Genomic DNA, 72,089 nt, shown 5'->3' with positions numbered 1-72,089 from the left:
AATGTGTATGAAAAACTACCTGCTTGTCCCTTACATAGGTTTAATGGTGATCTTTTGCATTTGTTGGAGCGAGGTGAAAGATTAGGGTTCTTTATTCCCCAGGATGTGAAGAAATTATCAGTGACACATCCAAAGCATGCCAAGTTTTTTGTAATCCCAAAGGTACATAAGGATTTAGTGAACCCACCTGGCAGACCTATTGTGTCTGGGGTGGGTGCATATTTGCAAAACCTTGGAATTTTCTTGGATGCACATTTGAAGAGTTACATGCTGAAGGTTCCCTCACATATTAGAAATAGTAAAGATTTTTCAGACATAGTGGGTGGCATGCCGTGGCAAGAGGATTATTATTGGGCATGCATCGATGTTAAATCATTATATACTTACATTAGTATTAAGTGGAGAATTGAGGTATGTGCGAAAATAATGGGGGAGAGCCCAAAAACTTTCTTTGTGCTGCAGTTGTTAGAATTTGCATTGACTCACAATTTGTTTGTGTTTGAAAATCAATATTACTTGCAGAAGTCAGGTACGGCTATGGGGGCGGTTTTCGCACCCTCATACGCAATCATCTTTATGGGGTTTTTTGAAAATAGATATTTTTATTGCAGTGATTTTTTCAAGCACCATGTGGTGGTTTTTAAACATTACATTGATGATTTGGTACTCAATTGTCAAAGTGAGAAAAATGAATTTTGTAAGTTTGTAGATGAGTTGCATCGCAATGAATTTGGTATGGAGTTTACGTATAGAACACATAGAAGAATCATGCAGTTTCTGGATGTGTAATATTTTGTGGATGATAATAAGGTTTCTTATAAACCCTTTACTAAAGCAGCTGCAGACAGTATGCATCCCACTCATCTGTTGAAGCCACTTCCCTATGGGGAATTCAAACGTATTAGCAATGATACGTTTGATAAATCGCAGATAAAAAGGGAATTTGTTATAGTAAGAGAAAAGTTGTTGGAAAGAGGGTATTCCTTGACAGTTCTGGATGAGTCTGAAAAGAAAGCCACCAGCAGTATGCAGATACAAGGTCCCCTTACATCTGGGAGGAAAACTGGGATGAGATTAGGGACCTGGAAGCCGAGGGAAGTAGTGGAAGACATATTTTTTGTTAATAAATATTCTGACTTCTCTTCAGTTATCCAAGAGTTGGTTACTCGTTTTTGGCTTATGGTTAAGCAGGATAGTGAAGTGGGACATCTTTTTCCTGATAAGGTTACTTTCTCCTTCAGCAGATTTTGTAATTTAAGAGAGATTTTGAATAGTAAACCATTTGAGCATACAGGATCATGCAAGGGTACTTTTCCTTGCTGTAAATGTAAGGTATGCAGCAAGGTAAAAAATCTAAATGGAGAAAGAATTAATGGTCAAATTCATAGGTCCTGTGGCCCTTTCATTTGTAATACTTCTGGGGTTGTATATATCTTGGGATGTGATTGAACCACCTTTGTGGTATATTGGCCAGCCCAAAAGACCAGTTAAAAGAAGAATAATGGAACATATGAGGGACATTAAGAATGCTAGAATGGTGAGCCCAATAGCCCTACATTTTCACAAAGAACATGGGGGGGGGGGGGTTCATGGATAATTTATTTTTTAGTGTATTAGCGAAAGGGTTTGAGAAACAGGGATTTGATTTGATGAGGGCCTTGCTAAGAATGGAGACCAGATATATCATCAATTTTAATACCCTGTGGCCTAATGGTTTGAATATGGAATTGGATCTGAATGTGTGATTGTGTCTCAGATGACTGTGCTTTTGGTTGCATAATAGTGTCAGTTTATGTTTTTATACTGATTTTCTATGAAATGTTTGCATGTTTAGAGTAGAGAAATTGGTTTAATAAAATACTTGCATTTTTCTATGAAAGATTTTGTAATGTATTAGATTTTTGTTTTTCCTAAGATATTTTTGTAAAAGGAATTTTGTATTAACGGATGGATAAATTGAGAAGGCTTGCCTTTTGTTTAATTCTCCAAGTGAGTTGAATGTTCTTAATTGTATAATATGTTAATTGGATAATTGAGAGTCTAATATAATATGGTATCCCAGATGGTGAATTTATTACTTGGAAGGCTTGTGTAAGCCGAGGTACCAGAATCATCAGTAAAGTGTGGATATCTACACCAGTGTTTCCAGTTGTTTTTTTATTTTTCAGCCCTAGTGGAATGTGTTCTGACCCCCTGAGGGGTTGGTTTCCCATGGTGCTTGTAGCAGAAATGGATGCAGTGTGTTATCCATTTGGAAATTGTTTGTTTTGAAATGGCCTTTCCCTCTGCTCCTGTTGCAAAGCTGACTAGTAACTGGTCAGATTTTCTGAAGGGCTTAGTCCTATCAAGGTAGAATCTGAGTTGTCTGTGTACATCCATGGAGTGCAGGATCTTTTCCCCTTTATTTTGAGGATTAGGGGAAGAAAGTTGGCAAATGGATGGATTGGTTGAGAGCCACACTGGACACCACTTTAGGCAGGAAGGGTTAGTTCTGAGGGAAACCCTGTTAGCATGGAAAATAATGAAGGGTTCCACAGCCATAATTGCTTGTAGCTCAAACACTCTTCTAGCTGAAGTGATGGCCAGAAGCAAGACTGTTTTCCAAGAGAGAAATTTTAAGTCAGCTGACGCAGCAGGTTCAAAGGGGGAAGCGTGAGCTTTTCCAATACAAAGTTAAGGTCCCAAGCAGAGTGTGGGTGCTCTCCTTGGTGGCCTTAAGTTGTTTACCCCTCTCAGGAACTGTTTGATAAGAGGGTGCGAGAAGAGAGGTGGCTTAGTGTTGTAATGAGCCAAAACGGCTGAGGCATGTATCTTGATGGAGGAGAAGGACAAGCCTTTGTGTAGTAGATCTGCTAAGTAATCCAGGATTAGAAGCAGGGAGGGCAGAGTTGTGTCCTCTCCTTTAGATAAAATCCAGGAGCAGAACCTTTTCCACTTATCAGCATTGGATTTTCTTGTACTGGGTCTTCTAGCTTCAAGAATGACGTCCAGCACCTGCTTACTTAGGTTGCTGGAATAGAATTCAAGGAATAAGCCAGGCTGCAAGATTTAGGGTTTGCAGTTGTGGATGCAAAATCTGTCCCTTCTGCTGCGAGAGCAGGGTTGGGTTCTGGTGTAGGTTCCAGGGTGGCACTGGTGACAGGCTGTGCAGGAGTGGGTACCAGTGCTGGCGTGGCCAGTCCAGGGCAATCAGAATTGTCCTTGGTCTGTCCTGTCTTATCTTGAGTAATACTCTTGAGAGAACGGGCAGAGGGGAAAAGGCATAGATTGAGAGATTTATCCACTGAAAAGATAGGGCATCCACTTTCCAGGCCCTGCTGTGAAAATTCCTGGTGCAGAATTTGCTGAGCTGGTGGTTGTAGGGGGAGGCAAAGAGATCCAACTCTGGGGTCCCCTATTTCTGAATCAGAAGGTTGAAGGTGCTGGGCTCCAATTGCCACTCGTGTGGTTCTAGGTGATTTCTGCTTAAGTCTCCTGCCAGTGAGTTTTGTTTGCCTGGTAGGAATTGAGCTTGCAGATGGACTTGTATATCCAAGGCTGTGTGCCACAGGACCATGGCTAACCTGCAGAGTAGGTAGGAGTGGGTTCCCCCCTGATTGTTGATGTACCACATAAAGTTCAGTTGTGTACACTTACCATAAATGTGGATGTTCGAGTGTATTCACTGTTGCAGCCATCACATTTGGGTTATCTGCTTGCAGTAGCCCTCAGTCGGCCTGATTATCAAAGTCTTGGGTCCTGCGTCGGTTGCTGTCTCATCTTCCATGACGTCAGGTAGTCAGGGGTATAAAGCATGCAACCAATGCCATTACATCAGTTTTTCTTACCTCAGATGTCAGGTGCCCCCTAATGGGAAGCAATTATATACAAGGTTACACCTCCAACAAAAAAGCAAATACACCAAAAAGGTTTAAGCATAGTAAACAAGAATAGAGGTATAGTCAATAGAAGTCAGGGGGCTGGTGAGAGGGTAACCAGGACTGCAACAGTGAATACACTTAAACATCTACATTTATGGTAAGTGTACACAACTGTACTGTGTTCTTCGTATTTCACTGCTGCAGTAATCACACTGGGTAGTTTCCCAAAGCTAAGGATGGGAGGAGGTAATTAGATAGCATTAGGACCATCTATAAGGCCCTGCAAGACTGCAGTGGCAAAGCCAGCTCTGGATTTAGAAAAAATTGGCAAGTGGAAATGCTTGGTGAAAGTATGTACAGAACTCCAGGTAGCAGCTTCTAGGATGTCCCTGGTAGGGACACCTCTTGAGAAAGGCTGTAGAGGTAGATGCAGCCCTGGTTGAATGTGGTCTTATCTCCTGTGGGGTAGGTTTTCCATGGTGCTTATAGCAGAAATGAATGCAGTGGCCTATCCACTTAGAAATAGTTTGCTTTCAAATGGCCTTCCCCTCTGCCCCTGCAGCAAATGCAACCAGCAGCTGTTCAGATTTCCTGAGTGGTTTAGTCCTGTTCAAGTAAAATCTAAGTTGTCTGTGCACATCCAAGGAGTGCAGTATTCGTGCCCCTTTGTTCTGTGGATTAGAAAAGAAGGTTGGCAAATGAATGGACTGATTAGAGGCCACACTGGATACCACCTTGGGCATGAAGGAGGGATTGGTCCTGAGGAACACCCTGTCCAAATGAAAGATGATGAAAGGATCCACTGCCATGAGGGCCTGTAATTCAGACACCTTTTTTGCTGAATTGATGGCTAGAAGGAAGGCTGTTTTCCAAGAAAGGAATTTAAACTCTGCATTTGCAGCTGGCCCAAAGGGAGGAAGAGTGAGCTTTTCCAATACAAAGTTAAGGTCCCAGGCTGGAGTAGGGGCTCTCCTGGGTGGCCTTAAGATTTTGGCCTCTCTGAGGAACTGCTTCAGCATTGGACGAGAGAAGAGGGGTGGTTCTGTATTGTAATAAGCTGAAATGGCTGAGGCATGAATTTTGATGGAGGAAAAGGAAAGGCCTTTGTGAAGCATCTCAGTTAAGTATTGAAGAATCTGAGGTAAATTGGGTGCTGCTGTGCCCATTCCCTGAGTTTGGTTCCAGGAACAGAATCTTTCCCATTTTTCACTATAGCATTTTCTAGTACTAGACCTCCTTGCCTCCAGAATGACATCCATCACTTGCCTACTGAGGGATGGTAACGGAGAGATCAGGTAATTAGCCAGGCTGCCAGGTTCAGGGTTTGAAGCTGTGGGTGCAGCATTTGGCCTCCTGCTGGGACAGCAGGGCAGGGGTCTGAGGCAGGTGCCATGGTTCCAGCAGTGACAAACTGCCCAAGAGGGGGAACTAGTGTTGGCGTGGCCAGTCTGGTGCAATCAGTATTGTCCTTGGTTTGTCCAGTTTGATCTTTAATAGTACCTTGGAGAGGAGAGGCAGAGGGGGAAAGGCATAAACTGATAGGCTTTTCCATGTGAAGGACAGGGCATCCACTTTCCAAGTTTGTTTGTGGGAAGTCCTTGCACAGTCCTTTGTCTAATTGGTAGTTCTGTGGGGAGGCAAACAGGTCTATCTCTGGGCTCCCCCATTTGTTTCTCAACATGTTGAATATCTTTGGGTCCAGTTTCCACTCGTGTGGGTCCATGAGATTTCTGCTTAGGTCACCTGCCAGTGTATTTAGCTTTCTTGGCAGGAATTGAGCCTGTAGGTGCACTTGGTAGCTCAAGGCTGTGTTCCACAGAGCCATGGCTAGTCTGTAGAGAGGGTATGAGTGTGTTCCTCCCTGCTTATGTACCACATAACAGTGGTGTTGTTTGTCTTTACCGATAACTGTCCTGGAAGAATGTGGTCCTTGAAGGCTGTCAGAGCATTCTGTACAGCTAACATTTCTTTTTGATTGAGATGCACGTGCATTTGACTTGGGTTCCATTTGCCCTGAATGCACTTCCCTGCCAAGTGAGCCCCCCATGCATAGTCTGATGCATCTGTTGTTAGGGTTTGGGCGGCAGGGGGTAGAGTGAGTGGCAGTCCCTTGTTTTGGTGGCAGGCCTCTGCCCACCAAAGGAACTCTATCTGTAAACAAGGTATGATAGGAATCATTGATTCTAGATCCTGAGAATGTTGACACCATAGACTTTTTAGGTACCATTGTAGTTTCCTCATATGCAGTCTTGCATATAGAATTAGTAGAATGCAGGAGGCCATGAACCCCAGGGCTTGCAGTATTTTCCTTGCAGATAGCTGGGTCTTTGTGGCCAGCAGTTTGAAGTAGGCTGTCAAATGAACTTGTTTCTCTAGCGTGAGGCAGGCCATCTGGGAAGTTGTATTCAAGCTTGTTCCCAGGAATACAATTTGTTGGCAGTGTACAAGATGTGATTTCTTTTCGTTTATGGTGTACCCCAGAGAAGTTAGCAATTTCTTTACAAATGTCAGATGATTTAATAGTATGCCCTGGCTTTCTGCCTGAATTAGACAATCGTCCAGGTATGGGTATATTTGAATATTTATTTGCCTGCAAAATGCAATGACTGGAGCTAGGCACTTGGTGAATACCCTGGGTACAGTAGATAAGCCAAGGGGCAGTGCAGAAAACTGATAGTGCATGTAGCCTGCTTTGAAGCGTAGGTATCTTCTGCAAGATTCCCTTATTGGGATGTGCAGGTAGGCTTCCTTTAAATCCAGTGTTGTCAACCAGGCATCTTTAACTAGCATAGGAAGCAGCTGATGAAGAGTTAGCATCTTGAATTTTGGGATTACCAAAAATGTGTTTAGGATAGACAGGCCCAAGATAGGACGCCAGGAATTGTCTTTTCTGGGTACCAGAAAAAGTCTTGAGTAGAAACCTTGTCCCCATTCTTCTTCTGGGACAGGTTGAATAGCCCTGATGCTAAAAGAGAGGGAACTTGCTTTTGAGCCTCTGCCCACTGATTTGGGGGAAGATCTGGCCAATCGTTTGGGGTTGGTAAGGAATGAAAGTGGAATCTGTATCCTTGGGAAACTATATTTAAAACCCATTTGTCCTGGGTAATGAGTTCCCAATTTTTGCCTGCAGGGCAATCTTTCCCCCTAAAGCAACAGTCAGTTGTGCAGGGCTTGGAAGGTTTCAAGATAAGTCATTGAGACAGTTTGCCATAGGGGGGAGTCTTATTACTCCCTGTTTTGGAAGTGGGAGCCCGCCACTGCTTAGTCCTGTGAGTACCTTGGGACTGCAGCCTGGGTGTTCTGCTGGTTCTGGGTTTGGACTGAGAAGGCCTGGAAGAGGCAGGAAAGGACCAATTCTTAGAGGGTCAATACCTACTAAACCTGGGAGGCTGTACTTGCAGGAAATCTTTAACAGTTTGCATAGATTTAGCTTTTTCCTCCATCTTTTTAAGTACTTATTCTGCTTTGTTGCCAAACAGGCGGTCTTGGTTTAAGGGAGCATCCAGCAATTTAGCTTTAACATGATCTAGCAAAGATTGCTCCTTAAGCCAAGGATGCTTTCTAAGTACAGACCCATTGACAGCAGCCCTGCAAGATGCCTCTGATAAATCAAAACCACATGGCAAAATATGTTTTCCAACTTGTTCAGCAGAATGCATTAAATCCTGTAAATCTTTACTTTCAGCACAGTCAGGAATCAACATCATTTTTTGTTTAAGCAATCCAATAATATGTTGCTGATACTTTAATATATGAAACTGGCAGTTTAAGGCCCTAATGGCCAAGGTTGCAGAAGTGTATACCTTCTTATCCCATCTATCCAGCGCCCTGGAATCTCTATCAGAGGGGGTAGAATTTTTGGCAGCAGTAGCCTTAATGCCCTTGGGTCCCTGTGAAATGGTCTCAGGATCCGCAGTAGGATTTTTAAAGAGGAACTTGTGAGAGTCAGGAACCATGCAATACCTATCAGGTTTAATGGGAGCAGGAGGTAAAGAGCCTGGGGCCAGGCTAGATTCTGAGAAGACATCATCAACATTGCCCAGTACAGGAGGGATAGCTAAATGCCTGTGTTGGGGCAGGAGTAAGAAATCCCTAAGCCTCTTTTTGGAGTCAGAGTAATCCTGGCTTTCCCAGCAAAAATGCTCCCTAAGAGTATGCAAGGTTTCACCAAAAGAGAAATCTTCGGGAAGCAGAGGGAATGGAGTCCTCTCCATCAGAATCCTCATAGGTAGATAAGGGTAAATCCTGGTCATCAGAGGAAACAGAAATTTCAGAGTACTGATTAGAAGAATCAGAAGGAAAATTAGTCCTAGGTCTCTTAGAGGGGGAAGGGTGGTTTCCCCTGATTAGAGTAATAAGGTCTTCAGCCATTCTTATCATTTGTTTTTTAGGCACAGGGGTCTGACCATGCGGTCTGTGCGTCAGTTTTCTGGACATGGATCGAGTTTTAGGCCTTGAAGAAGAAGATGGCATTGGTTTAATATGCAAGTCAGTAGGCCTGAATACACCCTCAGAAGCCAGTGCCTGCACAGTGGCTCCGGACCCATCCAAGGTAGAGACACCCGCAGGTTCCACAGTCGAAGAAGCATCTCTCGGCATACCGGACTCCAAATGGGTCTCAGTAGAGGCCTGCGAATCTGAAGTAGCGGGTATCAGGGGCTACGAAAGCACCTCACTGAGTACCAGCAAACTGGTGACTAGCTTAGGAGAAGCGTTGTCGGCAGCTTTGGACCTATGCAGTCTGTCTCTGTCTTTATCTTTGCGTTTTTTCAGAATGTCGGTAGTCGGGTGGCTTAGTGAAGCCATTTCTGGATAATTGAACCGAGTACCAAAATATTTAGAAGCGTAAATAAACCAACGACGAATAGTTTGATGTTTGAATAAGGCACAAAACCGACAGCGAGGTATGTCGTGGTCTGGGCCTAAGCAAGGAATGCAGTACGAATGAAAATCTTTATGAGGTATTTGCTTTCCACAAGAAATACAATTGTTAACTTTTACTGACATCGGTTTAGAGCAAGACAAAGGTTCCCCAGTGGGATACTTAGCTTAGTTGAAGACTTCGGTTCTGAAACTCGAAAACGAAAATTTCAGGAGTCGGCTGACTGGCACTTGCAAACTACTTCTGCTTCGTGCACCGCACGGCAAGAAAGACTGATGTAATGGTATCGACTGCATGCTTTATACCCCTGACTACCTGACGTCATGGAAGATGAGACAGCAACCGAAGCAGGATCCAAGACTTTGATAATGAGGCTGACTGAGGGCTACTGCAAGCAGATAACCCAAATGTGATGACTGCAACAGTGAAACACGAAGAACATCTGTGGTGTTGTCTGTTTTTATTAGCAGTTGTCCTGGAAAGGGTAGGGATCTGAAAACTGTAAGAGCGTTCTGTGCAGCTAACATCTCTTTTGGGTTGATGTGTAGATGAATTTGACTTGGGCTCCAGTGGCCCTGAATGAATTTGCCATCAATATGTGCTCCCCAGGCATACTCTGATGCATCTGTGGTTAGGGTCTGGGCGGCATGGGGTTGAGAAATGGGCAGTCCCTTGTTTTGGTAGCATGCTTCTGCCCACCAAAGGAACTCTGTCCTTAGACATGGTATGATAGGAATGACTGTTTCCAGGTCCTGAGAATGTTGGCACCAAAGACTTTTTAAGTACCACTGAAGTTTCCTCATATGCAGTCTTGCATATGGAATTAGCATTATACATGAGGCCATGAACCCTAGGGCCTGCAGTATTTTTCTTACAGACAGCTGGGTTCTGGTGGCCATTTGTTTGAAGTAGACTGTCAGATAGACTTGTTTTTCTGAAGTGAGGAATGCCATCTGGGATGTTGTGTCCAAGCTTGCTCCCAGGAATACAATCTTTTGACAGGGCACCAGTTTTGATTTCTTTTCGTTGATGATTTACTCCAAGGTATTGAGAAGGTGTTTCACAAATGTCAGGTGCTGCAACAGCAATTTCTGACTGTCTGTCTGAATCAGGCAGTCGTCCAAGTACGGGAAAATGTGGATATTTCTCCGCCTGCAGCATGCAATGGCCAAAGCCAGGCATTTTGTGAAAACTCTGGGCACAGTAGATAAGCCAAAGGGAAGTGCAGAGAACTGATAATGCATAGATACTGCCCTGAAATGTAGATACTTCCTGCATGACTCCCTTATGGAGATGTGCAGATAGGCTTCTTTTAAGTCTAGGGTGACTAACCAGGCATCCTTGGCTAGCATAGGAAGAAGCTGTTGCAGGATAAGCATTTTGAATTTTGGTACCACCAGGAAGGTGTTGAGAATTGAAAGATCCTGCATTGGGTGCCAAGAGCCCTCTTTCCTGGGTACCAGGAAGAGTCTGGAGTAGAATCCTTGACCCCTCTGTTCTACTCGAACTGGCTGAATAGCTCTGATATTGAGTAGGGAAACTACTTGGCTTTGAGCCTCTGCCTTCTGGTTTGGAGGAAAGTCTGGAAACCCGCTTGGGGTTGGCAGTGAATGGAAAAAAATTTGTACCCCTGGGATATAATGTTGAGGACCCACCGGTCCTGTCTGATGGACATCTAATTTTGTGCACGAACGGCAAGTTTTCCTCCTAGGAGCACAAGCAATTGGGCAGGGCTGGGGAGTGGAGTAAAGACGTCATTGTGAGTTTTTTTCCATAATGAAATGGCTTACCACTCCCTGCTTTAGGGGTGGGGGCACTCCATTACTTAGATTTCTGCATACCCTGAGACTGTAGTCTGGGTGGTCTGTTTCCCCTGGGTCTGGTTTGAGAAGGCCTGGAGGGGGCTGGAAAGGACCAATGTTTGGAAGGGCAATGCCTACTGAATCTAGGAGGTTGTCCTTGTAAGAATTCTTTAACAGTCTGCATAGACTTAGCTTTTTCTTCCATCTTTTTAAGAGCCTCTTCTGCTTTGGTGCCAAACTGTCCTTGTTCAAAGGAGCATCTAGTAACTTTGATATGACATGGTCTGGCAAGGTCTGCTCCTTAAGCCAAGCATGTCTTCTCAGTACAGATCCAGTGACTGCTGCCTGGCAAGATGCCTCTAGGGCGTCAAAGCCACATTGCAAACTATGCTTACTGATTTGGCTTGCACAGTGCATAAGCTCCTGCAATTCTTTATTTTCTGCACAGTCTGTAAAGGTTGCCACTTTTTGTTTAATAAGTTCCATAATATGCTGCTGGTACTTCAGCATGTGAAACTGACAATTCAATGCCCTAATAGCAAGAGTTGCATAGGTATATACCTTCTTACCCCATCTGTCCAAAGCTTTGGAATCCCTGTCCGAAGGGGTGGGATGCTTGGCTGTAGTAGCCTTGATACCTTTAGGCCCCTGGGAAATGATCTCTGGGTCAGCAGTAGGATTCTTGAAAAGAAATTTGTGTCAGGTACTCTGTAGTACCTGTCTGGTTTCCTAGGGGCAGGAGGTAAAGTGTCAGGAGTAAGACTGGATTCCATAAAAACATCATCAACAACATCCAGGACAGGAGTTATTGCTAAAGGCCTGTGCTGAGGCAATTCTAGGAATTCTCTAAGTCTCTTTTTGGACTGAGGATAGTATTGGCATTCCCAGTAGAAATGCTCTCTTAAGGTATGCAAGGTTTCACCAAAAAAAAAAATCCTCTGGAGGGGAGGCAGAGGGAATGGATTCCTCTGCATATGAATCCTCATAAGCAGATAAGGGCATGTCTTCATAATCAGAAATCTCAGAGACATCAGACTCCTGGTTTGTAGAAGCTGTAGGGGACTGGTCTCTTTTTCTCTTAGCAGGGGAAGGCTGACTTCCCCTAACAAGCATAATAAGGTCTTCTGCCATTCTACGCATTTGTTTTTGTGGCATGGGAGCAGGTGCATGTGCTTTGGTTGTTGGTTTTCTAGGCGTAGTGCGTACTCTGGGCCTAAGAAACTCAATAGTTTTGGTTAAAATAGAAGTCGTCAGTTTGAGTCAAACATTGGTTGAGTGAAGAACTGCCTCAGAAGCCGGTGCCTGCACAGTGGCTCCGGACCCATCCAAGGAAGAGATATCCGCAGGTTCCATAGTCGAAGAAGAGTCTCTCGGCATACGAATGGGTCTCAGTAGAGGCCTGCGAATCCATTGAAGCAGGCATCAGGGGCTGTGAAAGCGCCTCACTGAGTACCAGCAGACTGGTGACTAGCTTAACGGAAACGTCGTCGGCAGCTTTGGACCTGCTCAGTCTGTCTCTGTCTTTATCCTTACGTTTTTTCAGAATATCGGTAGTCGAATGGCTTACCAAAGCCATTTCAGAATACGGACATCGAGAGCGAAAGAATTTAGCGACAAAGAGAGCCCGATGACAAATGGCTCGGGTGTTAAGCAAGGTACAAAACCAACAGTGAGGTACGTTGTGATCTGGGCCTAAACAGGTGATGCAGTAAGAATGAAAATCTCTGTGAGGTATTTGCTTTCTACAGGCAAGACAATTGTTAACTTTTTCTGACATTGGTTAGAGCAAGAAAAAAGGATCCCCAACAGGATACTTAGCTTTAGAAGACTTCAGGATTATTCAATTCGTAAACAAAAATTGAGGTAGCAGCCGACCGGCACTTGTGAACTGCTTCTGCTTCGGGCTCCTCGGCAAGAAAGACTGGGGTAATGGTGTCGGCTGCCTGTTTTTATACCCCTGATGACCTGACATCAGTCCTGGAGCAACAGCATCCGACGCAGAAATACTAAGTCTCTGGTATTCCGGCTGACTGAGGGCTAACTGCAGGCAGATAACCCAGCACCCAAGTGTGATGACTGCAACAGTGAGACACGAAGAACATCTGAACATGTGAATTTGATAAACAAAGATTTTCAAAAAGGTTATTCAGAGGAATACCCAGGACAGAGAAAAAGTGGAGTACTTATATTAATTGCAAGAGGATCTCCAATAGTCATTGAAGAAGATAAAAAGATAATAATGGCAGATTTGTAGTTCTAAAGGGCTACTGCCAAGGGAGGAAGATTACACTGGCATGTATTTACATTCCAGATAAAACTGCTATAATGCAGCTTAAGAAAATTCTGAGAATAATAATCAGTTTTCAGCAATGAATATTACTTATAGGTGGAGGCTAGAATTTGATTTGCACCAGTGAAGGTGTGTCTGGGGGGTCCAGAAGGGAAAATATTACAAAGGAGGGTAGATTTTTGAAGAAAGGTATGAAAACATCTGGCATGGAAGATGTGAATTCAGTAATAGCAGTTCAAACTAAATTTACACATTATTCCCCAAGATATAAAAGCTGGGCTACGCAAGACAGAATTTACATTTCACAGGAGCATGTGCATTTAATTGAAGGTCTTGATACTCATCAAATAACTATTTCAGATCATGTGCCAATAATAGATAAAATAAGAGCACCAGATAATGAAATAAAAATGAGACAGTGGAGCTTTCCCGCCTATCTGTTGAAAAGAGAGGAGTTTAAGGAATGGGTAGTGGAGATTATTCAGGAGCTGTTAGATGGAAATGTTTATGGAAGAATTAAATATGCCAAGGTTAGAGGTAGATGAGGCTCAATTACTAATGGTTACTTCATTATCTACAATGGCTAAAAGAATGGCAAAAGTAATGCCAAAACTGATTGATATGGATCAGTGTAGTTTTGTGGAGGGGAGGCAAACATTTGACAGCCTTAACAGAAGCTTGATGATCCAGAGGGAAGCAGAATGAAAGTAAGTTGGTGGACTTTAAGGATTCCCGGTGGGATGTACTGTCGGAGATGCTGGGTGGGTAGATTGGTCTGATGAGGGAGATTATTTTTCTGAGCTATTATACAGAATTAGAACTGCCTAGACATGGTAAGGCTTTGCTGTGTCTAATAATGATGGCTGCCAAAAAAGAAATTACTAGAAAATGGAAATCAAAATCTAAACCAACTATACTGGAAGTAGTGAATATGGTAAAAGAGATAAAACAAGTGTAACTGAGATCTTTAGAAAAAAGTAGGAGCAAACTACATAGGAAAAAATGGGAATTGTGAGAACAATATATGCAAGGGAGGAATGAGGTTTAAAAGGCGGCAGGACTTAAATGAGCTATGTAATGTTTGAGTGAGAAAGATTGGGTAGATTATTAGTAATGTATAATGTTTGCAACTGGGAGTGTGCCAGTATGGTTTGTGATGTAAAATGCTTACAACTAGAAATGTGTTGGTGTGGTTTGTTTTCAATTATACAAATGTATGATTGCCTGTGTAGTAACTGATGGTTTAATAAAGATGCTTCTTGTTTAAAAAAGGTGTGAATTAAATAATTTACGTAATATTGCTCAGGTTATATGACATATAGCAATATACGTGAACTACAATGTTTGTTATGTTAATAAAGTTTGATTACTTTTATATGAATGTAAACTTGCCTATGTCACAAGTGATAATTCAAAAAGACGTTTGAGTATTTCACAGAAAGAGATGTCCTCAATGGGTGATCCAGAGAACCCTTCCCCTTCATCAAAGACAGTATCTTTCACTAAATACTCTTGTGGAGAGTCTATGTGTCTTTTCTTACATGTCTGCTTCTGAGGGGGCTCTTCGGTGGTAGGCTCCAGAGAGGACTCAGAAGCACCAGCTGAGTCCTGAATGAAGACAGTCTCGAGGCTTGACCAAACTGGCCGTCCCAATGGGACATGATGAAAAGACCCAGATTCCCCAAAAAAACAGTTGAGATTGGGGTGGACCCAAGGGGAGCAAAGATGTCTTTTTCCTAGAAGCAGAGAAAGCTGTCTCCAGTACCTCGAAAACTGAAGCCAAGGGAAAGCCAAGCCCATCCCTCACAGGATCCAAAGAAGCCAGTGAAAGAAGAAACCCAATTTCTCCCAGTTTCAGTCTTGAAGCAGAGGTCAGAGCAGAGCTAATGCCCAGGTTCCGAGGAGGAGTTATGGCTCCAAGAATATCTGAGTAAATCCCAGTCCCCCAGATCCAGTGCCAATACTACAGCTCTGAGATCAGTTTGGATCCGACAGGGTCAGAGCCATCTGGATCAAAGAAGGTGTCAGAGTCAAAGACGGCCAGGTTTTCTGATCCAACAATGACATACTCGGATGTCTCAGGTCCAAAATCTTCAAAACCACTCGACAGATCAGAGTAAGGGTCAGAAGCTGGATGTGAATAGTAGTAGTAAGGCTCATGTTTCCAATGGAAGACACAGCTAGAATAACACCTAAGTGTACCTGGGTTCTGAGGAACTTCCTCATTATCTGATCCTTATCCACTTCAGATAGACTCCTAGATTACCTGAGGGAAGATGACTTGGAGGATGGATGTGAAGCTGTTCGAGAAGTGTCCTGTAAAAATAGAGAGTGAAGTCTTGATGTTACTGGTTCTGGAGAAAATCTAGCAAGAACTTCAGGTGACTTTGACTTACATCTGATTGGACCTGACCAAGAAGATGGATCTGAAGTCTTAGATTTCAGAGTCAGAGCTGTGGAGCTGGATGGATGTGACATCTTAGGAGTCTTCTCTAGTGGAGAAGAGCCTGAAGAAGTTTCCGGAGGATAGTAGTCAGAGGATCAATTCCTTTTGTTTGTCCTCAGCCTCTCCAGAAGATGTTTTGGAGGAGTATGGGGCTCCAGAAGTAGAAGGAAGAAGGAAAAAAAGGAGCCTTTATAATAAATTGACTCTTTTTTCAGCTAGGGCCCAGCTGTTAAAACTAGTACAAATATCACACACTATGTTGAGGTGAGCTGGGCCAAGGCAATACACACATTCTGAATGGATGTCAGAGTTAAGTGTCTTGTGCCCACAAGTGGCACACTTTTTAAATCCTGTAGGTATATCAAACATCTCAAACAAATATATATAGATACTTGTAGAAGAAGAAAGTACAAAAGAAAAAATACCAACAATGGTAAAAATAATACCCTGAGGTAAAGCATAGAAATACCAGTGATGGTAATGGAGAAAGAATACCAAAAGGGTACAGGAAGTTTGAAAGGGCAAAAGGCCCAGTGGAAAAAACTACTGTAATCTAGACAACTGCTAAATTATTTAATGCTGCGTATCAATATATGAACTTTATTTTGACAGCGGAGGAAGAGAAACACAAACAAAAAGGTGTAACAACAGATAAGAAAAAGCTAATAATTTCACTTATCTCACTATCTCCCACACTCGCACTAGCAATGACCATGTCTTTTCAGTAAAGCGGCAAACACCATCTGAGGTAACTAGAGAGATGGAAGGGCTATGAATAAGTGGAGGAGCTCAAGATACAGAGCCTAAAGTCTATTAGGGTTGCCGCGAATGGATCTGATGTTGGATCCGAAACCCATCGGTTGAGGAATGGAAAAGAAAATTTTGTGTATTCTATCTTGCATTTAACTAAATAACCACAACCCTTTTAACAATGCTATGTAAGGGGTCTATGTCAGATATGATCGACTTTTTGAAAACTCGAAAAAAATATCGAACAGATCATATGATCGAGTTTCTGAAAACCTGAACATAAAAAAAAAAAAAAAAAAAAAAAAAAAAAAAATCTACCTTTTTTACATTTTTTGCAGGGGGGGCAAGTCCCCATGCCCCCCCCCCCACAGCAAATTATATTTATCATCTCCAAGACCACACTACAGTGAGGAAAAGGGTCAATTTTCCAGTACTCACTGTACTGTGATCTCCATTCAAAAGCTTCAAGTTTTCAAACACTACACCATATGGTCTTGACTATATGCAGTTTGAGTTTCTGAAAACTTGATCAACTGAATCAGTTGATAGGGATCTACTTAAGGTTCCAGGTGTTGTGGTTCAGTTGCAGTTATGTACTTGTGTTGTTGAGAATATGTGTTCAGTACATACACATGCCTAACATACATGCTTGACATTTAAATACAGAGTGCAGGATACAGATATCTGTCAGGCAAAACTACAGTATACTATGTGGCCTATTAAGATAGTAGTAGTGTAAAATATGACAAAGGCCAATGATGGAACAAGACTGTTAATTCCTCTGTTTTGCAAACCAATATGCCTAAAAATTAGGGTCCAACGAAAAGCATTGCATCTGCTGTTGCTTCCATATTTATCCATAAACTCAAGTTTGCAGATGCTAAGAATGAGGTGTCACTTGTGGCCCCCCATCTCCGTCATCTCCATGGGCAGTGGCTCCTTGCTGCCCATTCCACCAATCAGCCCTTATATGATCATCCCTGGGCAGAAACTGTCAGAAAAGTTAAGGCTGAGTAGTTAGGAATGCAGATATGACACAGTCCTCTGGAGGGCCACCGATATGATCCATGGTGCCACCCACAGAGAAGAAACCATAGCACAAGAACTTAGGGAAACAGATGATGGCCATCAACAGAGCAAGTCCTTATGGAAACAAAGGAGTTCCTGGCCTTGCTTAACAGTAGAAACATCTGCGCAGAGTCCTATAGTGCTGTGCAGGATGGTGAGGCAGAGCAGGAGAGACCCCAGAGAGTTTTAACTGCAGATGCAACATGTATGTAATCCTAGTCCATTTTATCAGCAGCTGCAATTCTTCATTACCTTCATTAAATCTCTCTAACTTATAGTATACAGATGCAATGGAGATTCAACACCATCTGCACAAGGTTAACGTCTGATGTATTAGTTTTTCTCATGTTTACAGTTGCAAACATATCAGCTGCATGTGTAGTTGTGGTGCTGGATCATACTTACACTGCACATTTTCTGCTTTGGTTTATTCACAGGTGAGTCTTTATCTTGTGCCAACACTGTGGAACTGCCCCAGTCTGATGCTGCAGAACGAGATGACACAGTCAGGGTGAGTAAGACATGTGTTTGACACAGACAGAGTGTAACCACAACATCTTCTCCACAAGTCAAGGACATAGCTTCTTTTTCTGTGGATATCCAAAATACACAAACATCTGAGAAGAGACAGGTTGATGGGGACACTATAGATCAGGGAAATGTGCTGGATTCTAGTAGACAGATGTCTGAATCTGTCCCTAGCACCCGTAGGTAGGAAGGTTGACATAGGGAGTTGGTTATGGTGCATGTCAAAGATATGGTTACCACACCCTCCCTAAGGTTGGTGCATTAGTGGCCACAGCCTATTGTATCTGCTGGGTCATTGTGGAGGCACAGGCTAGTTTCACCACAGTCACGGCAAAGATAGTGAGGGTGGTTCAGGCAGTGCATGCTGACCTATCGGGAGTTCATGTCGCACTTGTGTGATTCCAAGGATAGACTGAATCACACACTGGGATATGCAGTGTCTTCACTGGGTCATCTGGCATCTGGGGTGAGGGGTCTTCCTCAAAGCAGATCATCTGCCACAACCACAGATGTTAGCTCCCACAGTGATATCACTTTCACAGCGACATCAACTGTGGAGGTGACCACACTCAGGAGAGGTTGCCAACACAGTCATGGCTGTCATCATGCTAGCACGTCTTCTGGCAGATATCAGCTGAGGTCACATAGCACATCTGTATGTAGCCAATGTCACAATACAGCCAGTGAAACTCCAGGCAGAGCCTGTTCTGATGGGCAGGCTCATATCTGGGAAGTAGAAACGTCTCATATCCGGGAAGGAGAACCTTCTGTCATGCGTGCCCTGGACCTGCATATCTGCAAGAAGTACTCCATCAAGACATGGGCATAAGCATCACTAAGCAACATTTAGACATTTCTGAATAGTTCTGCCATCTTTTTTTTGCTCAGTATCATACATGGCACTTCAACAGTTATTTGCATTTAACACATCTGACCACTTTATTTTGTATAGCCATGTCATGTATCTGTGTTTTCTGAAATGCACCCACCCTACATGTGACCACTTATGACACACATTTACTTAGCACAATGCAGCAAAGTTTTCTGAGTCCATTCCATTATTTCTGCATAATAACTTTTTCTGTGTCAGTAGGAAGTGTTTTAAGCAAGTAAAGGGAGTGGCAGTGGGTGTTATAAAGGCCCCAACTTCTGTGAATTCATTCTTCTTCTTGGAATGGGATCATGCAGTGTTGATGCATCTGGTTATACAAAAATAAATTTTCTTTTATACATGTTTTATTGATAGCATTTTTATTTTAGGTTATGAATGATCAGAAATTGAATTTAAGAATTCTATAATACAATTAAATTGCAGCAGGACCATTCTGAAATTTACAGGTACTTTATCCAACACCAAAGGTATATTTTTGCATTTAAAAAATTATTTTAATAATACTTTGTTTTTGAGACAAGGATTTACTGTAAAACAATCTAAATGCATATCTGAGTGAAGATAACTATATAAAAGAAAATGTTTTGAAAAATAAATTATAAGAGTAGCAAGACAAATGAGGCAATGCTTATTTGCAAGAAAATACAGTTGTGTAAAATCATCCCATAATGGTAAATGTCCCTCTCTTCACTACTGCATTATTCATTACAATAGGGATCCCCTGCCAAGGGCAGCCCAATGTCCGGCCAGTATACCAAAGCCTTGAGGTTGCTTTAAGGTACGCCATACATCATACGTATGCTCCTCATGTAGCAAAGGGCATAAAGGTGATGTTGGGAAGTACCATCTTTAGAACTGACAGCCAAAGCAGGAACACCAGTCCAAGGAAAAGAGAGGTAATCAGTACATCCAGAAGAGAAATGGACCGGGGAAAAAGGGAGGGAGTGAATACTGCAACAGTGAAGAGAAGGACATCTACCATTATGGTAAGATTTTACACAACTGTACTATGTCCTTCTGTTTCACTCTTGCTCACTCACTAAACTGGGCACAAATCCCTATGTCACAAGATGGGTGGCCAACTGGCTCACTGACAGAGCCCACACAGTAAAAGTAGCCAACTCCAAGTCTGACTACATGGTTCAGTCCAGGGTCCTCTCCTGTTTGGCATCTAATTCTCTGAGGTGCAGGCAACACAGAAGGTCTTTGGCTAACAACGTTCGCAGATGACTCCAAACTGGGAGCCATAATAGAATCACCAAACGATGTAGACATTCTACAAAAGGGCCTCACAGAGAAAGATGCTTGGTGTCAAAATCACGGCCTCACGCTCAATGCCAAAAAGTGCATTGTCGTCCCCTTTGGGAAAAACTCGGTACCTATGAACTACCACATAGGCGGTAGCTCACTAAACACTGAAAGTTTGATAAGAGACCTCGGGACACAGGTGGACAGTAGTCTCTCCTTTGATAACCACATCTCCACAGTAGTCAGGAAATTCTTCTACGTGGCACACCTCATCACAAAAGGGTTCTCTAGAATAAAGGAGGTCATTGTTCCTCTCTACTCATCCCTCATCAGTCCCATTACAGAGTACAATTCCCCGTTTGGCATGTATCTCACAAGATACCTACAACAATTGGAAAGGCCACAAAAATACCTCACTAGGAGTATTATTGGCCACAAACAAATGCCATACGCAGACCGTCTCAAAAAACTTCAGCTCTACTCCATCGCATATCGCCTACTCAGAAGCGATCTCTGCCTAACATACAAAGCTATGTTAAACCCAGTGCTGTTGGACATGCTACACTTAAAGAAATCCCAATCTCTCCGACCACACTCTCCAGGGACCTAAACCTTGTCACCACAGTAAACAGAACGTGCTGGAGGGATAGATTCCTGTCCCAGAGACTTCCCATACTCTGGAACAAGCTACACATTCATGTCAAGCAAAGCTCCTCATTGGTCCTCTTTAAGAAGAATCTTGATGACTGCATGGGAAATAGAAAATTCACCCCGGGGATCACTTCTGCTGCACTGCTCGACAGGACCACAGGAAAATAATTTTCTTGGGTGGTGAAAGCCAGGGAACCTTTTTGGCTAGGCTTATATAGGCCCCACGGCCAATAGCCTAGTATCTACCTATGAACCTATGCAGTATTCATTAAGACAGGGAGCATGCCAAACCCAAGAAGCAGAGTGGGAGGAGGAAGGACCAGAAGAGCTCTCTAGGAAGCCAAGAAGGATGGCCCTAGCAAAGCCAGGTCTAGACCTGGAAATTCCATCCAACTCATAGTGCTTGGTAAATGTATGTACAGAAGTCTAGGTAACTGCCTCAGGAACAGATTTAGTATCCAAACCCTTGAAAAAAACACCAGAAGAAGCCACAGCTCTAGTGGAATGAGCCTTAACAGAAGTAGAAAGGCTCTTAGCATGAAAGGTATAACAAAAAGAAATGGTTTTAGAAATCCAAAAATAAATAGTTTGTTTGGACACAGTCAATCCTAAGGACCTAGGATGGAAGGAAACAAAGAGCTTATCAAATTTAAGAAAAGCCTTAGTCTTAAACATAAAATCTGAGTTGTCTATGCACATCCAACATGTGCAGTACCTTCTCACTGGCAGATTGTGGAGAAGGGAAAAAAAATGGACAAATGAATAGACTGATTAGGGGACAACTCATTCACCACCTTGGGCATAAAGAAGGATTAATATGCATTGACACCCTGTCCTTATGAAAGACCAATAAAGGAGGACAAGCCATAAGGGCCTGAAGCTCAGACACCCATCTGGCAGAAGTAAGGGCTAACACAAGTACAGTCTTCCAAGAGCAATGTTACAATGAAGCTGAAGCTCCATGCTCAAAAGGAGGCTAAGTCAATTTTTCCAAAACAAAATTAAGATTCCAGGAAGGAGGAACAGGTTTCCTGGAAGGCCTAATATGAAGAACGCTTTAAGGAACTGTTTAGCCTCAAATCTAGAAGATAAAGGAGGAGATAAAAGCAGTCAAGCAGAGATAGCTGATAAGTGGACCTTAACAGAAGAATAAGCCAATCCAGCATTCAGCAATTCATACAGATAAGAGAGACCCAAAAGAACATCCACATAAGGTGGATCCAGGTTACGAGAGACACCAAACAATAAACCTCTTCCATTTGGATAAGTAGGATTTCCCTATTCTTGGTTTCTGGGTCTCCTGTACGACCTTAAGCATGTTCTCAGAAAAAAAGGTGTCTATGTGGAATCAAAATCCTATCACCCGCAGTGTCAGCTGAAGAGTGGATAGGTGTGGATGGATGAGAGATCCCTTGTCTTGTGTGAGCAGGTCCCCCCTGTGATGTAACTTGGGATGACTGCCCTTGGCTAAATGCAGAAGAAGAGGGAACCAATGCTGTCTTGGCCAAAAGTGAGCCACCAGCAACATTTTGGAAGCATCCAGTTGAATTTTGAATAGGACTTTTGGAATGACAGGAAGGGTTTGGAAAGCATAAAGAAACATCCCCTTCCAAGAAAAAAATAGGGTGTCCACCATCCAAACCAGAGGACCTGGGACTCTGGCACAAAAAGAGGAAGTTGTCTATTCAGAGGGAAGCAAAAAGATCTATTTGAGGAGTACCCCTATGGTGGACAATGTCCAGAAATACATCCCTGTGAAGCATCCACTTGTGGGATTGAGTTAAGGACCTGCTCAGAGTGTCTGCCAAAATATTTTGACATGAGGGAATGTAAACTGCCTGAAGAGTCACCCACACCGGAAGTGTTAACCGGCAAAGAAGATAAGATCTTGTTCCCCCTGTTTGTTTACATACCACATCACTGTGGTATTGTCTGTAAACAACTTGACAGGTCCTGGGGAGAAGAGAGGATGAAAAGCCTGAAGAGCCAGCTGAAGAGCTCTCATCTCTTTGACAGTTATGTGCTCTTTCTGTTGAAGAGGTGAACAAACATCCTGCACTTTTAGGCAGCCAAATGTTGCTCCCCATCCCACGTCTGAAGCATTTGTGAATCTGAACAGCTCCTGAAAGGGAAGAGAGGGATAAATGGGAGCCCTGGATTTAGAGACAAGTGCTGAATCCACCACTGAAGTTCCTTATTGAGACATAGCAGAAGAGGAAGTACAAAATCGATGGAATGCGCATGTTGAAGCCAAACTGACTTCAGAAACCACTGAAACTTTCTCATGTGGAGTTTGGCTAGAGGGAGCATAGGAATGGTAGAGGTCATGAACCCCAAAACTCTCAGAAATTCACTGTTATAGAGACCACAGGAAGAAAAGTTTAAAAAAGGAAATGAGTGTTAAGGTCTTGGGAGGAGGCAGGGATACTAGCACAGGCACAGTCTGGATCCTGCACCCCAGAAATGGTCTTGAGAATGAGTCAGAAAAAACTTTCTGAATTTTACTGTGAACCCCAGCCTTGCAGAAAGAGAATGTCAAAATGAAGATTTTGCAACAAGATCTTTGGCGCAGATGTCTGAAACAGGAGGTCGCCCAAGTAAGGAAATACTCGCATCTTCTGAAGCCTGCAAAAAGCAATCACAGGAGTGAGGCATTTGGTGAATACTCTTGGAGCAGTGGAAAGGTCAAAGGGCCAAGCAGAGAACTGAAAATGCCAGGAAGCAACAGATAAATGTAAATACTTCTTGAAAAGGAGAAAAATAGGGATATGGAGATAAGTATCTTCAAGATCCAGAGACATCAGATAAGCCTAAGGAAGCAAAAGAGGGAACAAAGTCTGAAGGGGCAACATTCAAAAAGAGGGAACCTTCAAAAAAGTGTTTAGATGAGAGAGGTGTAAAATTGGTCTCCAGGTACCCTCTTTCCTGGGCACTAGAAACAACCTGGAGTAAAATCCCCCCCCCCCACTTTGGGACCCAGGTACCTCTTGAATAGTATCCTGAGTCAAAAGATCTTGAACCGCCTATGGAAAGAAGGGCAGCTGTTGCTGAGGGGTCTGAGGGATTCCCATAAAAGGAGGAAGAGATTTCCAGACCGTGAAATATCATGTTATATAATGGAAAGAACCCAGGAATCCTGAATAATCTTTAGCCAAACAGGAAGAAAGAGACATAGGCGAAGAGAAAGAGGAAAGTGGCTGGGAAGAATAGGATAGTGAGACAACACCTGGTTTATCAGGAAAAGGAGACTTCTGTGTCAAAGAAGCCTGAGTAGCTTTCGCAAGAGGAGCTCACTTGCCACCCTTTTTACCCTTAGAAGGAGGGCAAGATTGCCTGCAAACAAAGGCTGGCTTATTGGACTATTTTTTCTGAAATGTGTGCACAGGAGAAACAAACACATAATTTAAGATCCTGTAAAACCTTGCCCTTATCTTGAAGGGACTTAAACAAATTAGCAGCAGCTTTTCCAAACAAGTGTTTATTATCTACGGGGCATCCATCAACTCAGCCTTAATATCATCAGACAACGGTTGAAGCTGAAGCCAAGAATACCTCCTCATCACTGACTCAAAAGCAATAGCCCTAGAACAAAAATCTGCAGCATCATAACTAAACGTGATGGAATGATGAGCCACCTGGGAGGAAGCCCCTAACAGGGAAAGAGCAGAATTCATCCCTTCAGAATCTGGAAGATCAGAAATCACCTGACAGGCCAGAAAAGCAGAGCCAACAGGTACCTGGACATATTGGTCTGATGATTAACAGCCCTAAAAGCCAAGGTAGCAGAGGTATAGAACTTCTTGCCTAGCCTTTCCATAGCTCTGTTATCTTTATTAGATGGCAGTAACTTAGGAGAAGGAAGCAACTGAGAAGGGTTTTCAGAAGCTACTGACAGCACCGAGGAGTCAGCAGAAGGACACTTGTACAAGAACTTACAGTCCTCAGCAACCCTATAGAACCTATCTGGTTTCTTGGGGGCAGGGGGCTGAGAATCTGGAGCCTTAGAGGCATTAGAAAGGGCATCCAACAAAGTAGCCAAAACAGGAGAGACAGCAGATGGTCTGGGATAATCCATCTGCAGTAGCTCATAATACCTTTTTTGCATCTCAGAAACTTGAGCACAATTCCATTTAAAGAACTCCAACATCCTAGAGATAGTGTCCCCAAAAGAAATCTCTTCAAAGGGAACATCAGGACTGGTACAGTCCTCTTTCTCTGATCGATAGTCCAAAGGAAAGGAAATCTGGGAGGATTAAGCAAGGGATTCCTCATCTGAATCAGCCTCCTCCTCAGAGGAATCCTGTTCTCTGGTTCTCTTAAGGAGGTAGAAGACCAAACGAGGACTGGAACAGAAACTCGCTAAGGAGGTTTTAAAGTCATCAAACCATTAAACAACCCCTGGAGTGAAGGACTACCATTCGCTCTGTGGATCCTTAGGAGATGAGGAAATCTGTTTAGTCTTCTGCTTTTTCTTTAAGGGGACATCCTCCTTAAAAAATATGGAAGATTCCGACCCTGGATGACATTCAATAATTGTAGTACGGACTTCTTCTCTGACTAAATCTGGGGAACACCCCTAGGCCCCTTGGAAATTATCAGTCGTGGTTCCTTCTGAACATCTGCAGTACCTCCTTGGACATACCTAAGGTTGGATCCCCACTGGCTTCCAGTCCGGTCGTGGCAGAAGAATCCAACAATGAAGCTGGGTGAACCTCTGAGCTATCACTCACATCAGGAGGGACATCCAATGGACACTGAACAGCAGAAGATTCCGGCCTAGGTTTCTTGGCCTTCTTCTTCCCAGATGGCTGTCCCTCAGAGTGGGAAGTTCCCTCCATCATGTCTTTAGCAAGAAGCTTAACAAGCTGATTCTCAAGATAAAGCACCAAAGAAGAAAGCCTACTATGAAGGGTTTTGGGAACAGGGTCCTGACAGATAGAACAGGACTTATGGGCATGCAAAGCACCAAGGCAAAACAGACATTGTTTGTGATGGCCCTTATGAAGAATCTGACTCCCACACTGGCATTTACCCTTCTCGGATGACACTCCCACAAGCAAAAATATAGCAAAAGAAAGATGAGACACCAACCCCCCCCCCCATGAGACACTTAGCACAACTGTGAATAGTATCAGTTAATTAGTGGAGGGAGCTGAGAAACACCATTGCTCTTTTATTTAGAAATATCTGTAGTTAGCTGAAGTATTTGTGTGCTCTGCATTGCTCTGAATATCACTAATCTCTGCATTTAATTTTGATTTGAAGTTCTTTATTTAAGGTTTGATCACTTCTATTTTGTATCTTATTCTATTATTACATTTGTTTTGTTTTAAGTTTTCTGTTCTGTTGGAGTTTTAAGAGTTCCTGGCTAGGGTCAGTAAAAAAAAAGTGCAACTCTGAAAAGTATCAGTTAATTAGTTGGGGTGGAGCTGAGAAACAGCATTGCTCTTTTATTTAGAAATATCTGTAGTTAGCTAGTGTTTGTGTGGTCTGCATTGCTCTGAATATCACTAATCTCTGCATTTAATTTTGATGTGAAGCTCTTTATTTAAGGTTTGATCACTTCTATTTTGTATCTTATTCTAGTATTACATTTGCTTTCAGTTTTCTGTTCTGTTGGAGTTTTAAGAGATCCCCCTCCTACCCACCCAGTCCTTGTTGTGTCCTTAAATTTGGTGGCTTTTGAGTTGCCTGTCCCTACTATAAATCTCATTTTGGACACTCCTCCCAGTCCCATCTCATCAGCTTATTCTACTGAGTAGAGAGATCATTTGGGAAGGCCCACCCCCTTAGTTTCTCAACCTTGAATTATCGTGTTTCATCCCTTCCCACTTAACTTTAAAAAAATTGCACTTTATTCATCTGCTTTTACTGTATTTCTGCTTCATCCTACTTTATTTTGCTTTTTTTGCTTGTTCTTAAAAGTACTCAGTTGCATTTATTCTGCTGCATTTATTACTGCTTGTTAGGTAGCCTGATTAAATTGTAACTGTTATTCTAAGACTTTTGGTTTACGCACTTGGGCTTTGGGCCGTTGTTTTACATTAAAAAGGTTTGTGGTCTATAGTCTTGTGGTAGGAGAGGTAGCTTACATCCTCTAAGTTGGGAACTGCTGGTTGAAGGCTTAGTGTCTGTTATTCTAAAAATGTCTTAGTTCTGGTTTAAGCACTTGGGCTTCAAGCCAGTTATTTTACATTAAGAAGGTTTCTGGTCTGCACTCTTGTGGGAGGTTAGGGTAGATTCTGCCCTTCTGAGCTGGGAATTACTGGTTGAAGGCTTATTGTGCCTTCTTATATGAATTGTTTCTTTCTGGAATTGGTGCACCTTGTTTGCTGTAGCATAGACTAGATTCAGACCTGCTAAATCTAGCTATGTTTGTATCACTTGAGCTGTCGTCCAGGCCATCTTTTTTTGAGAGGGTTCCCCTGCTCTCTAGTCACAGCCGGCATTGGGCACCAGCCAAACCTGTGGCCGTGGGGGTGTCTCAGTTATCTCCCCGCATACAAGGGCCCCCACTAACAAGGTGCAGTCAACTTGTACACAAGTGGCTACGGGCTTCTCCTTCCTCCTTGCCCGGTTCTCACAAACTCGTAATTACAGCAGCATTGCGCAATTTGCGGCACTACCAAAACTTTTAATAAATTGCCTTCCTCTAAGCTGTGATGTCAGCTGAAAGCTGCACTCCATCAGGTCCGCTTCAGTGAAGCAAGGACCTGATTGGTTGCAGCAACCAAGGAAGAAAGTTGTTTTTTTTTTTTTCTCTTCAAGGAAGTGGTCCTTGCAAAACACTTTCTGTGTCAGTTGCCTTTAAAAACGCACATCTGTAGCAAGCATTCCTTACTCTTATTTTTTAAGAGAACAGTTTGCTTTGCTACTGGATTTTTAGGAGATCATTTATTGGATTACTAATGGTGGACAAGGACTTCGGAAGAAAGCCTTTCAGCAGCAATCACTGGGACAAGCCAAGAAGCTGCATTTTCAACTGTCCTTGTAAAGGCAATTTTTAAAAGCTCTGAAAAATTGTCCTTTTAAGGACAAATTTAAAAAGGCTGAATTGGTCTGTGTGGTGGCAATCAGGAGTCAACCTTTAATTTATTGTGAGCAGAGTATTAGTGGCAGCCTTTGTTATATCCTGGGAAATAACGAAATCACACGGTTTATGGAGTTGTAAGGCCTTTCTTTATTAAGAGCCTCCAGGTGCGCACCCATGCTTCTTCTCACAACTTCTGCAAGTCATACATACACCGGAACCAACAAGTTACCAGAGAATATAGAACCAACAGTACATGCTGAATTCCCCACAGCGCCCCTACAGTACAACAACCACATTACCAGCCCGAATACTACATCCCTCCCCTTTTAAGCTATGACATAATCCCTTACATAAGCAACTAGGGAGCAAGTTCAACACAATGCATTTAATCACTTACTTGTAAATAACAGGCTAGTTATTGACTGGTTACCATACCATCTACTATTTTTAGGCTGGTAATCTATACATGCACTTTTGTTAACATTGATAGTCCTTCAAGTAACTAGGTTTAACCAGCACACGCTTAGAACGAGTGGTACCACCTTAGGTGACTCCGTGTCACAGTTACCACTTCAGGTATCGGTGTGTCCTTCCCTGGAACGGTTGGATCCTCGAACCTCTTCTTCCACGCTCTGGCGGTCTCCTCAATTTATCCTCCGCCACTGCGAGCCCTGGTTCAACTTAACGGTATTTCCGAGGCGGCAGTTCCATGGCATCCTTCTTCTGTTCGCCCACAGAATTTGGTCTACATAAATCTCCATTCAACCTCACCTGGTACGATAATGGACCTGTGCTCTTGACAATGAACCCTGGAATCCACTTAGGTCCATAACTGAAATTTCGCGTCATCACTGCATCTCCCTCCAGAAAACTTCGATCTCTCCGTCGCCGATCATGACATTCTTTTGCCTCCACTGGGTCCCTCCACCTTAGCTCGGACGTTTGGATGCACTAGATCAAACGTGGATCTCAATCTCCGTCCTTGCAACATCTCGGCAGGTGACAAACCCGTGGTCGATTGTGGTGTAATACGATAGTTGAATAACACCCTTGACACTTTCGCTGCCATACTTCCTTCTCCTGACTTTTTCATCATTGCTTTAAAAGTCTGAACGGCCCTTTCAGCACAACCATTTGTAGCTGCATGGTAGGGTGCTGAGGTAATGTGTACGATGCCATTTTTTCTCAGAAAACCCTTGAACTCTTCACTCGTGAAACATGAAGCATTATCGGATACAATAGTCTCAGGCAGTCCTTGGCTACTGAAACTCTTCCTCAAACATTCAATAGTAACGAGAGAAGTGGGTGTCTTGACTTGATAGGCATCCATCCATTTCGAATGAGCATCCATGATTATCAAAAACATGGCCCCCATGAAAGGTCCTGCATAATCTATATGAAGTCTCTGCCAAGGTCTACTCGGCCACTCCCATGGATGTAGTGGCGCCGCCACCGGCAAGTTGCGATGTTGTTGACATGTTTTACACTCATTCACAACGACTTCAATCTCGTGGTCCAACTTGGGCCACCAAAATAACTTCGGCTAAGGCCTTCATTCGGGTAATGCCCACATGACCTTGGTGCAACTGCTGTAAAAGTGCCCGCCTTCCTGGGAACGGAATTATCACTCGTGCCCCCCACAATACGCATCCATCTTGTACACTCAACTCTGTTTTCCTCACCTCATAAGGTTGAAAAACTGGATCCGTTTGTTGGACTGGCCAGCCTTGCTGGACCCACTGAAACACTCTAGCAAGCACCGGGTCTTTGTGTGTCCAAACACTCAGTTCTCTGGCAGACACCAACGTGATGTCTTCCATCATCAAAACTCGGTCCTCCGCTTCCTCTTCCTGGAGATGCCCTGGCATTGGCAAACGACTTCCTGCATTACTATGGTGTTTCCCGGGCTTATAAACAATCTCGTATTCATAAGCTCTCAATGTTACAGCCCATCTTTGAATGCGGGGAGAAACCATCTGCGGTACTGCTTTCATCTCGTTGAATAATGATAACAAAGGCTTATGATCAGTGCAAATAGTAAACTTCCTCCCATAGAGGTACTTGTGAAATCGCTTGATTCCAAACATTACAGCCAAACCCTCTTTATCTAACTGGGAATAGTTTGACTCCGCTGGTGTCAAAGTCCGTGACATGAACCCAATGGGTCTCTCTTGTCCATCTGGCATCCGGTGTGCCAACACAGCCCCTAATCCATAGGGTGAGGCATCACATGACAAAATTAAGTCCTTGTGACTATCGTAGTGCACCAAAACCTTTGAAGATTGCATTAGTTCCTTTGACTGTTCAAACGCTCTGTCCTGTTCCTCTTGCCACGACCACTGAGCCTCCTTCCTTAATAACTTATGTAAAGGAGCTAACAGTGTTGACAGATTTGGCAGGAACCTGTTATAATAGTTGAGTAAGCCTAAATAGGCTTTCAGTTCTGTAACATTTGTGGGTGCTGGCGCCTGTTGAATGGCTTCCACTTTATTTGGCAGGGGTGTAGGCCTGATGCATCCACCTTGTAGCCCAGGAATTCTGCTTCCGTTGCCATGAAAGCACATTTACTCCGCTTCACCAGACCTGCCTCTCGCAGTCGCCTCAGCACCTCATTCAGCTCCAGATGCTCTCGAATGTTCCTACCAACAGGATATCGCCTAAATACACAGCCACCTTTGAATTCCTGCCACTAGTCCCTCCATTATTCTCTGGAAAATAGCTGGACTCGAGGAAACCCCAAAAGGTAAACGATTGACTTGGAACAAACCTTTGTGTGTGTTCAGGGTAACATACGCCTTTGACCCTTCTTCCAGTACTACTTGTTGATATGCCTGACTGAGGTCCAGTTTACTAAACCTTTCACCTCCCGACAGCTTTTCAAACACATCCTCCACCTTGGGCAAAGGATACTGCTCCAGCTTCGAGACTTGGTTCACTGTTAACTTGTAGTCACCACATATGCGTACAGCACCATCTGGCTTTAATACTGGAACAATTGGTGCGGCCCATTCCGCAAACTGGTTCAATTATACCTTGCTTAGTGAGTCTCTCTAACTCAAACTCAACTTTCTTCTTCATCGCATATGGTACAGGACGGGGTTTGTAAAATCTTGGCGTTACGTTTTCTTTCACGTGTATCTTTGCTGGTGGACCCCTCCAGGTCCCCAGTTCCTCTTTGAATACTTCTTCATTGTTCTCGAGCACCTCTTGCAAGGTCAGGCCCAGCTGTTCTACCTTATGGAGCTGTAGGCAGTCCACGTTTAGCTCCTTTAACCACACCCGGCCTAGCAGGTTTGGTCCCTTACCTGCTACCACCATGACTGGCAACTCTTTGACTTGGTCTTTATATTTTACCTTCATTTTCACCATTCCCAACGTGGGAACTATTTCACCCGTGTAGGTTTTCAAAGTCACTGAACAGTCCTGCAGCTTCAGAGCTTCTCTGGGCCATAACTTCCCATACTCAGCCTTTGACAGAACTGTCACACTACACCCCGTATCCACTTCAAACTGCACCATTTTACCATTTAAGTCCAACTGGGTTTTAATTGGATCAACTCTTTCCCACCTGGCCTCTTTCACGTTAAACATTGTGAACACTTCTTCGGCTCCCCTGGTTTGTTGATCTGTAACTTCACGCATGTGGTGTGCATACTGCCGTTTTATTTTTCGGTTTCCCTTCCTTTCTATCATACTGCTTTTTTCCTCCCCCTTTTTCGGCTGGTCCCGAGAGGGCGTTGAGCGGCACATTTTCTTTACATGGCCCTTTTTCCCACAAGCATGACATTTTACAGTTAAAAAACGACAGTTCCGTGACAGATGTTCACCTCCACACCTGTAACAAGCATACTGACCAGACTTCCCTTGTGAATTATGCTCCACGACCACCTTATGCACTGGCAGTGGGGTCGCACTCCTGCTTCCAACCCCTTCCGTGGTTTCCTGTTGTAAATCACGAATGTCTTTAGTCGCTGTCTCTATGGCCTGTGCCAACTTCAAAGCCTTTTCAAACGACAAGTCAGGCTCCGCTAACAATCTGCTAGGCGCGGTCGCCTGCAATGCCACATACGAGCCTATCTCGTAGCATATCGGTCAGTCTGTCCCCATAATCACAATGTTGTGCCAGTTCCCTCAACACTGCGACATACTCCATTACCGTTTCATTAGCCATTCTAGTCCTTGAATTTAACTTGAACCTCTGGACTATTGCACTCGGCTTCGGGTTATAATGTGACTGAAGTAAACCAACTCTGTGAACGATTTGTCCCCGGTTTATCCGGACTCAATAAGTTCCTCATCAGACTATACGCCTTGCTGCCCACCGAGCTTAGCAATATGGCTCGCTCGACCCGCTTCCATTATCTGGTTTGCCTCAAAAAAATGTTCCAACACTTCACAATACTCCTCCCAGGTCTGTGTCTGACAGTCGTATGCAACCAGTGACCCCAACATGGAACCAGACATCACTCCAGCAGGCCCCGTCTCTTCGTCATCCGACATGAACTGCAGCCCACCAGTTTACTCGCAGCGGACTCGGAGGCATCCCATCCTCTCGTCGCCAATATGTTATATCCTGGGAAATAACGAAACCACACGGTTTATGGAGTTGTAAGGCCTTTCTTTATTAAGAGCCTCCAGGTGCGCACCCATGCTTCTTCTCACAACTTCTGCAAGTCATACATACACCGGAACCAACAAGTTACCAGAGAATATAGAACCAACAGTACATGCTGAATTCCCCACAGCGCCCCTACAGTACAACAACCACATTACCAGCCCGAATACTACAGCCTTCCACTACAGAAAATTTTAAAGTTGCTGATTTTATTTTACTTTTTTTTTCAGGGGGGTGGGCACAGGGAGATGAGGACTGTAATATTTGTCCCCAGAATTCTTGGAGGATGGGAGGGGTGGGGGTGGAGAGAGGCATTGGTTTAAATAGTTTTATTTTAGCTTTGTCCAGAATTCTTGGGGGGCTTGTCTGTGATAATTAATGTCCAGACACTATTTTTTTACTCCAGAATAGTCATATTTTTTATTTACTTACTTTTGCTTTGTCCAGAATTCTGCTGAAAGGTTGGTAGTGGGGTGATAGTGACTGTGAAAATGCTGTAGATGATGATTTAATGTAGACTAATGCATACCCTGTTATTCTAGTGTTTTTTTTAAGTTTGTAACAGCAGTATTATTCTAGTGTTTTTTTAAGTTTGTAACAGCAGTATTAATGGAGCCGCATTGGTGCAGCAGTTAGCGTTGTCGCCTCACAGCAAGTGGTTCTTTCGTTTGATTCTCGACTGGAGCGCCTTCTATGTGGAGTCTGCATGTCCTCTCCACGGTCGAGTGATGTTTAAAGACATGCAGGTAGGTGCGTGCGTGAATGGATGTGCCTTCTTTGAAGGTTGGGCATCAGGCTGGCAATTCGGCACCATAAAAATACACTGCCAATCATTAGCAGACCGGAGTTCCACTGTGGTGGCCCCTAACCGGGAAAAGCCGAAAGACATTACTTTACTAACAGCAGTATTAACAAATATTTCTTGTGCTATGCCTTTGGTGTGTGATTTTTTTGCTTTGTCCAGAATTGTTGCGCTGAGAGGTTGGGAGGGGAGTATGGGCTGTGAGAATGCTGTAGAATGTCCTCATGTCTGCTTGGGATTTTTTGTTCTCCCCCATGAACAATTTGAGTTCACGCAATGCAAGATCTCTTCTAGCATCTTTATAAGTTTATTAGATGAGTGTTTAAATGCCTGATGTTATGCCTTTGCCTTGCCTTGTTTTTTTTTTTTTTTTTGCTTTGTCCAGAAATGGGCTGAAAGAATGTTGCAGAATGCACAAATTTACTTTTAATGCAAACTCTGTTCTACAGTTTTTTCTGCATTTATAATAGCAATATTTAAAACCATCCCTGATGTTCCGCCTTTGTTCTGCAATTATTTTTGGCTTTATCTAGAACTGTCGTGCTCAAAGGATAGGAGGATGGTAGGGGTTGTGAAAATGTTGCACAGTGTTCTAATGTTTGTTTGGTATTTTTGGTCTGTTTCTCATAAATAAATGTTGGTTCAAGCAATGCATGATACTGCAAAATCTGTTATACTAGCATCTTTATTGGTTTATAAGCCAAGTGTTTTAAATCCCTAAAGTTACGCCTTTGTCTTGTTTTTTTTTTTTTTTTTTAATTTTTGCTTCATCCACAACTACTGTGCTAACAGGTTGGTGGGGGGTATGGGCATTGTGAATGCTGTGGGACTGTTTGCTTGATATTTGTGGTCTGCCCCTCAAAACAATTTGGTTTTCTAGAAAAACTTTGAGATTGAAGCAAAGTAATACACCAAACTATGGGAAACCCATTCAGTCATTTTTATAAGCATTTTTTTAAAGGTTTTCCCTGATGTTTAGCTTTTGTCTTATGCTTTTGTGCTTTGTCCTGAATTCTTGTGCTGAAGGGTTGGGGGTGGGGGCTGTGACACTGTAGAAAGTACAGGAATTATTGTAATGCACACTGACGGAAAACTTATTACATTATCTTTATAAGTTTAAAACCACATTTAAAACAGAATGTTTAAAACTATTACTACCATTATATCTCTGCTCTGCAATTAATTTTGGCTTTATATGGAATTATTAAGGTGAAACATTGGAAGGTAGAGGCTGTGAGAATTCCACAGAATGTACTGATGTTTTAATTCATACTAATGCATACTCTATAATTCTAGTACTGTTGTAAGTTCATAATACCAATGTTTAAAGCTATCTCTGATGTTATGCCTTTGTTCTGTGATTATTTTTGGCTTTGTTTAGAAATGAGCTGAAACATTAGGTGGGGCTGTAAGAATGATGTCCAGTGTTAAGATGTTTACCTGGTATTTTTGGTCCGTTACCAACAAAATAATGTGGGTTCATACAATGCATGCTACTGCAAAATCTGTTCTAATATCTTTATTAGCTCAGAAGCCCAGTGTTTTAAAGCTCTAATCTTATGTCTTATGTGCTGAGAGGTTGGTGGTAGGGGTATGAGCTTTGAGACTGTTTCAAACTGTGGTTGATATTGTAATCTGTCCCTCAAAGCAATTTGGTTTTCCAGCAAACTTTGAGGATTGAAGTAAAGGGAAGGGGGCATGGCCACATTTTACATCCTCCTATATAGCGCCCCCAGCATGACACTCCCAAAATGCTAGCACCTGCCCTGACCCCAGTGGCAGAAGTGTGCAGTTAGAACTTGTCTGATTGAATACTGCTGGAACAGGGCTGAGTTCTGAGCTTTTTTATTGGTTAATTTGTTTAAATCAGTTTGCTCTTGTTTTCTACTGTTATATTTAAGTGTGTATCTGTTCTCCTGTGTTAAATCGACCTAAACAGAGTTTAAATATCTTTAGCATAGTCTGGTTACAGGTTTTGCTGTATCCAGATCGGTTTGTGTGATTCCTGTGTTTCCTGCTATGCCATCTTGAGTTGGCCAGGGCCTGCCTGCACTTAGTGGGAATAAGTGAACTGGATGGAATTGGTCTGGCATAGGGATTGAGGTAAGAGCTCAGGGACAAGGGTTGATTGGTCAATTCCAGTGTTTCTATTTTACTTTAATTTTTGTGGTATTTAACCCCGGTATTTGCATGAGTTTGTGCTTGTTTGCCCGTTGTACACTGCTTGTGCGCTTTTTTAACCCTTTGTGAGGTATATCAGTTGGACTTTTCCCTTACCAACACGCCTGTGTAAGTGAGGCCCTAGCCTGCAGCTACTGTATTGATTTTATCCAGCCCTACTCACACCTATAGGTACTCTCCTCAGATAGTACCCACTCTACTATCCCTGACTTCTTTTCCACAGATTCTGATAACCATGGACAGACAATTTTCTATGGTTTTCCCTGTTAGTCTGGTTGATGTGGGCATCCTGAGACAGTGTAGAAACTGCTTTATGTACACAGACAACCCTCTACTACAATCACCTAGGAACACAATATGTGAGAGATGCAACTACATTAAGAACCTAGAATCCTTGCTGTCTGGGTCACAAGCCAGTACATCTGGCACTGAGAAGGCTGTCTGCACAAACACTATGAACATCACACCTCTAACACCACCCACATCTATACAACACACTCCGACAAATATGGGGGTTTTCAACAAAAACATACCTAAACAAAAGCGACCTCCGAAGCAAAAACACACACGCACATCACAACCCACATCAACAAGCATCACACATAGTACACACATCTGTGTCACACAGCCTCTAAGGCCCAGCCACAAACCCAACATACTAGTCATAGGAGACTCTATCGTGAGACACACAGATGTGCCCCTCAACAGGCTAAACAAGGAGAAAGTCACAGGAAGTTGCTTATCAGGTGCTAGGCCATTCACGCATGCTCTCAAGTCTCTTAACAACAGGTAACGTTATGACTCTGTCATAATCCATGTTGGTATGAATGACTTGAGACGTACCTCTCTGGACTATATGAAGAGAGACATGATTGAGCTCGCTGAATATGTGTCCCAGGCAAGTATGTCCCTAGCCTTAAGCAGCATTCTACCATCACACAGAATGATGCCTCAATACAAACAGAAAATGATAGACTTTAACAATTGGCTTTGTTTCTGGTGTCACTTCACGGGGATCTAGTACCTGACAGAATTGGAGGACATGACTGACAGACCACAATGTTTTGCCAGAGATGGCCATCATCTGTCTCCCCTGGGCATCGGGCTTCTGGCAAAGGCTCTTGCCTCTCTCATAGTGCCTTTTTTAGGCAAAGTCATGAGCACAAAATTACCAACATCAAAAATTCTTCTAAACGAAATTTAAAGGTCATGCTGCTAAACGCTAGGAGTCTTAGCATGAAACTGCACTCACTGCAAGCATTCCTTGCCCTGGAGGATGTTGACATTTGGGTAGCCACTGAAACCTGGTTTAAAGCTGTGGACACAACCCCAGCCTTACCAGATTACTCATCCTACCACTCTTTCAGACCCCAAACGGAGGGCTACAAAGCCAAAGGAGGTGGGGTTTCGATATTTATCAAAGACATATGCACCTCCAGGCTGGTCAAACGGTATGAAGCACAGGAGAGACTCCAAGTGCAGTTATCTGTTGACAAAACACTTATTCAAATCATAGCTAGGTACAGACTCCCAACCATGACTCAGGATGCCCACTCCACCTATCTAGACTTAATTGAATTCACCAAGATTCAACCCTCTACCCTGGTCCAGACTTTAACTACCCAACCATAGAGTGGAAGACCTATTATAGCCCAAACATGAACGCCCAGAGATTCCTCGACTTTGTCAATGCCAATGCATTGGACCAGCTGGTCAACACCCCTATGAGAAGTGAAAATATCCTGGACCTGGTCCTAACCAACATAAGTAGCCACTGTAGCACCCCTACAGTGTCATCTTCCTTGGTAAGATCAGACCATAAAACGATCACTTTTGAAGTCACCCCTGCTGCCCCCCCCCCCCCCCGTAAGGGTCAAACAAAAAAACATTTCGAAAGCTGACTACATTCTCCTCAGATAAAGGATAAGCAGCTTCACAACCACCATCCCTTCAGTTAGAACTAGCACTAATGTCCAAGCCTACACCAAAAAACTATATGAGCACCTACACAGCTCTATGAACTCAGCAATATCGGACAGGACCAAATCATCTTCCTCAAGGAAGAGTAAACCTGCCTGGTGGACAGCAGCAATAAACACTCTCTATAATAAAAGGAAACATTTGCTGTCCAAGACCAAGAAGGAGCAGGTGCCAAGTTGGAAGCAATCTCTCCTTTGTATGAAGAAGCAAATAAGGTCAGTGGTGAAATCCCCTAAGGGTATTTTTTAGTCCAAATTGGCCACATCCACTAAGGACAATCACAAGGCCTTCTTCATATATGTCCGCAATATCAAAGCAAACACCCAAAGGTGATCTCACATACACAAACGCCATAGATATAGCCAACCTGCTGGCAGACAGGTTCAGTGAAAACTTCACTCCCCCATCCCCCCATCAGTAAACCAGGATATCCCCAGCACCTGCCCCCCTCCCCTCATCACCAGACAGCAGGTCCTTAATGCCCTTTTAAAGGCAAAAAATACAGTCTCCATGAGATCTAATAACATCCCTGGCTGTATCCTACATGAACTCAGGCATGAAATGTCAGCTCCATTAGACACCCTATTCAACCAAAGCCTGAGCACTGGCTTTGACCCAGCTGAATGGAGGACAGCCACTGTCATCCCACTACACAAAGGTGGAGCATCCACTGACCCAGGCAATTATAGGCCCATCAGACTAACTAGCCTGATCTGCAAGGCCATGGAACGCATTATCATGGACCTTATAAACAAGGACATTGGCAATATCCAGACACTTGACCCCCCACAGTTTGGTTTTGTCAAAGGGAGATCATGCCTGTTAAACTTGGTTGACTTCTTCGAAACAGTCACCAAAACCATGGATGAGAGGAAGACAGTATACACTGCCTACCTTGACCTAGCCAAAGCCTTTGACACTATTCCCCACTCGGGAATAATAGATAAACTCTCCCAGTTAGGTATCAACCCATATGTTACCAGATGGGTAGCTAACTGGCTCATTGATAGAACCCAAAGCAGTCAAAGCAGGGGAAGCCACCTCTAGTAGAAACCCATAACAAGTGGTGTACCCCAAGGATCGGTCTTGGGGCCTCTACTCTTTGGGATATACTTTTCTAATCTGCAAGCCAAAACGAGTGGTCTGTGGCTGACCAAGTTTGCAGATGACTGCAAGCTGGGTGCTGTCTTAAATTCACCTAGTGATGTGAACATCCTCCAAGAGGGCCTTAATCACACTAATGACTGGTGCCAGAAGCATGGCATCAAACTGAATGCCAAGAAATACATCATTATTCCCTTTGCGGAAAATGGCATCACCACTAATTATCACATTAATAACAGCGTACTAAGCACACAATCAGTCGTGAGGGACTTGGGCACTCAGGTTGATAGCAACCTCACTTTTGTTGTACGGATGGCTTTCCACATGGCCCACCTCATAAATAAGGGTATTTTATCCAGGAACAAGGAGGTCATAACATCCCTGTACTCCTCCCTTATCAGAACCATAACAGAGTACAATGCCCCCTTTGGCATGTACCTTGCCAAGCACATGCAGCAGTTGGAAAGACCACAGAGGTTCCTGACCAGGAAAATCCAGGGTCTCAAACACCTATCCTATACAGATAGGCTAAAAGCCCTGTCCCTCTACTCAGTCTCAGACAGACTGCTCAGAGGTGACCTGTGTCTGGCATTCAAGGCCACCTCAGACCCGTAAGACAAACTCCACTCAAGCAACCCACATGCAAGGCCTTAACCTGGTCTGTGACATTAATAGAACTTGTTGGCAGGATAGATTTGTGTCCCAAAGACTCCCTCATTTGTGAAACTGACTCCCCCGCCATGTCAAGCAGAGTACCTATCCCGCCCTCTTTAAGAGGAACCTGGACGACTGGATGGGAAACAGAAAATACACCCTGGCATCCCACCTATGTCCCTGCTGAACAGGGAAAACAGGTGATGACTTTGAGGGAACATGGGTGAAATTCTTGGCTAGGCTTATAAGGGCCTCTGGGCCAATAGCCTAGTATCATCCTATGAACCTATGAATTTGTAACTGCTTGGTGAACCAGCAACAAAACGAGCATTTAGACCGACAATCAAAAGATGGTATTTGGACTGGTGGCAAAGAAATTCTGAGGATGGTATGTCCAGATGTCATCTTTATGCCCTATGCTACGCGAGGAGCATACATGTAATGTACGGCATACCTTAAAGCAACCTAAAGACTTTGGAATACTGGCCAGACATCAGGCCGCCCTTGGCAGGGGATCCCTATTATAATGAATACTGCAACAGTGTTTAGGGAGAGTGGTTATGCAAAAGTGCTCACTGAACAAATTGCACTGAGTGTAATAGAATATATGCTTCTGTTTTATTCCTCTGTTCTTCTGAAAGGCCTCAATCCAAGTTCATCTTCTTCTTTTGAAAATGTTGACAGGGTCTGTTGTGTGTGTATCATACACCCTTGATTCTAGTAAGACCAAAAATGCAATTGTGAATAACTGTTGCATTTTACTAGGAAATACAGATCTGATCCAGTTGGTAGGTCAAACTCCAAGGACTGTGAATAAAAAAAAAAAAATCCTAATTTAAAACATATTTTGCAAAATCCTCAGTTCAGTATTAATAAAGTTGAGAGCAAAAATTCTACTGTATATTTCCTAGTGGCTCATGTAACTTTTTTTTTAAATATACTGCAGTCAGACCTCTCAAATGTCCTGAATTACTCATTTTTTACAGAGTTTTGGGGTCCAAATAATGGGGTGCCACAATTCCCGAGTGGCACCCCTTCATTTCCAAATTTTTTCCAGCTTTTTTTTTCCCGCTTTCTGAGCTGACGTCATCCTGCACGATGACATCAGCTCTGTCAGCCTCCATCAGCCTGTCTGAACTGAGCTCAACGGCTTCCTGCTGCTTTCTGCTTGAACTGGATCTGTGAGCAGGAACGGGAACCAGGAAGGACTGTCTGAATGGTGGAAAGGACTGCACTTGTATTTGTGCGAGCGGGACTGTTATTTATTTTCGAGACGTGCTGCATCTGCGATTGCTGGAATCATTTATTTGTGCGAGTGTGGGTACTGCAATGGCATCAGGCCAGGGTGGAAAGGACGGTTGGAAACATTGCGAGCCATGCTGGAGTAAGAAAGGAAGGACTGCCGAGCTGCTTTGGGGATGCGAGCCATGCTGGAGCGAGAAAGGAAGGACTGCAGAGCTGCTTTGAGGTTGCGAGCCATACTGGAGTGAGAAAGGAAGGACTGCAGAGCTGCTTTGAGGTATTTTATCTTCTCGTGAATGGGAGTGTGTGTGTCTGTGTGTGTGTGCGTGCGTGCGTGCGCACATGCGTGTGTATGTTTCTGTGTGTATATGTGTGTATGCATTTTGTCAAAACGTAAGGGAGGGAATGGGGACTGGTGCACACTGCAGCTGACATTGCCTCTACTCATTCAGAATGTTTGGTAGAAATAGCGATTTGCATATATATATATATATATTTTTTTGTATATATATATATATATATATATTTTTTTTTTTTTTTTGTAAATAATGTCCATGCTGCTCCACTTTAACTGTATTATTTCAATGTGTGTATGGAACTAAAATACATGTAATGTATATTGGCTAAATGTTCATATTTTGCTGAATTTTTCTCTTAGGATTGTTTATGTTTTGTTGCAGTTGCAGGCAGCTTGTACTTTTTGTTATGATTGCTTTGTTGCTCCTGCCTTCTTGCTCAGGGCATGGCTGAAATTGATCTATGGACCTATTCACTTACCTGTTTAACAAATTTAATAAGATAAAAATAATTAAATACACACCTACATACAAACATTATCATTCAATATCTGTGCAGTCTTGCTGCAGATATATTATTGGTCCATCATGTGTATAAAGGAGATATCATACAAATGCTTCTTGTATCAGAAGAACAATGTTAAAACAATATTACACACAGCATGACTCAAGGCATAACAGACAGTATTTGATTAAAAGTCAGGCATATTTCATTCCACAATTCACCACATATAAAAGAGCAACAGTCTGTGGGACCAGAATATTTATCAATTATGTCTTTAAGATAATGGGACATAGAACGTTATTCCTGGAGGGTTTTTTTAATGTTGTTTATTTCTTTTATTTTGTAATAATTATATAGATCAGTTATATCTAGTAGAAAATGGTTCTTAGTGTAGTTTCTTTTACTTTATAATAAGTTATGACACTGTTAAGTAAGAATGCATTTATTTTAACGACTAATTAATTTAGTTTCATGTTAATCCCAGATGGGCAGAAATGGCTTCAAAGAAGGCACCTTTTACTTCTAAAATGAACAACATACAAAAACACGTTCATTTTTTTACTTTAGTAAGAGACATGAATGTTGCATTAATGTTGCATTCATTAATGTTACCTACAATTAAAATATTCAAAAGTGCTTTGATTTCTCTGACTCACACAAGAAGTATGCCTTAAAGACTACATATTTTCTGCAATTGAAATATAAGTTTCATTAAATTTCTTTATTGATCAAACCACAATACTTGGGAATAATGTCATTCGAAATGTTCTGAATTGGGAAGTTTACTCATTATTGGTTCATGCATTTTGTTTCATTGCCTAATGGAAAAATGTTCAAACAATAAATTTAAAATGCCCTCTAAGTCTAACAAGTGTGCTGTATTATACAAGGAATGTATTTTAAAGTCAGGAAGGTGTATCAAAGAACACATGTATGTTTCTTGTTTTGTGTGCAAGGGGCCTATGATTTGAAAACAGCCCAAAGGTAATCTTTATCCACCACTGGCCAGATGCATTTTCTTAGCATGTGGTGTGGGTTTCAATGCTATTTCAATGAATGGGGAGTTTCAAGGGCAGAGAAGTTTTAATGCTAAGTCTATGTTCATTGTGAGACAGTATTGCTTTGTTTAGCAGATGTCTATTAATGTTTGTGTATTGTGCTATAAAATGTAAAAATAAAATCCAAATAATCATTGTAGAAGTAAAGCAGTATGCACACATTAGTGTGTATGGTAAATGGGGTGAAATAGCCAGGTAATGGGACAGTGGATGGCTGCAGGGGGATTCTGTTGCCATATTTTGGTTGTCTGTTCTTCAGTTTGCATTTGAAAGTTGGTATCCCACAATTCCATTGCTGTGGGTGGGGTTACATAATTATGTATGCAAATTGTATGTTAATCAGCCTAAAGATATGTACCCATTTTTCATGGGCCTTGTCCAGATTATTGATGTTTCCAGGTTGAGAGGTATGACTGCACTCATTTTGAACTTGAACAACACTAACAAAGTCTATAATGCCAAAGGATATTATGATTGCAATCAGATAGGATTCACCCACCATGAGAGCCTGCAACTCAGATACACTTCTGGCAGACATCAGAGCAAAGATGAGTACAGTTTTCCAAGTTAGGAACCTTAAATTAGCTTCATGTGAGGGTTCAGAGGGTAGTAGATTCAATTTCTCAAGCACACATTTGAGATCGTAAGGAGAAGCAACCTGTTTACGAGGAGGTCTCAGGTGTAAAACTGCTTTCAGAAATTGTTTTACCACAAACAGAGAAGAAAGAGGTTGATTCATGGACAGACATGCTAAAATGTCACATGCGCCTTTCTAGGGTAATAAGAGAGGCCACCCAGGGGTGTAATCCTTGGCTCTAGATGATTGCCACTGTTGAACTGACACCCTGACCCCCCACATGAGAAAAGGGGTTGAAGATGGATGGATGGAAGACAGGCCAGATGAAAGTAACTCACCCAAATATTTGAGCACCAGTGTAACACAGTCTCTAATGGACTCCTAGTTATTGATTAGGCACCAATTAGAAAATAACTTTGACTTGCTAATATACAACTTTCTAGTAGTAGGCTTTCCTGCCAATTTTAGTACCTGCTGCACATCCTCTTTTCAAGTAAGTGTCAAACTGATTGATATTGTGGTGTATCAAACTACCCTGTCTTGTGTGAGTAGATCCATTCTGTGAGGAAGCTTGTTTGAACTGACCTTGGCCAGTTAAAAAAGAAGAGAAAACCAGTGTTGCCTACACCTAAACAGGGTCATCACACTTACTTTTGGGATATCTTTTTGAATCTTCAGAATTACCCTGGATTTCACTGTAAAGTGTGGAAATGTATAAAGAAAGATTTCCTTCCAAGAGAATGAAAATACATTCAGGCTTGCTTACAAAGCGTCCTGGAACAAAGCATGCTTAGTTGTCTGTTTTCAAAGGAGGCAAACAAATCTATTTGAAGGGTTTCCCACAACTGGATCAATTCTTTGAACCTCAGTTTGTTCAAATTCTGTTTGTGGGGGTCACTCCTGGTCCTGCTTAGCTTGTCTGGCACTATGTCTGCTCTCTGTGCCCCCCTCCATACTTATTTATATATAACATGACTGTCAGATTGTTTGTAAGCACTAGAAGGAGTCCTAGGGGCCAAAGATGATGGACTGACTTCAAGTAATGTATCACCCATATCATCTCTTTTAATTTGATGTGCTTTCATCTGTCAGACAGGATGCATCATTCCTCTGGAAACTGCTCCCTAAGCAAATGTAATGTGCTTGTGGTGATAGAATGGCTTGAGGTATGACAAGAGAAGGAGAGATCTGAATTCAGTTAAATTTGTTGTCACCACCAATGCAGTTTCCTTTTTATAAAGCCCCACACTAGAATTCTATACTCCAGGGAATGCAAATAATAGGTCCATGTTTTTATACCATTATATCTTTCTCATGTGTAATCTGGCTAGAGGTATCATGAGAATTACAGAAGCCATGAACCCTAGGATCCAGAGAAATTATTTTGTAGATGTCTGAGACTGACTGGAGAAGTTAAAAAAATTGAGATTAAGGTCCACCTTTTGTCTTGTGTTAAAAAACACCTTTTGAAGAAAATTTATAAGGAATCTAAGAAGCATAATCTCAATAGACCAAGTCAATGAGGATTTTGCAATATTTATCTGGAAGTTTAGCTTGGTCAGAAGAGTCATAACCCATGTTAATGACTGACATCTGAATAAATACTCTGCCAAGATAAGCAAGTCATCTAAACAAGGAAACATGTGAATGCCATTCAGTTTGCAATAAGCTATGACTGTGGTTAGACACTTTGTAAATTTCCTTGGAGCTGTACGTAAACGAAAGGGTAATACAGAGAACTGGCAATGTGACCCAAAAACAGAGAAACTTAAACATTTTCCTGAAGCTTATGGCTATGGGGCATATGGTAGTACGCATATTTTAGTTCTAGAGGTACTAAGAAACTCGTGTGAGTATTAAGGGATAACAGGGTCTGTAAGGTCAACATTTTAAACTTTGGAACTTTCACATGCAGAATTAGAAACAAAAGATCTAGTACTGGTCTTAAATAGGCATCCTTCTTTGTTTGACTTAAAGGCACTGGTTCTATAACTCCATGGGTGTGTAAAGATTGAGGAACCTGAAGAAAAATGATGTTTGGTTCAGTGGGTGGGGTAGTACTCCTCTGAAAGGAGGCTTTTGTATCCAGTGCCATCTGCAATTCACCTGTACCATTTTTAACACCTATGAATCCAAACAAAGAAGTTATGTCCTTACCATAACGTTCCATGTAGAGTGTTCATCTCGCCTTTGTTCTTACATACGGGTTCGGAGCCAATCCTCGGCTCCGAGTCGGCCGAATTGCAAAGCTCTGAATCTCAGAGAAGCTCGAGACCAGCCCATATCCCACAATCCTCCCTGCCATTACTCAGATCTAGTTTGCAAGCAAACCAGACGAAAGGATCCAACACCTGCGGTGCTAGAAGCATACACTCTTTTCAGCCATTCAGAGACACTCTCTCACCATAGCAATAACTAATGGTCTAAGCATATACCCCATGACATACGGGACCATATACTCTGCAAAGGGTCAAGACACGTCGATCAGACTCTAATCCTACCAGCTCTTCCAAACACATGGGGGGGGGGGAATGTAAGAACAAAGGCGAGATGAACACTCTACATGGAACGTTATGGTAAGGACATAACTTCTTTATGTAAGAGTGTTCAATCTCGCCATTTGTTCTTACACACGGGTAGCGTCCCTAGCTCTGTGACCCCAAGTGACTCATGGAAGAATGTTCCTAAGCACAGTGGAACCAAATGATGTCCTATCCTTGGAGACCTTGTCCACTCTATAATGAGTGATGAAAGTATGTGGTTTAGACCACGTGGCTGCTGCACAAATAGTGTCCAAAGGCAAGTGAGCCGCATGAGCTAAGGAGGTGGAAACGGATCTGGTAGAATGGGCCTTAGGTTTGTTTGGTAAGGATTGGTTTGATTTAGAGTATACAAATGTTATACAGTCAGCAAGCCATTTAGATAGTGTAAGTTTGGTAATTGCCATGCCCTTTTTATTGTCTACAAAAGCGACGAAGAGTTGATCCATTTTTATGAAAGCTTTGGTCCTGTCTAAATAAAATCTTAGCTGCCTGTGAACATCCAACTTGTGCAACATATACTCCAGTTTGTTAGTATGGTTTTTGAAAAAGGTAGGGAGTTCTATAGACTGGTTAATATTCGTAACTGAACATACTTTTGGAAGGAAAGATGGATTTGTACGCAAAGAAACCCTGTCTGGGTGGAATATCAGGTAAGGTGGTCTGACCGATAATCCCTGCAGCTCTGAGACTCTACGAGCTGTGGTCACGGCGATGAGAAACAGCATCTTCCACGACAAGAACTTTAGGAGGCATGACGAAGCAGGTTCAAAAGGTGGCAACATGAGTTGCGATAGCACCAAATTCAGACTCCATGGAAAGAAAGGTTTTCTGACAGGCGGTCTAAGATGGAAGGTTCCTTTCAAAAAGGCTTTACAAAGCCTGTGAGATATAATGGAAGAACCTCCTTCACCAATATGGAAGTTTGATATGGCCGCCAACTGCATTTTTAGAGTGGAACTAGAAGCTCCTTCGTGAAAAAGAATGGATAAGAATTCTAAAATTTTATGTAAAGGAGCTACCAAGGGATCTAAGTTTTGACTAGATGCCCAATATACAAAGCGTTTCCACTTACTCGTATAGAGCTTAGCAGTAGAGGCTTTATGAGAAGCAACTAGGATGTGTTGAACTGACGAAAGGAGTAGATGAGACCTGGCTAAGCAGGGAAGCGGAGCAGCCAAGCTGCTAGTTTGAGGGACTGTAGAGACGGGTGAGGAACTCCCGACAAGTGTGTCAGCAGGTCTGGCACTGGGTCCAGAATCCACGGTTCCTCTGTTTGATGAGCTCGAAGAAAGGGAAACCATATTTGATGAGGCCAGAATGGGGCTATGAGTATTATAGTCCTTTCCAGGCTCCTGGCTTTCTGTAGAAATCTGGGAATCAATGGAGTTGGTGGGAATGCATATAGGAGACCCGGGGGCCAATCGTGTATCAGTGCGTCCCTGCGGACATCCCCCGGAGGGGGGTAGAAGGGCAAAGTAGCTTCTGCATTTTGCATTCAATGGGGAAGCAAACAGATCGCAGCAAGGCTGGCCCCATTTGCGGAAGATCTTTTCCACCGTCTGTGAATTCAGGGACCACTCGTGAGGTAACAGGATGGCTCTGCTCAACCTGTCCGCAATGACGTTGGATGACCCCGGGATGTGCATTGCTATCAGAAAGCGACCCGTGGACTCTGCCCATTGCCAAATTCTCATGGCCTCTCTGCATAACGGGTAATAAATGGTTCCCCCTTGCTTGTTTATGTACCAGACTACAGACATGTTGTCTGTCTGAACTGCTACTGTCCCTAGAGGTAAGAGGGCTTGGAAGTGTTGCAACACTAGGAACACCGCCCTCAACTCCAGAACATTTATATGTAGAGTGTACTCCATGCTGGACCATTCTCCTTGGACTGTTCTTCCCTGAAAAAGGCCCCCCCCACCCTATCAGGGAAGCGTCTGTGGTTATTGTGGCTGTTAGAATGGGTAGAACGAACGGACGACCCACAGTGATGTTCTGGTCGCGCACCCACCATGAGAGGTCCCGTCTGCAAGATTCTGTTATCCTGATCTCGTGCGTTAGGGGTAGGTGTTGGAACGACCACTGCGCAAAGAGCAGCCATTGAAGAATCCTCATGTGTAACCTTCCCATAGGGACTGCAATTAATGCGGCTGCCATCAGTCCCAACACTTTTAACACCAGTTTGGCCGGGGCTTTCTTGCTGACTAGAAGAAGTAGGACCTGCTGTTTGAGCGTTGAAGCTCTTACTGGGGGGAGTTTTAGTAGTGTTGATCGTGTATTTAGATCTGCTCCGATGAAGGAAATACACTGTGAGGGCGATAAGCAAGACTTTTCGAAGTTTATGGATATCCCTAAGTGGGAACAAAGGCCGATTGTATAGTCTCTGGCTTGCAATAGTCGACGCTCAGTGGTGGCAGTGAGGAGCCAGTCGTCCAGATAGGGAAACACCCGGAATCCTTGTCATCTCAAGTGAGCCGCAACTACTGCCATGCATTTGGTGAATACCCTGGGGGCTGAGGTGAGTCCAAAGGGCAGAGCTCGAAACTGAAAGTGACTGGCCCCCAGCCGGAAGCGCAGGTGATCTCTGGACGGTCTGGCCATTTTGATGTGGTAGTACGCATCTTTGAGATCTATAGAGCACATCCAATCGTCCTTCTGTAAGAATGGAAGGATCGATTGAAACATGACCATCCGGAACTTTTCCTTCTTCATGAAGTTGTTGAGATGGCTGAGATCTAAGATCGGTCTCCAGTCCCCTGTCTTTTTTGGAACTAAAAAGAACCTTGAGTAAGTTCCGAATCCTCTTTGGTCCGCCAGGACTGGTTCGATGACTCTGTTTTTGAGCAGCTTTGAAATTTCTACAGCTGCTAGTTTTCGCAGACGGGGTGGCACGTCTGGAAATTTTCTTTGTAGAGGTGGTGAAGAAATGAAGGGGATTTTGTATCCTCTGGTTATAATGCTTTTTACCCAAGAATCTGAAGTAATGTTTAGCCAGGCCAGTGGGTATAAAGCTAAGTGACCCCCGACTGCCTCCAGAGCAGGACAGCCGGGCCTCCGTTCAGGAGTGCTGGAAAGGCTTCACAGGGATGGAATCCCTGTCGCCTTGGTTATGCGGACCCCCTCTGCCGTCAGGGCGGTGTCTTCCATTTCTACCCCCTTCTCTGCCTCTGGAGGGGGTATCACTCTGTGTGGTCTGGAAAGATCCCTGATTCTTATGGAACCACATTTTTCCGCCTTGTTACCCTTTGGGGTACGGTCTAGTAGGAGCAGAAAAAACGGACCCCGACAGCAGACAGGGTCTTTCCCTCTTGCTCGCACCGAGTGAGAGTCTCCTTAACCTTGGGCCCGAAAAGTGTGGCACCATTAAAAGGGGCATTGGCAAAGGAAGACTTGAAGGCTTCCGCAAAGGAGCACAGCCGCACCCATGATTGTCTTCGAAGAGCAATCGCTGAAGCTGCAGCTCTACTCGATCCCTCAGCTGCATACGAGATGAGCCTCATGGATGAGTTTACTATGGATGTGAGGGTGTTAAGTTGTGCTGTTACCTTATCTGAAACAGCAGCATCTGTGTTACCCTGGAGGGTATCTGTCAGTTCCTTGATGAGATCCCTCTGCAAACGTGTGAAATGGGTCAGGTAGTTTAGTGAACGCATGGAAAAAGTCGCTTAACTAAAAATGTGCTTCCCATATCTGTCCATAGTCCTAGAATCCTTATTAGGAGGATGAACAGATGAGGAAGACTCAGACATCTCCTTTTTCGTGGCTGCCGCCACCACCATAGCGTCGACAGGGACTCCCTTGGTGAGATAAGATTTATCTTGGGGGGCAGTGATGAACTTGTTTGGTTTCCTAGGTACTGGTTCCACTGCATCAGGTGTCTCCCACGCCCTTCGAGCAATCAAATCCATTAATTCATCGAAGGGCGGGGTCACCCAGGAGGTAGAAGGGTGAGCCCCAAAAGCCTTCAGCAGCACCAACTTGTCCTCAGAGGGGGCTAGGGACTGCCAATCACCCCTCTGTTTCAAGATCACATCCTCCGAGGGTGATTTGGGGGACCCCTCTGCCTCATCCAAGTCGGTGTCAGACGTTCGAGATTCCTGTGGGGAATCTATGTGCCTCCTCTTGCACAACCATTTCCTTGGGACCTCATCAGAGGTGGCTTCTGGTGAGGTCTCCAAGGAACAGGGGGAACCCTCTGTGGGTGGCTGAGGCAATTGGGCTCGACGCTTGGGATGGATCGTGGGAGCAGAAACAGAAAGTGGCCCTTTTGGGGAAGGAGAAGATTCCCCTGATGATGTGGTTGTCTGTGCAGACAATACCTTCCTCATAAGGTCAAAGGCCCCCCGAACCCCTGGCCAAGGGCTCCCCCCGGTTCCGAAGAACACGGAAGCATCCCAGAACCAGGTGCTGTGGGCTCCGACCCCAAGGACGGAGCTGAACCAGTCTGTGCCGAGGCCGCGAGAGGGAGAGTCGGCACTCACAGGTCGGTATGACTCTCGGTCCCGGAACCGAGCAAAGACCGTCGGCTCCGTGACTCCCCTAACGGTTCCGAAGGAGTCAAAGTCAAAGGTGTCGATCGTGCAATGGACGGTTTCGGCACCGAGGGCTCCACTATCATCAGGTCATCTTCTCCCGGCTCCGTGATCTGGATGGGTCTCTAAGGAGGACCCGTTGGAGATATGGGGAGGCCTTCTAGTTTCGACACCAACTGGGAGGAAACTACAATTAACTTGGAAAGGCCATGTTCTCCATGAGTTTCTGCACAACACGATCCACATCTGTGTCAGACAAGGGTCTGGAAGAACGGGTCGAAGGAGCCGAAGATGGCACCGACCGAAGGATGGACGGTGGTGGCAGTTCCGACACCGGTTCCAAGATCTGGTGCTCAGTAAAAGATAAATGTTCGACGCTCGGCCCCGAGATCTGTGGAACCGGCGAACGAACCCGAGAAGATGAACTCGGAGCCGATGACATGGGCTCCGACATCTTCGACCCCTTCGAGGATTTAGAAGCCTGATCCGACTTGTCCAAAGCCTCTTGAAAGACCGGCTTCAACAATTCTCTGTCAATAAGCTTCCTGCGTCTATCTGTCATGACCCTCCCACTAAAGGAATGACAAATAGAGCAATCCTCTTGGAGATGGAGAGGGCCAAGACAGTAGACACAGGAAGCATGATTGTCAGTAATAGACATTTTCTGCCCACACTGACATCTTTTAAAGCCAGATTTGGCTTTTTCTGACATAGTACAGTAACAATAACAATAGCTATAATAATAGGAAAAAAAATTACTAATCCTAGCAATATATGTATACTAAACAGGTTATATATATAAAACTCTCACAAAAAACCACACCCAAGAAAAAAAGGGTTAGGCCACAAGGGTGCCTGAAGAAGAAAAATGGGTATATATATATATATATATATATATATATATATATATATATATATATATATATATATATATATATATATCACACAGCACTTCTACAATAACTACTAACTATAAGGAAGTATCAACAAGAAATAAATATGAATTCTTATCTGAAGAAATCAACAACAACTCAAGTTTCTATCTGGTCCGAGCTCTCCTCGATCCGATCTGTTGCAGCGGCAAACTAGATCTGGGTAATGGCAGGGAGGATTGTGGGATATGGGCTGGTCTTGAGCTTCTCTGAGATTTAGAGCTTTGCAATTCGACCGACTCGGAGCCGAGGATCGGCTCCGAACCCGTATGTAAGAACAAACGGCGAGATTGAACACTCTTACATCAATCTTTTGTCAAAGAAAAATGTTAAGGGTCAGTTTTTGGGAGAGATTTCTAGAGCTATTGATTGGGGGGAGATGGAATATGGTCAAGAATGCTGGCATGGTCATTATGTACTGATGGGTCTATCCCTTTCTCTGAAAAGACCCCTTTATTTTCATTGTTACCCTCTGTCAATCTCTTTTTTTGTGTTTTGCTTGTGAAGAACAGACAGGTTTTATTTATTTGGCTTTTTGTGTAAGAGGAAGGCCTATTATGATTCATATTGTGGTACATGAAATACAGTATATTACAATCTCCCAGAATTGATTTCCCTTCTTTCATCATATTCTTTAAGAACCTGGGTAGCATAGGAACCGAACAATACCTCTTCTTAAAAACTGAATACAATATTTCAGACTTTAGCTCATTAGCAAACTTTTGGTTATATACCCAAGCACGTCTTTTTATTACTGTAGCAGAAGGAGTGACCCTAGACACAGTAGATGCACAGTCTTATGCATTCTTCAAATCATGTTTGGATACCGGAAAAAGGGTAGAAACAGTTTCATTCAAAAAACAGCCTTCTTCTGCAGGAAGAGTGGAAGCCAATTCTCTCAGATTGTCCATATCACAGAGCATATGTTTCCACATACAAGCTTAGTAATTCAGAATTCTGAAGGCTAAAGTAGGAGAAGAAAATATTCTCTTACATACATGTCCAACATTTTATCTTTGTTTACTACCAGTTGAAGGGTTGATAATCAGGATCAGCCTGTTGTCAGCATAGGACATAGATGAAATGGTGGCTGAATCAATCCTGTGTGATGGAGACAAAAAAGACTTTTGAATATTCTGTTGGAGTCCCAGCCTGACACTTTCTGCAAAGATAAGCAAGTCATCTAAATATGGAAATATGTAAATACTCTGTTGCCTAAAATGGGCTACAATTGGAGCTAAACACCTCATGAACACTCTTGGAGCAGTGGATAGCTCTAAAGAAAAGGCAAAGAACTAATTTTGTGATCTAGACACATAAAACCTTAAGAACATCTGAATTCTGGAAGAATAGGAATGTGATGATGTGTCTTTTAAATCTAAGGTTACCAAAAGAACTCATATGAGGAGGAAAGGACAACAGATTGTGGAGTAAAAGCATTTTAAATTGGGCACTATCACATACTGGTTTAGAACAGAAAGGTCCAGAACTGGTTTCCAAGCATTTTCTTTCTTTTGCACCAAAAACATTCTTTAAAAAAAAGCCTTTTCCCAACTAGGAAGGAGGAACTTTTAGAAACAAAAGTGTGCTCCTATTTAAAAGCAGAGTGAAGTCCCATGGCAATCAATAAAACGTTATATTCCCAACTCAAAATACACTTTCTTGAGCAGTAAAGTAAGTTTAAACATTAATTTAAAATAATATGTGAAAGCTTTTTCCCAAAGGGAACGTATCTGCCCAGCAACGGAACAACTCATGCCAACCATCAGCCCTTGAAAACCTGGAGAGGAGCTTCAGCAGTAGAAAAGATGTAAAAGGCTTGGCTCCCAAACCTATCTTTTAGTCAGCTCAGCATGAGCTGACTAATGGCTTGGGCCTGTGGAAGGTGCCCTTGAGCTTTGGAAGCTGGCTGGATGTTATATCCTAAGCAAGGTATAACCTATATAGCTTAAGTTACTGCAGCAGTGATCAACATGAAGAACATTGTCCTGTACCTGTAAGTGAAAAGTCAGCCTTGTGTGCAGCAAACTCGCAATCTGAGACACTGTCTTTAATGACAACCTAGAATTTCAAGGCCTGAGTGAGTTGCAAACTTGACTTTTCATGGTTTACAGAAATATCTAAGGGTCAACACAAGCGGAGCAACTAGTCTCTTCCTAGGATTAAGGATTCCTTTGTGCATGCAATGAGGAGCCAGTCATCTACATAAGAGAACACTCACAACCCTTGTAGCCTGATATGTGCTGTTAGTATCAGCATAAATTTGGTTAACATTGGGGGCCAGTGATACTTTTTCAACTGCCATGCAATCTTCATATGGTAGCAGGCATCCAAAAGGTCTGTTAAGTACATCCAGTCCCCCTTCCTGAGGACAGAAAGAATATACTGCACCACAACCATCTGGAATTTAGTATTTAGTCTTTTTTACATATTTGTTCAATTTGCTTAGGTCCAATATGGGCCTTAGGTCCTTGTGCGTTTTTCAAACTAAAAAGAAATTTACATAGAGTATAGAACCTTTGTGGTCTATTGTGACCTCCTGGATGCCCCCCCCCCCTTTTTTTTTTTTTTTTTTTTTTTTTTAGTAGCCTTGAGATTTTTTTGGCTTCTTTGATGGAGTGGAACATCTGTAAGAGTTCTGTAAGATGGCGTCAGTCTGGACGGAAGTGTAATTATATAATTTGCTTCACCCAAAAATCTTTTTTGATGGACAAACAATTATGAAAGAGAAGAGAGGAGCATCCCCTGACTGCCTCCACAGCGGAGCAAGCAGGCAAATTTTCAGGAATGCTGAAAGGGTTTGTCAGAGAAGAGACCTCTAATTCCTTGACTCCGCTGACCCGCTGTATCCCTAGGATGGCATCCACTGGAGTTGCTCCTCTGCCTCAGGATGGTCTGTTGGAAAAGGAGTCAAAGGCAAAATGCTGGGATCTTCTGAACCAGAGGTACTTTACTACCCTTTGATTCCAGGAGTAAAATCACTACAGGTTAGAAAAATGAACTTCAGTGGCAGAAAGAGTTTTGCTCTCTTGCTCATTGTTTCACAAAAAAGCTTTCAACTTTTAGACCAGACAGAGAGAGCAAGACAGAGATGACCCATCACAGGCAGCATTCAGGAAGGATGTTTTAAAGTTGGCTGAAGATCACACAGCCTCAGCCAGTCATGGTGACAGACTGCAATGCCAGTATCTGCTGCTCTAGATGCAACATCAACAGCATTAGATAGAAGTCTCATGGTAACATTGTTTAGGGACAGCACAGTAGCCAGTTGAGATTTCATGGTCTTCCTAGTTTCAGCAATTGGAGGCTGTCTGAGGAAATTTAGTACCAAATTTGCACCCTCCCTCCATCTAGAACCTAGAAATGTAGGAAATATAATTCAGTGCTCCAAGGTGAAAAAAAGTCCCTGATGCATAAACACACTTCCCAAAATGGTTCACCACTCTGGCTTGCACGTTAGTCAGCTGGACTGCGTAACTCTCCACTGATAACTCTTTTTTAGTGGCGGCTGCAATCACAATCAAATCACTAAGAGGTCTTTTACTTCAATGTGGATGATAGTTGGAGGGACAAGCAAATCTGGTTTGTGAGGAATTAGTTCCACCACATCAGGATCCCATTATGTCCACTGTGAGACAGCATTAATGAGATGACAAACAGGAAAGACCACCCAGGAAGAAGACTGGCCAGCTCCGAAAAATACTTTCTCATCATGGAATGGGTATCATGGGTCAATTCTCCCTTTGTCTCTATAATATCATTAACTCACCAAATGTGATGTCCTCAGTGGGAGTTCAGAGAAAACCTTCCCCTTCATCAAGACTGGTGTTCTCAGTGAAGGACTCCTGAGAGGAGTCCAAGTGGCTCCTTTTGCACTTAAGCTTTCTGTGCTCTTCAGGTTAGGATGAACCTGAAGAGTCACATGTGCTCCTGGTTCCTTGAGGAAGGAAAGGCTCGAGGCTATCAGAACCAGGCTGTCTTTGGGAAGAATGATGAGTACTAGTGTCAACAGATACATTGAGCAATCTGGAGGGGAGGGTATCATAGACGTCCCCTTCCCATGTAGACTGATGAGCTATGACCTTCTCAAAAGCTTCATATGTCAATGTCGAGCCAGTGGTGCCAAGGGAAACTCTGTTATCTGACCCCAAATTCAAAGTCCATGGATCAGAAGGAAACATTTTCAGAGCCAAGGATCTGCCAGGATCCACATTCAACTGGCACCAAAGTGTCCAGAACAGAGACATCAGAAGTCAAAGAAGGACCTGAACACATTAGAGCTGACTCTGAACCCAGGTGGTCTGTATTGACCCATTGGCTCCACAACACACTCTATTCTGAAGCCTTTGAATTCTGATAGATAAGTGGAAAAGGGGATGTCAAAGACCTCAATGCTGTTGACACAAACAGAATAACAGTCAGCAAAAATCTCAGCTCAAAAAACACCAGATCTGAGATTGGAATTGGTAAAGACATAAAAGGGGAGTAGGTGTGCCAGCCCTATCAGCCCTCAGTGTGAAGGAAGAGGGAATGATTCCCTTATCTAGCTTGAGCCTTCACTAAGGCTCTCATCATCCTTTCCCAGTATATGTCAGCTAAACTCCTGGAAGAGCTGATAGATTTAATGGATGCTGCAGAAGGAGGCCTGCAGCTCACAAATCTGGAAAGCTCCCTTCTTGAACACCTCCCTTTCAGAAGATGATGAGCCTAGAGAAGAAAGCATTTTAGGGGGAACAATGGAAGATGATAATGGTCTCAGAGTACTGAAAGATGGGATGTCAGGTCAGGGCCAAGTTCGATCCGAAAAAGGCAGACTCAAAGGAAAAGCCCAAGGGGACTTAGCAATCTTAGAAGCCAGGGCAGACAAAGTTAAAGATTCTGCAGGTCTTTTTCTTTTTTTTTCCGTTTCTCAGCTCCTGACTCTGCCATTATCTCTGTCCCTGTCCTTTTCTTTATTTCTAGCTTTATCTTTCTTTTTGTTTTTCTTCTTCTTTTTTCCTTAGGCTTTGAAACCGGCTTCTCAGCACCTTTAGGCTGCACAGTGGCCAAAGCTGAAGAAGCAGACGATGCAACTGAATTTCCTGATGAACTGGGGAGAAGGAATCTTAGAATTAACTTTTTATTTCTATCAAAAAGGCCCCTCTGACCTAAGGAAGACCGAATGTTGCATGAGACATCCAAATGGTCGGGACCAAGGTAAATTATACACTGAAAGTGAGGTGCCCTTAGGAGGAATTTTGTACTCACACTTTAGGAACTTCATGCACCCTGAAGCCTTTTTTTTAAACACCTTTATTGACTCATCACTTGTGACACAGGCAAATTTACACTTATATGAAAGTAATCAAATTAAATGAGCCACACCAACACAGTCCTACTTGCAAGCATTTTACATCACAAACCATACTGACACACTCCCAGTTGCAGACATTATACATCACTTTTAATCTATCCAATAATTTTCAGTCAAACATTAGCTCATTTAAGTCCTGCCTTCTTTTAAACCTCATTCCTCCCCTGCATGTATTGTTTCTACAATTCCCATTTTTTTCCTATGTAGTGGGATTGTCAGGGAGATGAAGAAAGTAGACAAAAGTATAAGTAGATGAGGTGCATGGCAAAGAGGGAGGTGGCGAAGGCTAAGGATAAGGCGTGTGAAGAGTTGTATGAAAGGCTGGACACTAAGGAGGGAGAAAAGGACCTGTACCAATTGGCTAGACTGAGGGACCAAGCTAGTAAAGATGTGCAGCAGGTAAGGGTGATAAAGGATAATGAGGGAAACATACTCACAAGCGAGGAGAGTGTGTTGAGGAGATGGAAAGAGTACTTTGAGGGGTTGATGAATGAAGAGAATGAGAGGAAGAGAAGGTTGGATGACATGCGGATAGTGAATCATGAAGTGCAGTGGATTAGCAAGGAGGAAGTAAGGATAGCTATGAAGAGGATGAAGAATGAAAAGGCTGTTGGTCCAGATGACATACCTGTGGAAGCATGGAGGTGTTTAGGTGAAATGGCAGTGGAGTTTTTAACTAGATTGTTTAATGAAATCCTGGAAAGTGAGAGGATGCCTGAGGAATGGAGAAAAAGTGGTTTGGTACCGATTTTTAAGAAAAAAGGTGATGTTCAGAGCTGTAGTAACTACAGAGGGATTAAACTGATCAGTCACAGCATGAAGTTATGGGAAAGAGTAGTGGAAGCTAGGTTAAGAAGGGAGGTGATGATTAGTGATCAGCAGTACGGTTTCATGCCAGGAAAGAGCACTACAGATGCAATGTTTGCTCTGAGAGTGTTAATGGAGAAGTACAGAAAAGGTCAGAAGGAATTGCATTGTGTCTTTGTGGACTTAGAGAAAGCATATGACAGGGTGCCTAGAGAGGAGTTATGGTATTGTATGAGGAAGTCGGGAGTGTCAGAGAAGTATGTAAGAGTGGTATAGGATATGTATGAGGGTAGTGTGACAGCGGTGAGGTCTGCGGTGGGAGTAACGGATGCATTTATGGTGGATGTGGGATTACATCAAGGATCAGCTCTGTGCCCTTTCTTATTTGCAATGGTGATGGATAGGTTGACAGACGAGATCAGACAGGAGTCCCCGTGGACTATGATGTTTGCAGATGACATTGTGATCTGTAGTGAGAGTAGGGAACAGGTGGAGGAGACCCTGGAGAGGTGGAGATATGCTCTAGAGAGAAGAGGAATGAAGGTCAGCAGGACTAAAACAGAATATATGTGTGTGAATGAGAGGGAGTATATAGGAATGGTGAGGATGCAGAGAGTAGAGGTGGCGAAGGTGGATTAGTTTAAATACTTAGGATCAACAGTTCAGAGTAATGGTAAGTGTGGAAGAGAGGTGAAGAAGAGAGTACAGGCAGGATGGAGTGGGTGGAGCAGAGTGTCAGGAGTGATTTGTGACAGACGAGTACCAGAAAGAGTGAAAGGGAAGGTCTACAAGAGGGTAGTGAGACCAGCTATGTTATCTGGGTTGGAGACAGTGGCAGTGACAAAAAGGCAGAAGTCAGAGCTTGATGTGGCAGAGTTGAAGATGTTAAGATTTGCACTGGGTGTGACGAGGATGGACAAGATTTGGAATAAGTATATTAGCGGGTCAGCCCAGGCTGGAAGGCTTGGAGACAAAGCCAGAGAGGCAAGATTACGTTGGTTTGGACATGTGCTGAGGAGGGATGCAGAGTATATTGGGAAAAAGATGCTAAGGATGAAGCTGCCAGGTAACAAGAAAAGAGGAAGGCCTAAGATACGGTTTATGGATCTAGTGAGAGAGGACATGCAGGTGGTTAGTGTGAAAGAGCAAGATGCAGAGGACAGGAAGAAATAGAAACAGTTGATCCACTGTGGCAACCCCTAACAGGAGCAGCCGAAAGGAGAAGAAGAAGTTTGCTCCTACCATTTTCTGAATATCTCAATTCCAGTTGTTTTATCTGTGTTACTATATTCACTACTTATACTAGTTGCTTTAAATTTTAATGTCCATTTTCTAGTAATTGTTTTTTTGGCATCCACCATACTTAGACACAGCAAGGCCTTAGCATGTCTAGGCAATTCTGATTCTGTATCATAGCTCAGAAAAATCATTTCCTTCATCACACCTATCTGCCCACCCAGCATCTTTGACAATGCATCCCGCAGGGAATCCTTAAAGTCCACCAACCCACTGCACTCCAGATATGTTCCCAAATACCTCTTTCTTCCCTGTCACACATACATTTGCAGTCTACCTGAGGAAAAAATCTCTGGAGTCTACCTGGGGTATAAACATAGCTATGTAAACATTTCCACGCAAAAATCCTAAATATTCAAAATTTTGTTGCATATTTGGGAGAAATGCATATATCCTCCCATTGTTTGTGAATTGCTTATCCAATCTCTCTTCCCAATCCTTTCTAACCTCCTCTGATTGATTCTTATAGTTGCCATGCAATACTTTACGCTCTACTAATGATTCCTTTTTAATGTCAGCTTCTCTTCTAGAGTCTTCTTAAAACTCTGCCAATGCTGATCTTTCCTTTAGGACCCCCCCTATTTCTTTCTCTTTGCCTAAATTCTCATATCAATCCTTAACAGCAAAGGCAATCTCTAACCTGCAGTCCAAATAAATTGTTGGCTTCTTCCCATTCTATTACTTTTTCATCTCTATTTATTTGCTCCCAATACCTTGGTTCCTTTACAAGTTTTCTCCAATAAATTTCAGCCCCGTCCTGCCTATTGTCTATATCCCTAATTGCAGTCATCTCTATTGGCAGAATCTCCTTTCTCCATTCCTGTGTTGGCTTTGTTCTTAGAATACTTTCTGCTACTTTATGGATATAATATTCTGTATGAATTGTTATTCTCCTTAAAGGCCTGCATCCAAAATCCCAGTCTCTCCTTGTTTCTTGAGTCCCCCCCCTCCCTGTTTCGACATCATCCCTTTTAACTTTGAATTATAGTTTTCTGCTAGTGCTATGTATAATGAGCCTTAACTGTGTAGCTTTGAAATACCCCTTCAAATTCGGTAGTCCATATCTGCCCTTTTTTTACTGGAAGAATCAGCTTATAGGTTCATAGGTGTTTAATGGCCACAAGGGCCTTTTTAAGCCTAGCCATGCATCCCAAATCTCTGACAAGTTCTGATACCCTCAACAAGTGTAAGCCGTTTTCCCCTCACAGATAAAGTCATTCAGCTCTTTATTAATTGCTATCCATAACTTCTCCTCTGGTTGATAAAAATATGCCTGACCTGTGTATTAGACTAAAAGGACTAAAAACATTTTGACTGTTTGCCTCTTACTATCCATATGTCCATATAACAAAGCTTCCGTTTTCTCAATTTTTGTATTATCTTTGTTTAGTCTCTTCCCACATATCCTTAGCTGCCACACTAGAATCATGTTTAATCCATACTCCTAAATATTTCATTTTATCATGTCTCCATAAATACAGGCATTGCTGAACCGATTTGTGTGTGGGTACATAATTTACTGTTATTGCCTTTGTTTTAGTTTCATTAATTTTATATCCTGAAAAGATTTGAAACTGTCTCAAAATGTTCCACAACACTGTAATATCTCTTTCTGTTTTTTTTTCAGGTATAAAATAATATCTGCAAATAGAGCCAGCTTTTCTTGACTACCATTCCAATTATATCCTTGAATTTCTGATTCCCTTATTTTCTTTTCCAGTGGTTCTAAATATAATGCAAATAACAAAGGGGAGAGGGAACACCCCTTGGTTCCTCTGCTCAAGCAGAAATTATAAGAGAGGACCCCACCCACTTTAATTTTCCCTCATACATCCTCCTAATCAACCTTCATTTTTTCAAGGAAATGCAAATGTTTCCACACTATCCTGCTCATAAAGTCCCAGCTTACTCTGTCAAATGCTTTTTCTGCATCAAGACTCATCAACAACAATGGTACCTTTTTACATTCTGCTTCCCTCTGGATCATCAATGTTCTGTTAATGTTGTCAAATGTTTGCCTCCCCTCCACAAAACCACACTGATCCATATCCATCAATTTTGGCATTACTTTTGTCATTCTTTTATCCATTACAGACATGAACACTTTATAATCATGGTTTAGTATTGAGACAGGCCTGTATGAAGCTGGATCTAATGGATCTTTACCCTCTTTCGGTATTACAGCTACCACTGCTTTCTTCCAGAATGTTGGTACTTCTCCTCCCAAAACTGTTAAACAAAACCTTCCAGATCTTTATCAGGCTTTTCCTTCCTAGCTTCTAAACTTCCACAGGAATACCATCTATTCCTGGGGACTTTCCTGTAGATTAGTTATACATCACAATTTTTATCTCATCTCTTCCTATCCTAAGAATTAGTAAATGAGCCTCATCTACCTCTAACCTTGGCATATTTAATTATTCCAGAAACACTTCCATTTGTATATTTTCTTAATTTCCATATTTCTCTGCTTCATACAAACTTTCATAGAATTTCTGAAGTATGTCTAATTTATACACCCTGAAGTCTTAATTGTAATTAGAATAATAACAATAACAACAGGCAAGACAGACAATTTTCATACAAAAAAAGCACAGGCTTGGGTAGGCCTCAGTATGGAGAGTGAGCATTTAATGTAATTCTTTGGTAAAACTTGTAGCAAAGTTCAGAAAACCCATAAAACAAGGAAGAGATACAGATCTTGAGAAGACGGAAGCAAAATGTCCAAAACTACAAAACTTTCACTTACCTGAAATAGAAATAACTGCTTGAACACAGAGCTGGAGAATCTTGCCTGTCTAACTAGTGTCACAAACATGATCTGAACAGTATTCTTCATGCTTAGCATTACAGAAGAGCTTGAGTGCACCAGAAACATTGAAAGTGTTGCCAGCTTGAATCCACCTAAAGGCAGTTAACCTAACCATAAAGATGAGCATAAGGACAGCACAAGATCAAACAATATATGTCTAAAGCATAGCATTAGCATCCTAGGCTTCACAGCTTTCTCATTACAGAAACTACTAATTCACCTAAAGAACATATACCTTCTAAAACTTTTGGTAAGGGTAGTATCTATATGCTATACAAGCTCTGAAATTACAGCTCTTCTGGCTGTCATTCCTTTTTTAAGTGTCATTGCATGCCGTACTAAGGTTAATTTTATGGGCTGAGAAGTAATATAGACAAACCTAGTCATTGTTTTGCTGCCATACTAAACTTTATTCTGGTGTATATTTTCACCAACAAAGACTGCATCTAAGAAACATTTAATGTTTTTGTTACCTTTCATTTCAAACTCTGGAAAAAAAATGTTTTCCTCTGTCAGAACTACACCACCAGATCAACTTTCCATTGCCTGATTTAGATTCAGTGTTTTTTCTATGCTGACATAGATGAATATGTCATCCAGCTTAATAGAAAAACCAAACTGAATCATTATCTTGAGGAAACAAAATAATGGTTGTCACTCTATCCAAAGGAAGAGAGTGTAGAAATTAAATATGTTTTGCCTGCAGAAAAGTAGTACTGCAGCTTCTGAAAGAACCAAGTCAGGTTCACCTGAAAGGTCCATCTATGTATTAATCAATCACAGATAAATCATATTTTGGGGAATAACATTTTCCACTGCATTGCTGCTTTAAAAAGACCTTTGTGATGCCCTTTTCTCAGAACTGCAGTCAGTTGGCTAATTCACCCATTCTGCTCGAGCCAACACTTGGCTGGCTGTTTTTCTAGATAAATAAAAGGCCAGAAATTAAACATTTTTGTTTTCTCTCTCCTTCTGTACTCAGCTGTGATCCATCTGCTGTGCATTTTGTTTTCAAATTCTCTACCTTCAGCCAATCTCTACTTAATCTGTTCTTTGAACTTTTCTCAGTCTTGCTTGCCACATTACTTGCTACAACTCCATCACATCTATGCAGTTCTTCAATGGCCTACTTCCTCTCTGTATTTCTGAGTACAGTTCTTCACTGCAAAATATCATTCATAAAACTAACCTTTTTGTGCAGAGCTATATGACTGCACGTGGCTACATATGCTTAGTTCTTATTATGCTAGAGCCGTGAAATGTGGCCAGAAAGCTAGCACTTGGAAATAATGCAAGCTTTCAACCATGCTCACATAAGTGGTGGTATGGCTGTCAACACAGTAAACCTCTTCCAGCTGAAAACTTCCTACCGATTCTCTTTAACTGCTCAGTTGTATGGCATGACAAACCTAATAAACAGAGGAAAAAATGGGTCGGCATATGAACAAAAATCTACCTTACTGCTCACATCTGATGCACCTCTTCTTTACATACATCTGCATATAACACTGAACCACTCCTTGATGACAAATCATAAATGCAATAAAACTTAATTTTAGATGCAATAAAAGCACCTAGCAGAAGCAACCTATTCCTATTCTGCTACATGAAGGAGTTCTGGGCATTTCTTCAGACGACAGATATAGCAATAGCTGAGAATTTAGATCTCAGTTTGAATGCTTTGTAAATAAGTCTGATTCGAACAATTGTGTAAAGACATCACACAACAGTTGTCATGCCCAACATCACCTCATACACTTACCACCAGATGATTCAGCACTAATATATCTCACCCCTAAATGGAATGTAAACTACAGTTGTGTAAGTAACTTACCATAGCAGTAGATATTCTAATGGACCACTGTTACTGTAGCCTAAGCTATATGGCTCCTACTCCAACTGCAATCGAACAGCTTCACAAATCTCAGGGCACCTTTCAAGTGTTCAACTATAAGGAACTTCATAAAAGAATAGCTGGAGCATAATAAGTTTTACAGCAATTTTTAACTGGGGGGAGGCAAGACCCCTGAAAACAATGTTAGGAAACAAATCATATAGTAACTATATACAAAAAAAAAGGGTGTGGGGCAACGCTAAACATTGCAAAGAAGAAATGGGGTTGAAGGGAGGGAGAGGTTACTACAATGGTGATCTATCAGACTATCTACTGTTATGTTATCTACACAACTGTACTATGTTCAGAAACAGATCACTCACTGTTCAAGTAGCTTAAGCTACATGTGCAGATTACCGTAGCTTAGAGAAGAAAGAAATGGGTTGAAGCCCAAACTAAGACTCCAGGAGCTCCTGAAGAATGGTCCTAGCAAAGCCTGTTCTGGACTTGGAAAAGCAATCCAGTTGACACTGTTTTGTAAAAGTGTATACAGAGACCATGTTTGCTGCCTCTAGAATACTTCTAGAGTCCACTCCTTTCCACAAAGCAAGTGAAAAGGCCAAATCAGAATAGGTTGCATTCATGTCTAGAAGTGGCTTACTATAGTGAGTATAACAAAAGACAAACTGCATGAGGCAACGATGTGAAAGTGGTCTATTTTGACACTAGTTGCCATTTCCTCTTACCTTCATAACAGACGAACAACTGATCAGCTTTCCTGAAGATTCAAGTTTTGTCTAGGTAATAACTCAGCTGCCTGCAGACATCAAGAATATGAATTCCCTTGTTTCTGAATTCAGGAATGAAAAACAAGAGATTTAGATTAATAGTATTGCTTAAAGTAAACTCTGAGACCACTTTAAGCATAATCTTTGTTCACAAAGAAACCCTGTCCCTATGGAAAACAATGCAGGGTTGACTCACTGTAAGAGCTTGTAATTCAGACGCTCACCTAGCAGATGACACAGCAATGAGTAAAACAGTCTTCCAAGTTAATAACTTCAATTCAGCCTGATGTCCTGGTTAAAATAGAGACAGAGTAAGCTTCTCAAGCAAAAAGTTCAGATCCCAAAGAGTTTCTGTTTCCTAGGTGAAGAACTATGTAACACCCCTTGTATTACTAAAAAGGAGGGATCTGACAGCAAATAAGCAGAAATGGCTGACAAATGTACCTTGACAGAGGAAAACAAAAGACCAATGTGCAGTAACTCACACAAATAATAACAAACAGAGGCAAACATACCTGAAGTGGATCTTCTTTTTTTTTTTTTATTTTTGGATTGGCACTATCTAGACAATCTTTTCCATCTGCACATATATGACTTTCCTATAGTAGGCTTTATCATATCCTTTAATACCTGTTGCTCATCATAAGAAAAATAGTGCCTAAAAGGTATCAAAATTCTACCATCCAGGCAGTTAGTAGAAGAGTTTTTAGATTGGGGTATATCAAATTCCCTCTGTCTTGTGTGAGTAAATCCAGTCTATGGGGAAGCCTGTGGTAGCGGCCCTTGGCCAGACTGAAAATAAGGGAGAACCACTATTGTCCGAGTCAAAATGGAGTCACCACCACTATTCTTTGGAGACTCCTTTTCGATCTTTAGAAAAACCCTGGATATCAGTGGAAAGGGTGGAAAAGCATAAAGGAACATTCCCTTCCATGGGAATGAGAAAGCATCTGTCTTCCATGACTGTATGCAAGGAGTTATGGAGTGGAATCTCTTTTAAGTTGTCTCTTCTGAAGAGAGGCAAACAGATCTACTTGAGGTGTCCCCGACAGCTGGATCAATTACTGGAAGATCCAGGATGAAGTTTCCATTTGTGGGGATCTGTCTTAGTCTATCTAATCTTTTTTAACACCTTTATTATATTATCATTTAAGACAAAGGCAAACACACATTAATAGAAAAGAAAACAAACCATTTTAACATTTTTTTCCATTTTAAATACAATATACATCGCATATATCTTCTTGGCTACCATCATCAGTCCAACATTACAAAAACAATTGCTGAATCACAGCCTTCTCTTAAACCTCTTCCTCTTGAAAATCATAATGCATGTATTGTTCCCACAATTTCCATTTAATTATATATAATTTACTCATTCCCTTTTCTAAAGATCCCCCTTCCAGTTATTTTAACTCTTTTATAATATTCAGTACATCAAATACAGTTGGTATATACTTTGATTTCCATTTTCTAGTAATTGCTTTTTTTGGCAGCCAATAGAATTAACTTAACAAGACCTTACTATGGGTAGGCAACTCAGATCCTGTAACTCATCTCAAAAGAATCATTTCCTTACTTACAACCATTTGCTCAGCTAATATTTTTGATAAAGCATTCTGTAGAAAATTTTTTAAATCTGCCAACTCATTACACTCTCAAAACATATGTTCCCAGTTACCTCTTTCTTCTTTATCACACCTCCAACATTTGCTATCTACCTGATGAAAAATTCTTAGACGTCTGCTTGGGGTACAAAAATACCTATGCAAAAACTTCCACACAAAGATCCTAAACCTTCTGGACTTGGCTGCATAGTTAGGAGCCATTTAGTCTTGCTAATCTTGTCTGTGAAGCTTTGCTGTGATGGAATGTACGAAGAATGAAGAGTCAAAATGAGCTGAGTAACTACCTCTCAGGCTATCATAGCAAGTCTGCAAAGACGGCAAGATCTGGTACCCCATTTTTTATGTAGATATCACTGTGGTGTCGTCTGTGTACACCTGCAGAGGTCCTGGGGACCAGAGATGACTCAAGGCCTTCAAAACTTTGATAACTATCAACGTCTCCCTGATATTTATGTACTTCTGTCTCACTAATGGATCCCACATAAGTTGCACTTTTGCCCCTTTTGAAACCACTGCCCTTGCCAGCACTGAAACATCTATGGGGCATCAGAAGGGAGAACAGAGCACCTGGATTGCAAGCTATCTGGTCTACTCACCATCCAATCTCCCTCTTTACAAATCAGAGAACTGGGGTCAGACAAAACTCTGTGTGGCATAAGGTGTAAATGCTATGAGTTTGTGAAAAAGAACAGAGGTAATGACAGGTTCAAATCCAGACTACTGATACTTTTAATCAGGTTGGCCATGTGGACTAATGGATAATATGTCTGACTTCAGATAAGAAGATGGTAGGTTCAAGTCCTGCCATGGTCATCCAAAAGAAAGCCAACAATTCTGGTGTTTGGGAGTTGGTATAATGTTTAAGTTGTTTGCTTCACAGCCACAAGGTACAAGGTTTGACTCTCATCTTGAGATACGTGGCTAAGCTTAAAAATGCTCCCTGAGTTCATTAGCATAGTAATTACCTGTGATCCAAATGGTGTAGATGTGTAGTCCAGACTGATCTGAGGTGCCACTGTAGTTTCCTCAAGTATAGTTAGGCCAGGGAAAGCATGAGAATCGTTGATATCCTCTACTCCAAACTCCTGCAAAACTCCCTTGCAAGTGCATGATTTTGACAAGAGAAACTCAGCAATAACTGTTGAAATATGTCAACTTTGTTTGGAGGCAGAAAGGATCTCCTAAAGGCAGAGTTCAACAGACATCCCAGAAAAATCATTCTGTGAGAAGGAATGACAGAAGACTTCTGAAAGCTGACTTGAAAACCTAGACTGAGTAGAAGTCCCTGACCAGCTGCTAAAGAGTTTAGACAGCTGATAAAGGAGTCTGCAAAGATAAGACGATCATCCAAATATGGAAAAATGTGAATGCACTGAAGTCTGTCGTAAGCAAAGACTGAAACTAGGCATTTTGTGAATATCCTTGGTGCAGTGGAAAGTCCAAAAGGTAAAACTAAGCCAGATAAAGCAAACCTTAAGAAATGCTTGAGATGCTCTGCAATGGGTATGTGATAGATATCAATTAGATCCAGCTTAACTATGAAAACTAGAAGGGGATCGGAGGTACTAGGGAGTGAAAAGAATACATCTTGAATTTCAGAATCTTGACAAAAAGGTTTAGAAAATAAAGATCCAGTTCAGACTTCCATTGTCCTTCTCTTTTAGGAACTAGAACAATTCTTGAATAAAAACCTTTTCCTAGAAGATTGGAGGGCACAGGTTCTATGACTGACTGAAACATCATGTGTTGCAGGATGGGAGGAAATAAAGAGATCTGGTTCACTGGACAAGAAGGAATCTGCTGGAAAAGAGAGAGGGATTCCCATTGCCAACTCTACCCTTACTGGATTACCCTCAGACTCCAGCTGTCTGAAATAATCTAATGCCATAAAGGAAGGTGCAGTGTCAGAGACATGGAAAGATTGCCTCAGTGGGAGGGGAACAGCCTGAACAGGTGGATAGTCAAACCAACTAAATGGACTGTCCTTGAAGTTTAGAGTTTTCCCTTTCTGTTTAGAACCTCCTTTCCATTGTTTTTTAAAACGCTGTTTGCTGGCTCCTTACTATTTAAATTTCTTATTGTAAATGGATGAGGAGAATGGAAAATACTATTTGCTCTGAAAAAGGAGCGTTGAAAAATCTGAGACACTCCTTGAATCAGTTTTCCCTTTCATTACACATCTTAATCACCTCAGCTGAAGAAAGGCCAAAACGAATCTCTTTCTCTAAGGAAGAATTTAAATCTCAGACTTAACATATTCAGGGAGATTCTGAGAATGAAGCCAAGCAAGTCCTCTCAAAATGATCCAGGAGCAGCAGGATAACCACATTTTAAAATATGCTTAGTCACATGAGAAGCAGATGTCACAAAAGTATTTAGTAAATTCTTTACCTCAGAATAAAGGGTTACCATTAACTACTGCAAGTTCTCAAAAAAGATAAAAATATAACTTTAACATAAGACCTGAAAATGTAAAATTCTGAAAGTTAAAGTAATAGAGGAATACATCTTCTTCTCCAATTTATCCATTGCTTTCCCATCCTTGTCAGAGGGAATGGGGTTAGCAGCAGCAGCAGTATCCTGTTTAGCAGAAGCAGATTTGGATAGAAAAACAACTGCTGGGTCAGCTTTAGGACTACAAAACAGGAATGTTTGGGGTACTTGTATAACTTGCCAGACAAACTGGGAGCATCAGACTGACCATCAGGTAAGCTACAAGCAGTGAAAAAAGCATTACCTAAGAAGGGCAAGACAAAAGGAATAGCTGCTGCTTTAGGCATCTCTAACTTTTAACAACTCATTGCATTTTCTGTGCCACAAGAACTTTACTCTGTTCCTACTGAAAATCTACTGAAAAATCACTTTAAACTTAGATGAAGTATCAGTAAAAGAAATATCTTCAGTAGGGAAATTGGATTACATACTTTCCTCATAATCAGATTGCTCAGACAGAGAAGAAACTCCTGAGGTACAACTACCACTCTGTAATATATGTCCTTCTGACTGAAATGCCCTGCCAGAAAGAAAAAGCACTTGAGACTTCCATAATGGCTGCACACTGATTAACTGCTTAATTTAAACAAATATAAATAAATAACACATATAACCAGATATAAATAAATAATAATAAAAATAAATAATGGTGAGCTTTCCCAGTGTGAAAAGAGAAACAGAAAAGGGGCCGGTGAAACCGTCAGCTTGGGTAAAATTCAGTTACTGGCTATTAGTTATACTGCCTGGATGCCAGCAAAGAAAAACACTGGAGAACCTCAAAGAAAATCTATATGAAAAGGCAAAGAAAAAGCACTGGCTGGGAAAAATCATGCACCTGTTTAGCAAAAATCAGTTCAAGCTTCAGCTTTGGTACAACAAATAGCTTCAGAGTAATTTAGAGGAAGAAATAAATCAAATCTATTCAGATTTGATTAAAATAAACAAAACACTGAATGAATATAGCAACTCAGGTAACAAATGGAAAAACAGAAGAAATTTTAACTAGCTATTCAAATGAACTGACAACATTACAAAATTCAAAGGCTGAAATGAAGGAAAAAGCTGGCTGGGTATGAGGCTTCTCAAGAAGAGCTGTTTAAAAAAATAGAGTTAAAAGATACAGCATGCAGAGAAAACCTGTGATGTTCTGCTTTACCAGAGAAACTGGAGGGAACACATTGTATTAATTTTATGAAAGCACAAACAAGAAACTGGACTGGTGATCCACAGCAGGATATTTTAATTGAAAGAGTGTATGCTTTAAACCTGTCCATGAGAAAGCAGCCAAGACCATTAGCTGACATACAATCATACCAATAGAAAGACTCACCCCGGGATTCATGAAGCTCGGCGCAAGGCCGGCGTTAGGCTTGCGCCAACCGTGCAGCGTGAAGATGGCGCAGTAGTGCCAAATGCGTATTAATGAAGGCGTACTGCCGCCACAGCCACGTGCATAGGAAAGGAGCGTGAGTGCATGGGGCGTGTCGAAGTGCCGCATGGAGGCGTGGAAATGTCAGCTGTCGACGTGCAACCTAAAATGCTTGCATATAACAATTTGCAAGCAATAGTAATCACATCTGTCGGTGTCCGTGGATACTGAAACATATGCAAAGCATGCAAGACTGTTCCTGCGAACAAAAAATGAAAACGAAACACAAATGCATGGTAGGGAATAATGGGTCCCTATCCCGTGAACAAATGACATTGAAAACCGTGTGCCCGTAGTCCAACGCAGTGTAGATAGTTATACCAAGTGGAAGTGAAATGCATCACATGTTAGCGCGCCGCCAATAGGTACGTCCAGCCCAATGGTCAGGGTCACCAGCTGACCCATATTGTGAGGAAGGGTACACAGCTGGGCAGATGTGTCCATAACAAAAAACATGATAAATGTACATATATAGTGACCGTATGACCGAATTATATCCCACAATGCATGTAATAGTCACTTACAATAGGTATGTCCGTATTTCACATACCAAATGTGACAGGAAATAGAATAAGCATGTAAACGAAACAGAAGGCACATATAAACTGCTGCAACATTAAGGCAACATGTAGGCTGAAAGGAAAGTACAGTTTTGTACCTACCATAAATGTAGATGTCCGATAGGTATGCATCTGCAGTCATCACATATGGGTTGTCCTGCCTCAGGCAGCCCTTCGGTCGGCCGGATTCCAAAGTCTGGGTCCGGCGTCAGCTGATGTCGCACTTTCCCCGACTTCAGAGCGCCTGGGGTATAAAAGCATCAGCCGACGCCATCTTCCTCAGTTTTTCTTGCCCCAGATGCCAGGTGCCCTCTAAGGAAGGCTAAATTTGGAGAGATGCATTTAAAAATCCAAACATGCGCAATAATATAAAAACAAATACACCATAATAGATCCCCCCAGCTAGCTATAAGAGGGGTAAGTACCCAAGAAATACCACAGAGGGGAAGGAGGGAGGGTAAACCTGACTGCAGATGCATACCTATCGGACATCTACATTTATGGTAGGTACAAAACTGTACTATGTCCTTCAAGGATGCATCTGCAGTCATCACATATGGGTAGAATACCATAGCCAATCTGGGGTGGAGGAACTATGTAAAGGATGGTGTAGCTAAAATGCCCTGCAGGACTGCCGTAGCAAAGCCTGCTCTGGATCTGGAATATAAAGGTAAATTGTAATGCTTGGCAAATGTATGCATGGAGCTCCATGTAGCAGCTTCTAAAATGTCCTTGGTAGCCACCCCTCTTAAGAAGACTGTGGAGGTGGCTGTGGCTCTCGTGGAATGAGGTCTAATGTTAGCTGGCACAGTTTTTCCATGAAAGGAGTAACAAAAACGAATGCAATCCCTATCCATTTTGAAATTGTCTGTTTGAAATTGCTTTTCCTTGTGTACCAGCAGCATATGCTACCAACAGCTGGTCAGTTTTTCTGTAACCTTTAGTTCTGTCCAAGTAGTAGCGCAACTGTCTGTGTATGTCCAGGGTGTGCAGAAGTTTCTCCCCTTTGTTTTGTGGGTTTGGAAAGAAGGTAGGCAAGTGAATAGCTTGATTTAATGAAACCCTGGATACTACCTTTGGCATAAATGTAGGATTGGTTCTCAATGAAACTCTGTCCTGATGAAAAATAAGGAATGGCTGCACTGCCATAAGGGCCTGTAACTCAGATACTCTTCTTGCTGAGGTTATGGCCAGAAGGAAAGCAGTCTTCCAAGACAGGAACTGTAGTTCTGCAGATGCTGCTGGTTCAAAGGGAGGCAGTGTTAGTTTTTCCAACACGAAGTTAAGGTCCCAAATAGGTAGAGGTGGTTTCCTTGGAGGATTGATGTTTTTGATTCCTCTTAGAAACTGTCTTAGGAGAGGATGAGAGAAGACAGGTGGATCAGTATTGTACTCTGCTGAAATTGCTGAAGCATGAATTTTAATGGAAGAGTAAAACAGACCACTGTGGAACATTTCTGCCAAGTATTCCAGGATATGTGCCATGTTCATCACTGTCGCATCTAGGCCCTTTGTGGTGTTCCAAATGTGAAATCTTTTCCATTTTGCTGAATCTGCCTTTCTTGCGGAAGGCCGGCGAGCTTCCATAATAATATCTTTCACTCTCTGGGATAGCTTGTCCTGAGGAGGAGTCAAGGTATTTTCCAGGCTGTTAGTTGCAAGGTTTTCAGGTTGGAATGCAGAGTTTTGTAATTGTGCTGTGTCAGTAGAAGTGGCCATAGAGGAAGAGGCCATGGTTTCGTGCGTGACAGGTTCTTTAACAGTGGGTACCAGTGCTGTCTTGGCCAGTCCGGAGCTATCAGAATCACTTTTGGCTGCTCTGTCCTGATCTTCAGTAAAACCTTGGTCATTAATGGGAGAGGTAGAAATGCATACACTGTTAGAGTTCTCCAGCTGAAAAAGAGGGCGTCCACTTTCCAAGCTTGTGGGTGGTATGTCCTTGAGCAGAATTTCTTCAGTTGATGATTGTGGGGGGAGGCAAAAAGATCTAAGTCCGGCCTCCCCCATGATTGTGTTATCTGTAGAAAGATGTCTGGGTGCAGCATCCATTCGTGTGCAACCATGATATTTCTGCTTAAGCTGTCCGCCAGTATATTGTCTTTCCCTGGCACAAACTGGGATTGTAGCTGTATATTGAGTTTCAAGGAAAGTTCCCATAGGATCATTGCCAGCCTGCAAAGAGGATAGGAATGGGTGCCTCCTTGCTTGTTTATGTACCACATAACCGTGGTGTTGTCTGTCCTTATTAGCAGATGGCCATGATGCAGAAAGGGTTTGAAGGCTTCGACTGCATGTATCACTGCCAGCATTTCCTTTTGGTTTATGTGCATGCGTAGCCCTTTTTGTGACCATAGACCTTGAATGCATCTGCCCTCCATGTGCGCTCCCCATCCGTGGTCTGAAGCATCTGTTGTAATGGTTTGGCTGGCTATTGGCTTGCTGAAAGGCAGACCTCTGTTTGACTGACTTGCTTGAGCCCACCACAGGAATTCCTTTTGAAGGCATGGAATGAGTGGTATCAAAGTTTCCAGGCTGTGTCTGTGCTGAGTCCATAAACTCCTTAGGTACCATTGCAGTTTCCTCATATGTAGTCTTGCTTGCGGAATCAGAAGGATGCA

The sequence above is a fragment of the Protopterus annectens genome, chromosome 2.part0 (genome assembly GCF_019279795.1).
Source record: "Protopterus annectens isolate FY-2018-M chromosome 2.part0, PAN1.0, whole genome shotgun sequence".
NCBI classification, from domain to species: Eukaryota; Metazoa; Chordata; order Ceratodontiformes; family Protopteridae; genus Protopterus; species Protopterus annectens.
Note: the sequence above shows the minus strand (reverse complement) of the source record.